Source organism: Hemicordylus capensis, chromosome 5, assembly GCF_027244095.1.
Source record: "Hemicordylus capensis ecotype Gifberg chromosome 5, rHemCap1.1.pri, whole genome shotgun sequence".
In the NCBI taxonomy this organism is placed as follows: domain Eukaryota; kingdom Metazoa; phylum Chordata; class Lepidosauria; order Squamata; family Cordylidae; genus Hemicordylus; species Hemicordylus capensis.
The window spans coordinates 78459264-78531352 of record NC_069661.1 but is presented as its reverse complement, the minus strand read 5'-3'; the positions used below and the strand labels follow the sequence as shown (position 1 = coordinate 78531352).

The 72089-nt window shown below is 44.7% G+C and overlaps 3 long non-coding RNA genes across 3 annotated transcripts in view; 2 read left to right on the top strand and 1 right to left on the bottom strand.

Annotated features, from left to right (window-relative positions):
- LOC128326378 (uncharacterized) overlaps nucleotides 1-4517 on the bottom strand; it is a 7817-nt gene extending 3300 nt beyond the window's left edge. The window contains exon 1 of the long non-coding RNA XR_008308016.1: nucleotides 1644-4517. This is a non-coding gene — a long non-coding RNA (uncharacterized LOC128326378). The remainder of the gene's footprint in view (nucleotides 1-1643) is intronic.
- LOC128326372 (uncharacterized) lies at nucleotides 2926-10042 on the top strand. The gene is made up of 3 exons (XR_008308005.1): nucleotides 2926-3359; nucleotides 4366-4523; nucleotides 6324-10042. It is a non-coding gene; the product is annotated as an uncharacterized LOC128326372 (long non-coding RNA).
- Nucleotides 10043-33763: 23721 nt separating this feature from the next.
- LOC128327721 (uncharacterized) lies at nucleotides 33764-45179 on the top strand. The gene is made up of 3 exons (XR_008308749.1): nucleotides 33764-33992; nucleotides 40665-40752; nucleotides 44929-45179. It is a non-coding gene; the product is annotated as an uncharacterized LOC128327721 (long non-coding RNA).
- The last annotated feature ends 26910 nt before the right edge of the window (nucleotides 45180-72089 follow it).

Sequence of the window (72089 nt, the reverse complement as noted above, 5' to 3'; positions counted from 1 at the left end):
GGGTTTTCCTCCTGGGCCTCCTCAGATGCAACCTGGGGGCCCCCACCCGCCACAGGGACCAGTGGGGAGGGTGGCAAGATATATCCAGCTGGACTGGCAGCTGGCTTCACCTGCACCACCTCCACAGCTGCCATGGGAAGAACTTCTTCCCCGGCAGGGGAGGCCCTCCCTGCTAACTGCTGCCCAGCCACAGGCCCTGGCGTAGGACCAGACAGATGTGAGAAGTCCAGCCTGTGCACCAAAGCAGGGGTGGGGGTGACTCGAGGAATAGGCCCCTGTGACTCCCCACCACTATGACCAGCAGCAACAACCCTCCCTCTACCTGGCACTCTTCCGCCCCTCCCAGCCCTCTCTTTTGGGACTTCTTTTTAAAACCTTGACTCTAAAAAAAAAAAAAAAATTCTGAAAGAATTGGGAAAGGGGCAGAAGTGGGCTCAGTGTCTCAGGGCAGGGTACACTCATTTGGGAGAAGAGCCAGAAAGAGGGACTGAGCTGACTTCAGCGGAGTGTGCCCACCCCCTTGTCGGGAATTCTCTCTGGTAAGAGAAACCCTTTTTCATTATAGCAGAGTGCACAGAGGCACAACACAACAGAATTTAGTTAGGCATGCGTGTATGCTAAGAGTAAAGTAACTTGGAGCCAGTTCATAGTTTCAAATCAATATAAGTGGTATTTATTAGAGAACTCCATTCTAGATAGGAAAGTGAGGAGATGGGATATCTAATCTAGCTAGCTAGCTGGATGCAGATGGATTCTGCATCTCTGCACACATGGTGCAGGGGAGAGGAGCTTGCATGTTGCAAGGTAGAAGGAAGGGAAGGGGGGAGAGAGAGAGAGAGGAAGGAAGGAAGTGGCTGGAAGGAAGGAAGTGTCCCTGAGAGTAGCAATCTACATTCCAAAGGGATAGTGTCAGAGCAGTAGAGAAGGGATGACCAGTGTCTTGACCCTCTAACCCTCTGACTCACTAGTCTGTCCTCCTATGTCATTGAGACAAGAGACAGCGCAAAGTCTTTCACTTCCAACACCCCCCAGACCCATTGCCAATGGGTTGTGGTGCTGCTGACGCACTGCACAGAACATGGGCTTGGACTGGAAGCAAGCTGAAAATGGGCAAAATGGGCACAGTGTGGAGGAGGCTGGAGGCTGGGAAAGCTCCAAGCTTTCTTTGTTTAAAGGCTTGAGTTGGGGGTGGGGGGTAAATGAGCACAGTGAAGAGGCTAGAGTGTGTGCCCACTCAGAGCCTGTAGGCTGCTGGGCCAAGAATAAACACAAATATAGGCTGCTGGTGGACTTGTGTGGGTGGTTCAAGGCTTAGAGAATCTTAATACTAATATCTTATGGGCAAAGAGGGCTGAGGGCAGGCTTCTGTTTTTAAAAAATGCAAAATAAAATCATTGGAATGGGGAAAAAGAATTGTTTTTTAAAACCACGAGGCTATGCTGCGCTTCTAACCACCTACTAGTACTAGCTAACGGGCATCCCTCCCACAGAAAGGACCCCCTTTTAAACTAAACAACACACAACTTTTAAAATTTAATCGCAACCCAAACCTACCTCCAAGCAGAAAACCCCCAAAGAACACACAATTCCAGAGATGTACGTCTCTGTGTGTGTGTGTGCTTGATTTTAAAAAGGGTACTCACTCAAGTCTAGGACTTCACCCATGTTGCGTCCAGTTGTCCTCTCTGCTGAGTCTACTCTCTTCTTCTTCAATCTTCTTCTCCTTCGTCAGTCTTCAAATTTGAAAGGGGTGGGGCTGAAGCAAAAGCCTGGAAATTTTTTGGGGGGGAAGGGGTGGCTGGCCAGGTGGCCAGTGGCCACAGGGGCTCTGGGGCTGGTGGCTGGCACAGAAAGCAGGCACAGGCAGGCAGTGATTCTCTCAGAAGTAGGAAGGGGGTTAAAAAAGAATTCTCTCTTCTTCTCTATTCCTGAATTAGCAGCAGGGAGAAAAAAGCAATGCAGCAGAGAATCCACTCCAGGCTGGCACACAGCAGGGGCAGGCAGGCAGGGTGGCAAGGCAGGCTGGGCTCAGGCTGGCAAGGGAAGGCAAGGCAATAGTCAAGGGAAAGCAAAGCTCTCTCTCTCTCTTTCTCCTCCCACAAGGCAGAAAGGCAGAATGGTGGCTGCTGCCTCTTTAAATCCATTCAAAAATCCCTCCTTGAACTCCCAGCACCCTTGCCCCTTCTTCGACGCTTCCCCTGGCCAATGCAGGGTCAGTCAGCAGTGGCAGGAGCCAAAAGAGCCAGTCTGGAACCAGGAGGGAATTGTCAGCAAATCAGTCCATGCTTTTGTTCACCAATCTGAAGCTTGGAAGGGTGAGAAATTCAAAATGACGTCAAAGCACAAAATGGAGACCGCACGGAGATCTCCACAAAATGAAGGTCCGAAACAACAAAACATTCAGCTCCGAATTTTGGGCAATTTGTTTTGGACCCGAATTTAGCCGGGCTAGCAGAGGGGTGACTTGTTTTGTATACAAATTGCCTGAAACAGGTAGATTCTGGTACAAATCATTCTATACCTGAATCGTATCAGACATCCCTATTGGCTATCTATATTAACCTTGTAAGAAATAAATTGGGAACAAATGAAAAATCTGCCACTTGTCATATTTTTAGAACCAAATGTTTAGCTTTTAGTGTTCATAGCTTGCAAGATTCCCCCTTTTTAGCCTACATTCCAGTAGGCTTATGTGCTCACCCAGCTGTGTGTGTGTGTGTGTGTGTGTGTGTGTGTGTGTGTGTGTGTGTGTGTTTCCGGACCAATAGGAAAGAAATTGGGTACAGTTGTAGGGACACATAGGGACACCTGGCCAGCATAGTTTGTGATATCATCCATCCCAATTCAAGATGGCAGATGCGTAAATGTTTGAGGTGCAAGTGGCTAACTTGTGAACTGCCCCATGTGGTATAAAGATATGATAAATCAATACAATATTTTTTAATTTGGATTTTAAACTTGTGGTTCGCAATGCTTTGGGGAAACTGCCTGCTTTCTAAGCAAGCCTCACTGGGGTTTTTTCACACTCTTTGTTCTCTTTCTGGCATCACCCTCTATGACATCACCTAACTGTCCTCTTAACTGTCAACTGCTCAGAAGTTTCCTGGGAGTCCATTTCTGCTGTTTCTGAAGCAGTTTCGAGCCTTGAATGGGAGAGTGGATCTGGGAGAGTGGCTGCTTCCTCTCTTCTCCGCTTTCCTCTGCCAGGGTTAGCAGAAGGTTTATTTTCCAGATGCAGTGAAAGGCTTCAAGGGCCCCAACGGGCAACTCCTGGGCACCTTCAGCATCCTGCCAGGGGAGTCGTGGTAATCATGATGGAAGGGCCTTCTCTTCTGTGCTGTGGCCCACTTCATCAAGGGGTGAGTTTCAAGGGAGTCCTGCCCTCCCTCTGTTCCCTTTGGAGGAGACTAAGGGGGTTTCTATTAAAAACCGCTTTATCTGCTAATAGCTCGACCTCTGTTAACTGGGCCAAGAGATGCCTTTTAACCTGGAGACTCTTCTACTGGGCACCTGGAGAGCAATTGTCCCTATTCAGTCCAGCACAGTGGCCCTTCCAGGGTCTCCCTTGTGTCAGAATCAGCACTGCTGAATGGGCAAAGAGGTACCTTTGTGGGTAGTTCTCATATTTCGTGGTCGGGGGTGGGGGCAACTGTCCCTATTCAGCACCTTGGCTGTTGATGGTGTCGTGTGTGTGTGTGTGTGTGTGTGTGTGTGTGTGCGTGCTTGTGAGTCCTTTAAAGGTAAAGTGTGGGGTCTTTGCTAGAATACCAGAGGGATTGACCATTGCCATCTCCTGCGCAGTATGAGAGGATGCCTTTCAACATCTTCCTATATCGCTGCTGCCCGATCTAGGTGTTCTCCATAGTCTGGGAAACATACCAGCAGGGATTTCAACTGGCAACCTCTGGCTTGTCCTTTGGGGACAAGGAAATCTCTTCAGGCATCCTTGTGGCACACAAGGACTTCACTCCTGCCCACTGAGCAAAGCATCACTTTGTAAAGTGGTGACTCTCTTCTATTTAGCAGGATGGGAGCTACTGTCCCCTAATCAACCCAGCCTAGCATCCTTCTGGGGCTACTGCTGGTCTCTCTGCTGTGCTGCCGCACAGTCCATGTCCCAATTCCCTTTGGGGTTGGGAACTCTCTTCTCATTCCTTTGGCAATGTAAATCACATTGAGAATCCCTTTGGGTTGAAAATAGCAAATTTTCATATTTGTGGATCGTGTGTGTAACTGGAAAGAGTTACAAAGTCACACAGTCCCTCTTCCCTGCTCATGTGCCAGGCTGCACATTGCCCAGACCTGGGTACTGTGGCTTAACTGCTTACACAACTGGATGTATCTGTTTTTTCCTTATATCCATAGAAAAAGAGGCACCCGAACAGGACCATGAAAGATTTGAGGGACAAGTGGTGTTTCCTTTGATCTATCTGGTGTAAGGTCAAGATGCGTAAAGATAAATCAGGATCCAGCAAGGAAACAGTCGACTTTGAAAGAAGGTGTAGTAGTCAAGAAGAGAAGAGGTGTGTCTGGGGAGGGGAGGGGAGGGGGTGGAAGAAAAAGAGAACCTCATGGGGCAACAGAAGGGAAAAGGCGTAGCTGGGCTGTGGGGTGGATGAGAAGAGAAGAAAGGCCTACTGGGCAGGAACAGTCAGTGAGGGCTCGGGAGCAACCAAGCCAACACGGACACTTGCTAAGGAGGGATCCTTACAGCTTCCTCCAGAGGTGCTCTTACCCCTGGACTTTGGGGCCGAAGTCCAGGGCCTCCGCAGCCCCTGGGAACCCCAAATCCCCTTTAGTCTGTCCCAGATGGAGTGGTCGCCCGGCGGAGCATGATGATGCTTAATTTGCAGGGGAGGGGAGCCCCCAAAGGTCTTTAGGTCCTGGCTCCAACGTTACCTAGGTGCACCTCTGGCTTCCTCAGAAAAACCACAGACAGACATTTTCTCTGAGAAGGAAAGAGAACCCTTCCTTCCTCCTGCTGCAGCCTCCTGTCTTCCCTGATATGCCGGAAAAGGTGCCATTCAAGATATTCTGTCGTCTGATTGTTTGGGGACCACCTGACTCGGCGTCTTCTGCTTGAGTCTGCCCGTCTAGGATCTCCAGGTGGCACTTGGGCAGAGCAGACACTGGCATCTAACAGCTAGCCGGGAGGGTAGTTGGCCACCCATCCACCCAAAGACTAAAAGAGAAAGCTTGCAAAATCAATCCATCAATCCAGGAGACACCTGGGGAAAAGAGAGAGCCTGGCAGGTTGGGCAGCCGCAGCCTACAAAAACAAAAACTGCCCAGGCACACAGCAGCAGATAGCAAGGCACAGTTTGGGGCCACCACAGGGGAAGTGGGAGGGGTGGAATCTCAGCATCCCAGCTATCAAAGGCACTGAAGGCTGTTACAAGTCAGAAGGGTGGAGGAAAGACACAAATATGCAGAATTCAACCCACAGCAGCACCCAGTTAAACCCACTACCACTAGGGCTGCTGGTACCATTTTAAAAATAATAGAAAAATAAGCAGTTGGCAAGGAAAATAAAAAGACAGTGAGCCAGACACTGGCACAGTCTCTCTGCCACCACTCTCTGCCCTGCTGCAGGCTCCCTCCTTCGATATCCTCTAAAAGAGTGTGGCTCTCTCTGTCGAGCAGCCCCTTAAATACGCTTTGAAACTCCCTGCTTTTGGCTTCCCCTCCCTCCACCCTGCCCCCAAACACTGGGGGCACAATGGCCCCTGACAACACTTGATTTAGTATGATGAGAAGCCAACCAAGAAACAAGGAGATCACAAGACAGTTGGAAGGCAATGCCAGAAAACCAACCAGCAAGGGAAAAACACTAAAACAGCCCTCCAAAATGGCACCCACAATCGCCACTCAAAACAGCAAACCAGTTGGTTCTGGGTTGATCTAGAAGAAGACACCTTTTCGTAGGGTGCTGTGTGGCGAGATTGTATTGCTTGAAATGCCCCGTTTTGCAGGGAACCATTGAACGGGCAAGTCGTTCTGCACATCCCTAGTTAAAACTGAAAGCCACTGAGAAAATAAGTCATTTAAGTAGCAGGTCTGCGCATGTAGTGCTGACAGTGGTGAGTGAGAGTCCTAGAAAGAGGGAGAGTTTTCCAAGTGTCTGTAAGTACTGCAGTCCTTGTCTGCTTCATCATTTCAGCTGATATGTTAAATTGTCTAAGTCGGTTCCTAACTGCTTGCTGTTTTATTTTGCTATTTGGTTTTGGTTTTATCTGAGAAACTGCTTAGATTTGTTTCATAAATAGTACCTAGATGTAATCAAAAGCTTTCTCTGTTTTGTCATTTTCCTTCACGTATGCCAGAAGGACCAGGCTGGCCATATACTGCTTCCCTGCCCTGAGAAAAATCCCATTATCCACTTCCAAATGAAATTGGCACCATTGAATAGGACTAGATCAGAAATAAGAAGGGTCCATATACTAACTTTGGTATTTCAGGAGGACCTCCCCACTTCTGCCGGCGGCCCCGGGACACTCGCATAACCCCCTTCTGCAGCCAGCCCCGGGACAGTCCCGCACCCCCCTTCTGCAGCCGGCCCCGGGACAGTCCCGCACCCCCCTTCTGCAGCCGGCCCCGGGACAGTCCCGCACCCCCCTTCTGCAGCCGGCCCCGGGACAGTCCCGCACCCCCCTTCTGCAGCCGGCCCCGGGACAGTCCCGCACCCCCCTTCTGCAGCCGGCCCCGGGACAGTCCCGCACCCCCCTTCTGCAGCCGGCCCCGGGACAGTCCCGCACCCCCCTTCTGCAGCCGGCCCCGGGACTGTCCCGCACCCCCCTTCTGCAGCCGGCCCCGGGACTGTCCCGCACCCCCCTTCTGCAGCCGGCCCCGGGACTGTCCCGCACCCCCCTTCTGCAGCCGGCCCCGGGACTGTCCCGCACCCCCCTTCTGCAGCCGGCCCCGGGACTGTCCCGCACCCCCCTTCTGCAGCCGGCCCCGGGACTGTCCCGCACCCCCCTTCTGCAGCCATCCCCAGGATACTCCTCCACCCCCCTTCTGCACCCCGAACCAGGACTGTCCTATATCCTCCTTCTGCAGCTGCCCCGTGTCACTCCCACACACCTCCTTCTGCAGCCAGCCCCAGGACACTCCCGCACCCCTCCCTTCTGCAGCCAGCCCTGGGACACTCCCACACATCCTTCTGCAGATGGCTCCCTTCTACACTCCCGCACCCCCCTTCTGCAATGGCCACAATTCAGTCCTGCCCCCCCCCCATGATTTTCCTCAGGGTAGGGATTAAAATGCTGGCCAAGAAACGAGAACTCCTGCAGAAGTTACTACAGCCAGTAAAGGCAAGGGAAATGCAGACTCCCAGGAGGATGGGGCAGCTCTAGATGGAACATATGCAGTCGGTGACCCAGGAGTGGAAAATGCTGTTGAAATTAACGCTGTCTTACCCAAGGACCCACCTCACGGCTGAACCAAGGTTATAGTCAGTATCAGTTACTGGTTTTGTATTTTTGTTTTTGAATTGCTCCTTTCCTTTCCCCGTATTTCCCAATTTGGGTGCAAAGACATGGTGAACCCAATTTGGGGATGGATCCTCAGAAGTCTTGGATGTGGGTGTGTCTGGGGAGCAAAGGGGCTATGCAGAAGGGATTGGCTGCATCCAAGTTCCAATTCTGTGGAGGGCTGGAGAAGACAAGAGTTGGACCAAGCCAGGATGGGTGGGGAGCTTGGGAGGAGAGTGGGGCAGTGGAGGTGGGGCAGCCCTACTGGACTCCATGGGACACTGGTGTGCTGCCCTCCTCTGCTTCCATTTATATATAAGGTGTGTGGCGGGGGGTGAAGCTGATGGTAAGCCTTTTATTTCACATATCTTTAAAATGTTTCTATCTTTTATATCCAAACTGCTCTTTGTTAAGACACCCCGGGGTGGTGTGCAGCCCATCGGATTCCTAGCAGGGAGGAGTGCATTCTTGTAATTAATTTCAGTAGATCCCAGTTATTAATTCCAAAGTGGGGCTTCCCCCGAGTTTCTGGGAAAATAAAGCACCCCATCCAGTGACAGCACAAACACCTTTCCACTGCCGGACACTTTCCAGATTACAGTTTCAACCGCCGTAAAATGCTTCAGCCTGGCGGAATTGAATTGACAACATAATGAAAGGGTGTGGTGCAAGTCCACCAGCAGGGGGAGAAGTATTTTCCAGTTTGCCCCAAATGCCCTAAGATAGAAAAATACAGCAATCTTTTTACAACGTTGCAGGACTGTAACAAAGCCATAAAAACCAAAAGAAGGCATTGGAAATGTGAATGGCAAATTGCTGACAGTGAAGGGGCTGCAATGTCAATACGTAGGCAACAGGAAAGCACTCTTTGCAGATCTGTAGTGACATTTTGGTAAGGGTTAATCTGGAAAGCGCCCAGGCTGACCTGCGCAACTAACTCCTTGCAGCTGAGCTAGCTTGAGTGAGTCTGAGTGTTTTCTTATCGGAAGCACACAGCTGAATCTCCAAACAGAAATACTACCTGCCGGGCAAAAGAAGGGGAGGGGAAGGGAAGAAGGGATAAAGACAAACCCTAGTGCCTCCAACAGCAGCGGGGTTGATGGGAGTTGTAGCCCAACAACAGCTAAAGTTTGGCCACCCCTGCAATAATTAATATAGTCTGCTGGTGCAGAACCCAATGTGTTTATGAAGAAAACCCAACACATTTTGGGCAGCAGCTCTTTGGTAGGGGGCTGGATAAAGACATCAGCATGAAACCAAGGGAGTTGAAACTGAGGGTCATTGAGAAAATGACAATTAAGTCGTAGCAGGTCTGCCAATCTGAAGCTCACACTTGTTATCTTTTTCTTCTTTCTCCATCCTAGCAGCAAAGAAGCCCTTCCCAGAATTAAGTCGTAGCAGCTGCCAATCTGAAGCTCACACTTGTTATCTTTTTCTTCTTTCTCCATCCTAGCAGCAAAGAAGCCCTTCCCAGAATCCCTCATGGCATTGTCATTGAGGCAAACGCTGAGGGCAACCTCAGCCAGGTCAATACACCTCAACACTGTGACAAATCTCCCCTCGGGGTGGATGGAATTGTGGGCCCTAGACAAGGCAGGAAGAGGTTGAGGAGAGCAAGCCCACACCAGATTCCCACTCCCTTTATGGCTAGGTCCCCCAAAGCCTCAAGTCATTCAAGGTGTTGGGAGAAGACCCACCACCACCAAAGGTTTCTTCTGTGTGGAAGGGAGGATAGTTCTCCATACAGAGGATTTTTGCCTTCACCTCTGAGGCAAAAATCACCCCCTTCTTATCAGGGAGGCATTGTTGCACCACAAAGCTTCACCCCAGGAGTGAAAGCCACACCTTAGTTCACAGAACCCCTTTCAAACTAGTTTCTAAAGTTGTGGCCTGAGTTTGCAACCCTTTCCGCTGCCCCATCTCTTGATTCTGAGCCTGGGTGCAAGACTACACCTTCTCCTAGCACTGCATGCAGTGTGGCGGGTGCTGGTTTTGCATCCATTCCTGGCAAGGTATAAGAAACAAGCCTGGAAAACACAGTGGACCATGCTGTGACTGCATCCTCAGTAGGGCTGTTCCTGGATCGGCATGTCTGAACCGGATGAATCGTTTTGGTGTCCCTCTAACGAGGTGCTGAAATGATTTGAGCACATCCCTTATCCTTGGTCCATAGGGCCATCCAGGGGGATGAGGGCATGCTAATAAAAGCAACCCCCAACCTCTGCAGGAAGACCTTGGCATCTGCTCACACACACCCCCGGGCGACAGTGTGGGATTAGCTGGCTGCCTTTTGGGGCCGAGTAGGAATTTTTCCCATCCACCCAGATTGGCCTGGAGGTGGCTGGTTTTTTGCCTACTCCGCACTGTTGCACTGGAAGGGGTTTTTGATCTGGCCCATGTTAGGAGCGGTGCCTTTAAATAGAGTAGCCCCATGGTCACCAGCACCATGATGACAGGTCAGAGGAGGGGATACGGTGCTGCACCCTAGGGGTGGCAGCTGCACTGTGGCTTGACTACACTGCATCTTTTTATTGAAACTAAGTTAATAAAGTTATCGCCCTAGTTTTAACCCATTTTCTGTGTCATGTCATTTATTTGGGGCTATGGGTGCCAAGGAACTTCATGACAGAATTCTTGCAAGATGTTCACAAGTAGCCCTGAGTAGGATCTAGAGCCACAAGGACAAGCTTTGCAAAGAGGCAGGAACCACAAATCCAAGAGAAGCAGGATTGCTCATTCTGTCCGAGCAGCACTCTGGGAGCCAGCCCTACCCTTCAAATCCTCCAAACGGGAGGCTGGTTCATACACTCACACAATCTATGCAGCTCTGCATCCAGGCTGCAAGTTGAAGATGGGTTTTAAAATAATAATAATTTTAAGGAAACTCTCTGGGTGTGGAAACCGAGCATGTTGGGGAGAAGGCTCCAACACAGATGAGCAGACAGAAGGAAAGCTTGAGGAGCTTTTAAACTCATTCATTTATTTTGTGAGTAGATATGGGTTGTTAGGTTTGGCGGCCGCGGTGGGGTGGGGGTGCAGTAAAATGTGGGGGAAACTCCTCAATTGGCTGGGGTGATGTGTACCCTTGGTTCAATGGAACTCTTTCCCTAAATTGCTATCTTTCTATGTGTGGTGACCTTTCGGGGGGAGGATCACACAAATTACACACCTGAAGCTTGAAGTGACACAGTCCCGGGAAGTGTAACTGCCTGGTTTTGCTGAATGTTTAAATGGGCAAATCTTCTCAGAAGACTTCAGACTGTGAGCACTGCAGAAAGAAAAGATCTGGCGATCACTAGTAGGAGCCAGCATGACGAATGTGTCAAGAACAAGTCATGCCAGTGTCACCACCCCTCCTCCTTCAACGGAGTTCCTAGTTTTGTAGAGCATGGAGATGCTGCAGCCATTGCTGTGTGCCTTGATTTCTACCTCTTGTTTGACACAGCCCTCACAATATCCTTCTGGACTTCTGTGGACGATGTGGCCAAAACCTCCATTTTGCTGTGCGTGTGCTTGTTCTTCCTTTTGAGATGTTTAAAATGGCTGCCTGTCCCCCATTGTGTGTTAGAGTTCCTTAGACAAAAGGTAAAGCAGCCTTGGCCTTTGATCCATCTCAGCTTTGTATTTTTCTGTCTGGAGGTCATTCTATTCCATTAGGGTTGGTATTTGCCATGATTGGCTAATACAGAGGCGGTGGGCAAAATTTGGGGGATCAGAAAGGGGAGGTTGGAACAGCTATGCTAGGCAACAGTAAGAGCCGTTGAATCACAAAAGCCAATTCAGATGTTACGCTGTATGAGTGTTGTGTGGTACAGATGTGACTGGGTTCCTGGATATAGTGAACCTGGATACAGGCCCTTGGCACAGAAAGGAAGCGTACTTCTGGACCTGCATTCAACGTAACATGTGAATGACTGTGCCTGTGTACAGATCTGTACCTGTACACACTGTACACTCACCGTACCAGTGTTGAACACAACATGTGAATGGGCCTAAAGAAGAGAGCTGAATATCGCACAGGAGAACTGGATCACTCTTCGGGACAACTGAAGGAAAAGTCAACAGCAGGATCAGACAAGGCAGTGAGCAGAGAGACAGGATGACTAAGAGCTGCTGGAGAGATTCTATTAGGGCCAGCATAGAGTAAAGGATAATCATGGCATTCGCTTATCACATTGTCATTTTTCTCCTTGCTCTTATGGTTATTGTTCTTAAAACACTGCAAACGCTATTGTTTGAACTGCCCCCCCCCCACTTTCAAGTAAAAACTTCACCTTTGATCCAGTTCTTGTCTACTCTGTATTCCTTAAATGCCACAACACTCTACCTAGTGAGAGAGAGATGGAGGACTGGTTGAGTGCAGACAGCCAGGAAAAACAAACCATTCCAACTGGTGGCAGTGGTAAAGCTGATCAGATTATGGGGCTGGTTGCGAAGTTTAAGTAGCCACTCTCCTAGCTTCACTGGTGATGCACAGGGAGGTTGTAAGAAGCCCGAGAGGCAAGAGTGGATGGAGTAGCCTGTGCATCTCACGCCACTTCTTTCCATCTCCCCACACATCAGCTGAGAAGCAGGAAGAGTGGCTTTAAAAACTGTATACCATTTAGCCAAGGGGTGGTGGTGGTTGGGGTCGAAAACTGTGAATAACCTAAACTTCTCCCCACCACGATCACTAAACTGGTATACAGTTTATACCGTGAACGGGTGAAACTGCTGTCCTAGGGCCAATTGTATATGTCATAGACTGTTTTAGGAATGTGCTTGCAAAAGGGAGCTAAAAGGGCAGTTGGATATGTGTAATGAAAATTTCAACTTCAAACTTTATTCATTTCATTGAATAATTCAGAGGCGTAACTAGGGAAAATAGCTCCTAGGGCAAGCACTGAAATTGCGCCCCTGTCTAAACAGGAATGATGGGACTTGTAGTCAACAATATCTGGAAATCCCTGTTAAAAGGAACACTGTACCATCTAGACATGGTTGTCGATCAAAACCTGAAAACATGAGCCATCTCTGTAAAAGACTTAGAACAACAGTCAGGAGTTATGCGAGGATTCCAAGTGTCATTTTCTCTGTCTCATCTCATTCTTTTTAAAAATCATGACTTGGTCCTAGAGGATCACCTGCCCAAATAGCCACTAGCAAAACAGGGGAAGAAGAAGGTGGTGGTGGTGGTGGTGGTGGTGGTGGTGGTGGTGGTGTGGTCTATAAACCAATGAATGATTCCTGCCAGCCTTTGTCTTATGATGACTGTTGGCTCATGATGGGGTATATGTGCATTCACCACACCAGTGCTTGCTTTGACACCAAGAGGGAGGAGGATACATTAGTTTGCCACACTAGACAGAGGAATTTGCAACAGGAGCAGACAGCCAAGTTCTGCCAGGGCCAAATCCAGCCCCTGCCAGACTAAGAAATCATTGTCATTTGCCCCTTCCTGTCACAAGCAGTGTGCTGTTCTTTTATTATTGATTCTAACTCTCAAATATCCCAATCATGGATGGAAAATTCAGAGTCTATTTACAAGAGACACCTTTTCTACATGGAAGTTTCTTCTGTGCAGGTGTGGTGGAGAAACCCATGTGTAGTGACCGCCAGGGGCATAGCAAGGTTGGAATGGGCCAAGATGAGATTTTAAAACGGGCCCCCAGCCCTCAAAGTCCAGGGCCTCCACACATCCCAGGCCCCCAAGGATTTCAGTCTGATATTTCAAAATAAGTATGCTGCCTGGAAATACATTTCACTGAATACACACATGCACACTTCACAGCATATAGTGATATACATTGAGTACTATATATTTGTGCTACTTTTAATGCCTAGAACACACCAGAAACACTAATTATTAAAATGGTCCCCTCGCTGCAGATTAGCAAAGGAGACTTTCAACCATGTAGGGTGAGCCTATGTTTGTTTTCTCACGAGGCTTTTAAAGCCCTTTAACACACATCTCCTCTGGAATGGAGGTGCTGCATTCACATGTTGGCCAGATTTACCCTGAAGTCCCTGCAAGTTATTGGAGAGCAGTTCACACACAAGAAAAATACAAAAATAAATAAAAGCACCACACATGCTTCACAGTTCTCACTCAGACCTTCTGGGTTGCAAAACAACTTGAACATAAGTGTATTTATAAATGAATGAAAGAATGAATAAATAAATAAATATTTGTTCCAGAAGTTTTTGTAATTTTCTGACATGAAACAAGCCACTTATAGGCCTTTTTAGATAGTTTTTGTTTTTAAAGCCAGCACATTTTCCAGTCTGTTTTAAATTAAATATTCAGAGACTTCTCAGTCTCGCCCCACCCCCCCATATCAAAGCCCTATGGCAAGCAGATCCCTATATATGGGGGTAACCACAAAAAGGAATTCACAGTCTACCTAGCAATAGCTGTTCTGGATGGTCTGGTCTGGGCAGAGGGTCTGCTGCCTGCTTCCTCCTTCCTTCCTTCCTTGCTTGGGGCCTACTCGAGTTCAGGCTTCAGGGAGGCCTACTCGGAGGCCTCTCTGGAAGCCCCGCCCACCCGCCGATCAGCTGAGAGGCGGGGAGAGAAGAGCTCTGCAGTTTGCAGGCTGCTCCGATCCTGGGCCTCATTGCCGATCCTAGGCCGGAGCTGGAGGCAAGTGGCTGAGGGGCCCTGGGGCTGGGCAGGTGGGCAATGGGGTGGGGGTGGCAGGAACTGGCATGGCGCCCCCACCTCAGTGGCACCTAGGGCACTGCCCTGCCTGCCCCCCCCCCAGTTCCGCCTATGGTCTGAAGAAAGCTTAAGACTGCAGTCTCTTGGACTGTAACACATGTCCACTCCTGACTCCTTTTCTCCCCTTTGCCATCCAGCCTGATAAAAAAATTCTAGAGAACCTGAAAGCTTGTTGCTCATAGATTCATGCCATTTTGGTCTCTATACAGGTATTTACCCATTGTGGTTTTTGGATATTTAAAATTATATATGCCCCAAATATATTACCACTTCCACTTCATGTACAATCTAGGAGCATTTATGACATAATATACTGTCTCGTATTTGGGAGGAGAGCTGGTCTTGTGGTAGCAAGCATGAATTGTCCCCTTTGGTAAACAGGGTCTGCCCTGGTTTGCATTTGAGTGGGAGATGTGTGTGAGCAGCTAGATATTCCCTTCAGAGGATGGGGCCTCTCTGGGAAGAGCAGAAGGTTCCAAGTTCCCTTCCTGGCATCTCCAAGATAGGGCTGAGAGAGGCTCCTGCCTGCAACCTTGGAAAAGCCGCTGCCAGTCTATGTAGACTATACTGTGCAAGATGGACCAATGGTCTGACTCAGTATAAGGCAGCTTCTTATGTTCCCATGTCTGTACACCAAGCCAGGTGTAGACTCCTAATAATTCGTTAAAATAAAAATGTAATAAAACTATGCCTTTTTATTATAAAGAAGTATTTCCCTTAAATATCATTCATAAAGATTTTATTCTGAAGAAGTATAAAGAAGTATTTCCCTTAAATATCATTCATAAAGATTTTATTCTGAAGTATTATTTCACTGATTGTGGGAGGGTGCTTTTTTTTTTTAACTAGTTTGACTTTTGAAATGTATTCTGTGGAGTATTCATCTCTTTAGAAACTATACAAAGCCAATGCTCCTTCAGTGCCAGAAGTTGTCCATATAGCTACATTTTTCCAAAGTGAAATCATAAAATGTTGTTAGAATTATTATGTTATGGTTTCTTATAATGGTGGAGAGCAGAACAACTTTACTGCTTACAAATCTCCACCAATAGCACTTCCTTTTATGTATTTCTGTGCCTAAACCACTGGAAATATTTTATTACCTCATTTTAGAGTCCTACCAAATTGGCTTCTCCAAAGGTCCACATACACTAAAATGCTAAATGAGATGTGAAAACAAACCATCCAAAATTTTCAGTTCCACTTGCCATTTTTATTCATCAGCCATTCATGCCAAAATTGCCTTCAATGCTTTATTTTTAGTATTCTTTTTTTTTTTTTTTAGTGAATTGTTCCCAGTTTTGTTGGCACAGAAAAAATTGTGTTGTATTACCAACAATCTCACCCCAGGTCATCAAGTTAGGGTTGTGATTGTCAGCACTCTTTGCTGCCTCATTAGTGCTCCATATCCACTAAATGTCAGGTGGCTAGAAGATGGATAACAACAGCTTATCAACATGCAAACTGGATGCACCTTAGGATTTTCACACACTGGCTCACAAGCCACAAGTTCTCTGCCACAAGATGTGATGACAGCCAGCAGCCTGGATTTAAGGGTGCGGCGGGGGGTAGATAAATCCATGGAGGACAGGTCTATCAATGGCTACTAGTCTGAGGGCTATAGGCTACCTCCAGCCTCATAAGCAAGATGCTTCTAAATACCAGTTGCAGGGGAGCAACAGCAAGAGAGAGGGCATGCCCCCAGCTCTTGTGGGATTCCCAGAGGTATCTGGTGGGCACTATGTGAAATAGGATGCTGGACTAGATAGGCCTTGGGCCTGATCCCGAAGGGCTGTTCTTATGTTTTTATACTATGCAAGCTGCTTGTCTAAGCAATAGGCGTGCTCACTGCTTCTGGAGCACTTGCCAAGGCCAGCAGGCTTCGTGCTGCTTAAGAACTGTATCCTCACACTCCCTCTGCTACCTCCGTGATTCCCAATGTGAGTAGCTGTGGAAGTGCAAGGATGTGCTCCTTAGTGTTGAAGATGCAGCTCCTGCTGGCATTGACATTTATCACCATAGGAACATAGGAGGCTGCCATATACTGAGTCAGACCATAGGTCCATCTCACTCAGTATTGTCTACACAGACTGGCAACAGCTTCTCCAAAGTTGCAGACAGGAATTTCTCTCAGCCCTACCTTGGAGATGCTGCCAGGGAGGGAACTTGGAACCTTCTGCTCTTCCCAGAGCGGCTCGATCCCCTGAAGGGAATATCTTGCAGTGCTCACACATCAAGTCTCCCATTCACATGCAACCAGGCTGGACCCTGCTTAACTAAGGGGACAAGTCATGCTTGCTACCACCAGCAACGCCAGGGAGTAGAGATAGTGAGCAAGGGCATTCCATTTCTGACTATGCTTTCTCTACTCTACTTCCCCTTTGTTAGACTGATTGTCTCAGGTTTCATTCTCTCACCTGGGGGACTTCCTTCTTCTCTCTTCCCTTCTTCTTGTATGTAGCTAGCAAGGCATGTAGGCCTCATCTATCTCCCTGATGGAGCTCCTAAATAAACTGCTTTGTTTAGAACTTTAACTCCATGTCTCCAGACAGTATTAATTAGCAGTGCTCTCCTGGCCTGTGCACTTCCACTGCAGCTGGGGTAGATAAAGAGATCTCCCCTCCAAGCTCTCTAAAACTTAGTAGGCATGGAGCCTCTCCACCTTCACAAGCCACACCAATGGGTTTGGCAAGCACTTCTGTTGCTTAGCCCGACGGCTCACTGTGCAGCATGTGAACCACTGACTGTTGTTACTGACTAGTACTCAATTCAGCATCACACACAAAAACTAGGGATGCATATGAACCACGATTTGAATTGCAGTTCGAGCACTTTTTGGGCAGGGCGACTGGGAAGAAAGAGGAGAGCAGTTCCTTACCTGCTCACCACCCCATTCCTGCTGGGGAGGCACATATCCTTAGAAGCCCTGCATGATGTAAGCATGGCACGCACATGGCATCCGCGCATGCGTGGATGCTATGTGCATGCTGGTGCCACGCAGGGCTTCTAGGGATGCACACCTCTCCAGCAGGATGGGGTGGTGGGACTTTTTCTTACAGTCCCCTGTCCCACTGCCCAAAACATACTTGAACCACAATTCAAACAGCAGTTCATGCACATCCCTAAGAAAAAAAGCATCTTTTGGATTACAGTGGCATATATTTCAGGATGATCTGTTGCTGCAAGAATTGGATCCTGGGGTGCTATAGTCAGTCTAAAAGAAAATTATAGGATTTAGGTATCACTAGAACCAAATTTCAGATCCAAAGGACCTCATTTAATGAAAAGTGAATGATGGTTGTCAGGTACTGGAACAAGAAGTAATGAGATAATGTTCACTCATATGTTCTATTCTCACTCTAATAAAATAATTTTATTTATCCTTTTATAATAAATGCTAAATATAAAACTCCAGAGTTTTATTCTATTTGTGCATTTTCTGCCTCTGGCTCCTTTTGAAGCTAGTGCTCAGGTCACTTCCTAACAAGACCACATCACCATCAAACCATAGGGGTTACTGAGACATATCTGGATTGCAGCTGTTTTGAGTTTCCTTTCCGGAGGCAAGAAGGATCTAGCATAGGGGTTCCCAGCCTTGGGTTCCCAGATGTTGCTGTACTACACGATGATAGAAGGGGAGATGAAAGGAAGGGGATGATAGGAGCTGTGGTCCAATAACAACCAGGAACCCCTGATCTAGTAGAGCAAAACTTTGGACCAGTATCATTCTTCTCCCAGTTCAGATTATCCTCCTGTATTACCTTCCTTTGCCTATTCTAAACCATTTTAGTTTTTGATTGTTTTGTTGGTTTTAATTAAGTATCTGCTGTGAACTGCTCAGAGCTGACAGTTCAAAACATGTAACAAACAAACAAACATGTAAACATGTAACTAACTAACTAACAGAATTTGGAGTGATAGATTCTACGGTATACACACTCCCCCTCCCATGGTTTGAGGGCACTCTCAGCAGATTTAGTCCTCTTGATCATGGAAAATGGTGATGCTTATAGAGTGGTACACTTCACTGCTTTAGGTATGCTGGGCCAGGTAACCAAAACCAATGAAGGTCTCTTAAGAATAGAGCACTAATGCTCCCAAAAATAAACTCTTCGCTGTATTACAACTTAATATAAAAAGTAATCGAGTACAGCAATAAAATTTCATTTCTAGTTTCATTTCTTCATGTGTAGGTGGGGTGGGCTTGCTTTTTCTTTCTTTTTTTAAAGAACGTGGGATAAAATGATTCATCAGCCTTTTTAAGGAGAAGTAGGAGAACTTTGTGATTCTCTATATGAAAATACAAGACAAAGGTCTGCACCACCCATGTACTAGATAGATTTTATTGATTTGTTCTGGTATTGTGTCTATCCAGAAACCTGAAATGCGGATCAATTAGTTGTACTGTGCTAGTCATCTAATAAATAACATGAATACATTCTTCCTAATGAATAAGTGACTCACAAAATGACTTGAACAAATGCCATCAATCAATCTTATATATCCAACATGTTTAAATGGAGCAAACATGTGGTAATCATTTAAAATGAAAATCCTTTGGAAAATGTTGTACAATGTTCCTTAAATAATGGCTAATCTTTAACATGATCCATCGGGGAGGGAAGGAGTGTGAGGAAGAGAAATTTATTCCTTCCCACTCTGAGGATAAAATGTTGGTTTTAAATTATCACCACTGCCTCCCCCACCCTGACCCAAAAAAGATTTCTCCCTTGGACTACAACAATGATCATTTCATCCCATTCTTCATTGCTGGCCTAGGTTATAAATCAAAAAAGGAAATATTCTGATGCAAATGAAGTACAACTCAAATTATCATGTAGCTAGAAAGATAGGAACCCAAAAGATAGACCACTTTTTTCTTCACCTTGGAATCTGTCTTCCAGGAAGCTGCCTTCTAGCTTTAAACATGTAAAATATAGATGATGGTTTTGTTCAATTCCATCAAACCAGGATGACAAATTTAGCAGCTAATTTAGGCAAAGGCAGATCTCCTTATGGATCAGATAAATTCACACAATTCAGGGATGCCCCAGCAGCACATCAGGATGACCTCCAATGATGTCAGGGCATGCGCACTCTCAGCACAACTCCATCCTGATCATCTGTTGTGACCAGCATCCCATCTGAACCAGCCCTCTATGGAAGAATAGTTTGCTTTTTTAAAAAAAATCATCCTTGTATGTATAAAAACATATGAGTCTAGTTTATACAAAGTTGGATTGAGTCAGACCAAGGGTCTGACTCAGTATATGGCAGCTTCCTATGCTTCCTTCCTATGACTATTAGTCTACCTAGCCCAATACTATCTGACTAGTAGTGCATCTTCAGAGTTTCAGGCAGAAGCCTTTCCCAGCAAACTGCTTCCTAAGATCCTTAGGGGGAAAACCTAGCATTTGTTGTGTGGTGCTGACTCTGAAACATCTCTTGGTACCACCACCACCACCACCACCTTCCACCATTTTTGCTATGCATAGGTTTTTCTTTCCCTTCTTGATCGCCCTAGAGCAACTTTTTGCCAGCAACCACCACAGCCATGGCTGCCCACGGCTACCTTCTAAACTAGACTGTTGCATTGTACTCAGGGTCTTTTTTAGGGGTTGAGGACAAGGATGCAATTCCTTGGGGCCCAAACATACTTTGAACCTCATTCAAAGTATGGTTCAGAATTTGAAATGATCAGATCAATCCTTTACATTCAAGGCAGTACAATTAATCAACTAAACTATAACCTCAGTATCAATAATTATTTTAGTATTTCAGGTTATTACATTGACACAGAATGCATTGCCCAACGTACTATACAACGTGACATACAGAATGGAACGTAATGTTTGTGCTGTTTCACAAGCACAAAAATTGTACAAAGTTGTGAGGCTGTTATATACAATGTCCTCACTGTCATGTAACTCTGCTCAGTTCTTGCACTTGCACATCAGCACTGTTTCACAAATGTTACATTCCACTGCATGCATACCATTGCACAGTATGTTAGCTAGAGAAAAGTGTGGATGGGGGAGTGGGTGGGACATGGACATCCTGTCCTCAGGCTTCTCAGAATCTCATAAAGGCCCTGATTGCACTATTTTATTCCTTTCTATTATGTGTTTTTTACACATAACCTGGACAATAGGATAGATAGGTATCCTCTACACTGCTTATAGTATGTAGGTGTTCTCACCGGAAACAGCACAATGCACTAGTACAGTCTAAGTCTTCTTTGTTAACGAGAAAGCTCAACTCATAAGAGAAATGAAAGTTCAGAAGTGGAATCTGTATTTGTTAAATTTATGGAAAGTTCCAGAAGTTCCTAATTAACATGTAGTGGAAGTATCAGGGGTGGAAATACCCAGCTGGTTCCATTGTGACACTCTTGGCATCACACAGAAAACACCTTCACAATTGTTGCTTTGCAGTGTAAAGGAACTTCTCAGGAGTGCTTGGAAACAAGTGTGTCTGTCACAGCTAATAACTCACTCAGTATCTACCATTCCAGAATCATAGTGTTTCCAAATTCAGCCTGCAATATGCGACACAGCAGCTGATGAATGGTAATGGTAAGCAGAAGTGGTAATGAGTCTTGGGATTCAGGGAACCTTACCTGACTCATGTGCCAGAGAAATTTATGAAGATAACATGACAGGTTAATATATTTTTACGACCTAAACAAGATATTTTATGCCAGCTCAGGGATATGCACCTAGTTTATCAGTGAAACTTCCAAGACCTTTCTCCCATAGGGTGTTTTGGGTGGGTTTTTTTCCACACAAATATAATTACCAAAGAGATGAAGGTAATAAGGTCAGAAGGAAAAGTACTGCAAAGTTTCTGCTTTTGGATTGGCCCCTTCAATCCAGAGGAAAGGTCCCCCATAGATCTCACTTTGGTAGCATTTAAACCATCCATGATTTTGGCACCCCTTGATCAGGACCTGGTTCAGTTTGAATTAGAACCAGTTTGGGCCTGGTTTGAGGGGTATGTGCTCAATTTTTAGTTTTAAAAAATGATTTAGTCCCAGGTGAAGGCAGCAGTGTCATTCAGCAAGTGCGACAGCAGTCGCAGGGGGTATCCACTGTCTCCCCTCCCCTCCCAGCAACCTCCCCCCTGTCTCCCACAGACCAGCCCCAAAACGGGCCAGCACGGCCTGTGGGAGACTGGGGGAGGCTGGGATGCCAGAGACCCCCCTGCAGCCCTCACAGCACTCCCCCCAAAGGCCACCGCTGCACTCACCAGGTGGTAAATCATTTCCTTTTAACTAAAAATTGAACCCTCCCCCACCCTCAAACTGGGCAAGGTTAACCCCTAATTAGAACCAGTTCCCCCATCCCTTGTAACAGTGTATTGGTGATTGTAGTGATTCAATGGTTTGAGTAACACTTCCTAACAGGGACTTAGCCACCATTGTGCAAACGGGTTCAATTAACTCAGGCTGCCAATGAAAAGGGCCGCCGAAGCCGGCTCGGGCTCTAGAGGAGCCCAGAGTGAACTCCCCCCTCCAATGCCCGGGCTGCCAAGAGCTCGAGCGAACTCTCAGCCTCTTATTTCAGGCAGTGCTGGCTGCCCAATAGGATGTTTATCCTTTTCTCTCCTCTAGGGAGAGAAAGGGGGAAACATCCTATTAGTTAACCAGCGCTGCCTGAAATAAACAAAGAGTTTGCTCAGGCTGCCAGAGACCGGGTGAGAGGTGGGAGTCCGTTCTGGGCTCCTCTAGAGCCTGAGCCACACCCCTGTGAGCGTGACATCACTCGCACGGGGCATAAATGGAGGTCACTGCTGAGTGGGGCCGGACCCAGGCCGCTGTTCAGCTAGCTCTGTAGCTGCTTCCTGATAAGAGTTAAATAATATAAGTACTTAGCTTGACTAGACTGAGCACATAAGTACCCATGAGGCTCGTGTTGTAAATAAAACACCCTAAGCCATTTTTGAAAGGGAGATATAGCAATCAAATAAATATTAAAAAATCTCTCAGGATTTTGTCATATTTTGAAAGGAAGACTCTAGTAAGTTCTAGTATAACAAGCCTTACAAGTAATGGCTGGGCTTGAAGTACCCAATTTGCTGAACTTCAAACCTCTCATGGTTCATCATGGAAGCCATTAGTAGTTCCATTTGTGGAATTTTGAGGGTGCAGAATTTAAACTTGAAAATGTCCTAAATGCCAAAAGAAAGAAAGAAAGAAAAAGAGCAAAGGGCTGATGCTTTTGAAGTTTTAATACAAATATCCTTCAAAAGCCAAATGGCTAAACTTGCTGCTTTCTGACACTGTTTCTCCTACTGTAGGGATGTGCACGAACTGGTTCGGAGGCCATGTTGCAGGCCTCCGAACCAGTTCGGAACCGGACCGGTCCGGCGGTCCGGCACTGAGGGGGGGTCTACCTTTAAGGGCGGGGGGTAGTACTTACCCCTCCCACCGCTCTTCCCCCTCCGGCACTGCATTGAAGAGCGAAGTTTCAGGGGCGGCAGCGTTCCTCCCTGCTGCCCCTGCCCCCGTCATTGCCCGGAAGTCTGGTAAATAGGAGCACTCATGCGCTCGTCGTGGCACGCACGCGCCTGTTGCCGCCGTGCACGCGTGCGCCGCATACGTCACATGTATCTTCTGGATCTTCTGTTACCATATTTATAAGACTAGGGGCAGGGGGTTCTGCTTGGATTTTAACACTGTCTAGTTGCTTTTTCTACATTTGTAAACTACTTTATGATCATTGGATAAGATGTGTGTACTAACATTTCGTATAGTGGTCATCTGGAGAAGCGCGTTCACACATGCTTGATCCCTCTCTATCTGAAAACTAGAAAGACAGATGGATGGACAAACAGAGATATGGATGATATTTCTAACTACAAGGCCAAATGTTGTGTTAAAGATGTAGGAGCCTTTCACATGACCATGGGGGTGGGTGGGTTGTGGCGGGGGGGGGGGGGAGAGTTCCTACCTTAGCAGCAAGAGATGAGTGGAGCCTCTATTTGGGCCATCAAATCCAGCATTCACACAATTAAGACAGGAGAGGCCTCCATTTCTGAAATCGGGAACGGGAAGTATAGAAGATCCTCCAAGGTCTTCCCAAAAAGTCTTCCCAGCATGCTTTGTCCTGCCAGTAGACTGGCAAGCCTCATTACATCAGCAGGCATTGGATCATAGTGTGTGCTTTGCAGTGTGGTGACTCTCATGGGGATCGTGGAGGAGGATTCCTCAGATAAAGACCCAGAGCAGGGGGAGCAGGCTGAAACTCCAGTCGACTCAGCAGAGCCAGAGCTGACAGGCCTGCAGGCCCCTCTGTCTCCTTCTCTCTCTCCTCCTGATGTAGCCTCCGAGGCTGCTGAAGTCAAGGTACCTGCCCCAGATCCTTGACAGTGATGTTTGGTCAGAGTACAGGCTCAGAGGGAGGGATGCCATAGGTCAGAGGAACAGGTGTCCCAGCTCTAGCCTGGCTACATCCCCTTGACAAGGCCCAGCTGCAGTGATGGGCAGGACTCTCAGCACACTGCCTATTTAGTGCAGCCTAAAAGCTGGCTCTGTGCTGGAAACAACATCTGTGGTGACCAGCCTTTACCATGTGCAACCTTGACCTGGAAATCTGGACCTATTTGTTGTGACTGATGTCGATTCGTGTTCACCCCTGATCCCAACAACTGTGGAATCCCCGGTACTGACTTCTTGCAACGTTTTGTGACTACGCTTTGTCTCTGTTTCTGCCTGTCGGCTCTCTCTTCCCTTCTGAAAAAAGTGGTTTCGCAGTTGCTGGGCAGTCAGCCAACGCAGGTCATTACAAGTGGCACATTCACAGATGGCAGCCTCTGTAGCCACAGCTCTCTATTCTTTCTAGGCTGCTAGTTCTTGGTAGGTGCTACAAAAGGTGAATGGATCCACATGTCCACAACAGCAAGGTTGGACACCTCCCTTTTCCTCCTACCAGAGATAAGAGTGGAGCACAGAAGTTGGGCTACCCTGCTTTGAGCAACCTGGGTTGAAGAGATTTTTGTGCATGCCCACACCCATGCAAACCAGGGCACAAGGCCTTCTACCTTGGTGTTGATGGTCGTGTGAACAGGCCTAGGATCTGACAATGCCATTGGCATTAATTGTAGCTTCCCTTCCAGGAAAATAGCAGCTTCATAGGGGAAATCTCATTTGGTTTGAGAAGAGTTAAATCCTCCCCTCCCCATGTACCACTTTCATGTTCCTGGTTGGGCCCTTCCCCAACACTGCTAATTTATAACAAAGAAAATAAGAATGCCAGGCCAAACTATGTGTTAACCGTACCATGTAGTTTGGCCCCAAGATACAATTTTTAAAGAAGGAACTCACCATTCCACAAAAGCAGGAAAACTGCTCAGAGTGTCCTGCTATACATGGCTGTGCAGTGAAGCTTTAGGTTTGTGATGGAGAGATGTTTGGCATGCCATCTGATGGCAAACAGGTGGCTAACACAGCATGTATACGTGGCAGGGAACCATGGCTAATCCTATCTTCCTGGCTCACAGATCATACAAGTAGGAAGTATGTTTGTTGTGTGAACATTTGACGGTTTTATGTGTGAAGACAAGCCTTACCTACTGAAAGGCTGGGTTCTACTCTTCATTTAGTGAATGTGAAGATTAGTGTTCATGTGAAGATTAGTGTTCATGCTTTTGTGTTTCAATAGACTGAGAGGCACTTCATTGTTCCTTACCCTGCTGAGTAAAGCCATGTCGGAAAAGAGATAGCTTATACGCAGGAAGCTCTGATAGATTAAAATGCATGACTTCCCTTCTCTTGGCATAGGAAACTTTTCCCTGGGGGTTATTTCTTCCTTTCTAAATCCTCCTCAGTTATATATGTGACTATGTCATAGTGAAAGCCTAGATGGTTCCCATTGGTTCTGGAAAGAATTGCCAGTGAATCCAATCATTCTTTCAAAAATATAACGTAAAGTAGCACTTCACCATTTATACCTGCATTATTTATAGTTATTAAAATATTTATATCCCACTTTTCTAAACTAAACAGCTATATAGGGGGGCTAACAACTCCCCAAATACATAAGATTCAAAGCACATATTGATTAAATTAAACAGCAGTATTTAAAAAATAAAAAATAAACATAAACTAGCAAAAAAAGAGCAGCCAAAGAAAATGATCTCTTCCAGCTCAGAGCCCCAATGAATATTTCCTGTAAAAGAGGCTCTGGAGTTTAAAAAAACAACAACTAGCAAAGGATGGAAAGTGGAATGAACTTCCTCTGGGAGGGAATTCTGAATCTTGGTGCCAATGTTGAAAAGGCCCTGTGCCAGATAACCCTTGACCATATTTCAAGAAGTGAGGTGTCCCAGAGCAAGAGAGAAAGAAAACTCCAAGAAATATCTTGAAGTACAGGTAGGGAGAAGATGACACTTATGGCATTAATGTAAAATCTTGATAAGAAGGTAGTATATTTCAAATTTCCAGAAGGCCATTTCCTATTTTAGTGTCTGTCAAGAGTTCTAGTACTTGATTTTTTGTATTCCTAAAGATTTATTTTTAGTCATTTAAAGAAGTATATGCAGATGATCTAGAATTATTTATTATTTATTTATTTATTCATTCATTCATTCAGTTTCTATACCGCCCTTCCAAAATTGGCTCACAGCAGTTCTGGTGGCAGCAAAAATAGGATTTGGTAGTATATCACATCCTGAAATTTTCATTCAAAACTAAAATCATCTTTAGATTATTTATTGTGAGCTATCCAGAGAACAATTTGTTATGGAGCAGCTAACAAATAAGTAGCAGCTATAGTTATTATTTATTATCTTAATATTGCATATATAATATAACCCCTACTAACTGCGTAAAGAGGAACCTTTTAAAGGTGATTCTCTTATATTTAGCAGCAGGAGAGCAACTGTCCTTATCCAGCCCCAGCACAACATCTCTCCAGTGGCTGTTGCCAATGTCCACCATGTGTTCCTTTTTAGATTCTGAACCCTTTTGGGGCAAGGAACCATCTTATTTCTTCTTCCATGTAAACTACTTTGACAACTTTTTTGTTGAAAAGCAGTACATAAATATTTGTAACAACAACACAGCTTAAGTAGATAATACATGTGTTCAGAAGCTGTATCAAAGGGAAAATGCTTGAAATGACATTGTTTAAATCCTGCTTCGCAGAATGCTATTCAAGTTTTAGCAATAGCAATAGCACTTACATTTATATACCGCTTTATAGCCGGAGCTCTCTAAGCGGTTTACAATGATTTAGCATATTGCCCCCAACATTCTGGGTACTCAGTTTTCTTCCTATATCAATTTATTTGGCAGCAGTTGTGTTATTCTCTAACAAATGCAGGCATGGGAGTAAATGAGCAACTGAATAAAATAGTTTATATTATGTTACATTACTAATAGGAATGGCACTTTCTCAATTATTTAATCATTTGAATCAAATAATCAAAACAATGATATCAGAGGCCCTGTTTGAAAATGACAATTTCAGATTGACGTGTTTCAGATTGAAACATGAAAATGGGCGTTTTGTCACTTTCTTACTATACTAATAAAGTATTGTATCAATCTTAATAACGTTCCATAAAGATAACTTTAGATTGTTAAGTCAATGTTAAAAACAGACTGTTAATGAGAGTAGTCAAGGTTTATGCACATTTCCCAAGAGATTATTCTCCTATTTCTGCAACAGCTTATATATTCATATTGGTTTAAAGTGAAATTGCATGTCTTGAACATTTCAAAACCAACATTGATATTCAAGTCCAGTTATAAGGGAAGCAATTTGTCTTAGCCTGCCACAGATATAAAAGCTTTAGAACACAGTGTATTTCCATCACTGAACATGTGCCAGGTCTTCCAAAAGTAGAAGAGAAACATAAATACATCTGGATTGCTATCTTTCCAGTACTACCAGCATCTCTGTGACCTAAGCTGAGTAAAATTAAACCTTTGTTCAAACAAACAAACAGCTGAGGTATCATTGTAGCAGTAAGAATAAAGGGAAATATCCATGCCAGTGCCTCTAAAGACCATTTCTGTGAAGACTTTCCACAATATTTTAAACAGCCTATTCAGTGAGGTCATTCACACTATCAAAAACTGTGTTCTACCCGGGTTTGGGAGCTGTGTGTGCTCCCAATTCTTAGTTGTGTGGAAGCAAGGTAGAAGTGTGGAAGCAAGATACAACTGAAAGCACAACTTTCAGTTGCATGGAAAACTTGGGTAGAAGTGATTGTATGGAAGCAAGGTAGGAGGAGGAGTTACCCAGGTTTTCCTCATACCTTGCTTCCACACATCCGAAATCTGGGAGTGCACACAACTCCAAAACCAGGGTAGAACACAGTTTTTGATTGTGTGAATGACCTCAGTATTTTTTCCTTCCTACACATAGAAAACAAACATATCAGGAAGATGGCTGCAATTGATCTTCTTGGTGTGCCTGTTTTCCCAGCTTTTGACATGGCAAAGCATTCAGATGTGATCTGAAAGGTACAGTCTTTGGAGGGATGTACCATGTGCACACATGATTAATCAATCCAGCTGTTGTGTACTCAAATACAGTGTACCTGGTTACAGGGGTAATGTATATGCATCAGCTAGCTCCACCCACACCTCCATGCCAGCATGCTCCTTAGCCATGACTCCCACTCTCCCGAGTAAAGTGTTGGTCTTCAGTGAGAAATGCTGTATGCCGGAATTCTCCCCGTGACTGAGAATACTTGGTGCTCAGCTGCCTGCATTCCAGATCATGGGGGAAACTTCCCTGGGTACCGCATTTGCTGCTACAGAGTACAGTAGACAAATGCTAAACGGAGGGAGAGTGGGAAATGTTGAAATGGAGCATGCTGGCATGGGTGGTGGGGTTAGAAGACATGCTGACATTAGCCCTGTACCCGCTCATATACATTTTGTGTTCTAAATACACTTTTTAATACATACACATTTTAATGTGTATTTTTAATACATATCATTTTTCATATGCAATATACATTACATTCCCCCATGGTTTTTCCTCCCTGAAAGAGAGAATCTACTTCAGAGGTGTGACTTATGTGAGTTATATTTCCAATAATTCCAATTCATGGCTCAGTTCAGAGTGGATTTTGTAACAGCAATATAACAGAGTGTGTATAATATAGAAACCGTTGCTCCTTTACAGCTCACTCTACACATTACATTAAGCATGTAGTGTGTGTTAGTGTTCTTTTGGGGGGGGGGTTGCGTGTAGGATCTTTTTTACCATCAAGGCACCAGGAAAAAACTGTGTGGCACAAAAGGGGGAAAGTGTGCTTCTGGGTAGGTAAGCCCTATCACATGTTGGATTTCTGGAACAGCAATATAGGGCAGGTGCAGGGGCATAACAAGGCTGGAGTGGGCCCAGAGACAAAATTTTAAAATGGGCCCCTCGCTGATACACACACACACTTCACAATATATAATCATGTGACTTGCCTCTGGGGGGGGCCTTGAGGCGTGGGGGCCCCCAGGCAGCCGCCTCCCCTTGCCTAATAGTAGTTACGCCCCTGGGCAGGTGTGTGGCAACTACTAGCCCCCCCTGCCCCCCACCTTTCCACTCATGCCATAATCCTGACAGTAATCCCATCCTGAATCAGCTTTTTATGTTGGGATGGAAGCTGCCATTAGTGCCAGTGCAATTCAGTTCAGTTTTTAATACATTCCTGTAGACCTATCCTAAGAAGACATAATGATTCTGTTGCCTTATCACTATCCAGAATCCCTTGATTTGAAATGCAGGCATTCCAAGTAGGTTTAGAGGTGACTCTAAGAATGGAAATAGAACTAACATTCTAGTCTCAGGGATTCTTTTTTTTCTTAAACCCTGAGAACTGGAATGCAAGCACTAATGACCCAGACAGGACCTAAGTCTTAACGTTATATGGACTTAATTGTTTTCATGCATGCATATATTCCAGGATATCCTGTTTATCTCTTAAACAACATGTGAGGATGTAGCAACTGTAAAGGTAAAGTTGTGCCATTGAGTCGTCGTCAACTCCTGGCGACCACAGAGCCATGTAGTTTTCTTTGGTAGAATACAGGAGGGATTTACCATTGCTATCTCCCTTATAGTATGAGATGATGCCTTTCAGCATCTTCCTATATTGCTGCTGCCCAATATAGGCGTTTCCCATAGTCTGGGAAACATACCAGCGGGGATTCGAACCAGCAACCTGCTTCCCCGCTGCACCATTAGGTGGCTTGTAGCAACTGTAGACTATGTTAAAAGGGGTTGAGAGGAGAGACAGGGTGTTGTCTTTTCCCCATAGCCTAAAAGTGGGTCAGTTTATTTCCCTAATTAATGACACTGTGGGCAGCATAAACAATGTTTTTAAAAAACTTTTCTAGCTAGCCATTCATATCTGTTTCCCCCCATAGGCAAGTACCAAGCACTACAGTTTGTATAATAAATGCACCAGTTTAAGTCAGTCCACCACCAACAGTTGAGGATTGAGTTTGTTCTGTCATCTTTTAGAACACCTCAAAGGCTTAGGTCCAGGTTACCTTAGAGAGCGCCTTATTATTTATTTATTTATTTATTTATTTATTATTTTTACATTTATATCCTGCTCTTTCTCCAAGGAGCCAAGAGCGGTGTACTACATACTTGAGTTTCTCCTCACAACAACCCTGTGAAATAGGTTAGGCTGAGAGAGAAGTGACTGTCCCAGAGTAACCCAGCTAGTATCATGGCTGAATGGGGATTTGAACTCGGGTCTCCCCGGTCCTAGTCCAGCACTCACCACGCTGGCTCTCTCTGCCTTCTCCTGCCTTCTCCTGTATGAGAGACACCACACATTAAGGTCATCTGGAGAGGTCCATCTCCGGTTGCCTCCAGTATGTCTGGTGGCAACTCGAAAACAGGCCTTCTCTGTAGCTGCTCCTGGGCTATGGAATGCACTCCCAACAGAAATTCATGGTGTGGGAGAATTGTTGGCCTTCAAGAGAGCCCTTAAAACATATGTGTTTGGTCTGGCCTTCTAGGGTTTTTAAATGGCTCTTAAATGTTTCTGTTTTTAAAGGTTTTTAACTGTTTTTCAATTTGTTTTTAAGCTTTAAGCTGATTGTTTTAAATGAGTGTTAGTTTTTGTTCTGTTGTGCCCAGAGCCTCTGAATGGAGTGGTATAAAATGTAATAAATAAATAAATAAATCTTTTTAAATCTTCAGATGGGAAAATCATACCCATTTAACAACTCCAGGGTTTGTTAAAGGGGTTGATTTTGAATATTCATACCTATTGCAGCAGGACTGTGACAATACAGTGGACCAAATGTGTCCTGGCAGAGGAAAACAACTATTTTATAATGTAAATGCAAAGCTTTATCTGCTATTCTCCACACAAGAAGACACCCATCTTATCTGGAAGAACAGTTAGGCTATGGAACAAATTTCCCAGGGAAGTTGTGGAATCTCCTTGTCTGGAGATAAGAAGAAAAGAATTGCGGAGCTGGGCACATCTAGCTTAGCATTCTGTCTTCAGCCTGGGCTAGCCAAATGTCCCTACAGCTCACAAGCAGGTGTGAAGTGACAGCTTTCCCTCATTGTTTGCACTCAGCACATTTTTGATGGAAATGTGTTTGTAACTAAATGTATAACCTTTGAAGCCTTTCTTCTTTCAGAGAAAAGATGTTCCTACTTCCTGATCATTTTAGTTGTTAGCAAAGAGAGTGGAGGGGGAAATATATTTTTCAGCGTCCACTAGGACTAATCTGCTTTAAATTTGGTTCATATCAAACTGTTAAAAACAAAAGTTCAGAAAGGAAAAACGGCATATGAAATTGTGTATGTGCATGTGTGCAAGCATGTGTCCATGTGTTTGGCCCTAATAACATTGGTGTTTACAGTCTGATACAAAACAAATTTAAAGCATGTGGATCCTAGCAGTCCCTGACAGAGGTATTTTCTCCCATCCATCAACTTGAACCAAGTTGGCTGCCAATCAGAGACACCTTTAGAATGTCTGTGTTGACCACCTGATACAAACCAGGAGAAAGGCTTGGGAAATCATGACAGGAGTCTTTTTGCTACAGTCTGCCATCTTGAAAATTGATGGCAGTCACACACATTATAAGAACCGTCCCCCATTTAAAACTGTGTTGCCGAAAAGAAAAAAAGTAAAGTAAACAAGCCTGATTTCCAAGAAGAGTAACCAAATACTATCAAATGGATTCATTCTAAATCCTTAATATCACTATACTAAAAGAAGCTGAAAGTAAGTTCTGTTACTTCTACTTAGAACTACTTGGTTGTAGTTTTTTTTTCATATAGGGGCATAGGGATGTATAAAATGTCATTGGTGAAGCAACTATGGAAGATGCTCACCACATTTGCCACACATCTATTGTTCTCTTATCCAAGCCAAGTTGAGGAGGGACCTCATTTTCTGGCCTAAGAAGCAAAGTTTGCATGGAAGTGATTAGCTGGTTCTTGTGTCAGTCATAAGCCTTCAGAGTCAGGCGGTATATAAATTAAATAAATAAATAAATAAATAGAGCTGCCCACCCACCCACCCCATCCCTTCTGCAGACCTGTGCACAGAGCTGATTGACTAGCCTTCATATCAGTTGCAGTGACTCCCCGATGAGTTCAAAGTTCAAATAAAGCTGTTAAGTAGGAGTGTACACAAACAGTTCAACACCAAACTGGTTCAGAATCGCCTCCAACCGGGCTGGTTTGCCAGTTCGATAACAGACTGAACTGGGGGCGGTTCAATCCATGATCGAACTAAAGCAAGCCCAGTTTGGGCAGACCTATTTGGCACCGAACAGGCAGCCAGGAGGGGTGGTGTCAAGAGAGGTAGTGGAAAGGTCTTCATTCCACCCAGCAGGGCTGCTGGTGCTGCCGCTCCCCCTCGGCACAGCCCATATCTCAAGCATGCACAATCCTCCCTCTTTTACCAAGCCACCCACATGACGGCGGCTCATCTCCAGCATCTGCACATCCGCAGAGGCTGGAACCGATCCGCCTCCTCACGGGTGGCTTGGTAAAAGAAGGAGGATCATGTGCACTTGAATTATGGCCTGCATGCTGGCAGCTGCATTGGGCAGTAAGAAGACCTTTTCAGCACCTCTCTAGCTGCCCCACACCTGCCCACCCCTTCACAGGAGCCAGGACCCCCCCCACACACACACACACTCTTTACAAGTATTAGCTGCCGAACTGGTTCAGTTAAACTGACCAGACCAGCTTGTCAATTCGACTGAACTGGTTCAGCAGCACATGGTTGGGCTCCAATTCAATTCTAATTCGAGCCAAACCATAATTTTTGCTTCGTGCACACCCCTACTTTTAAAAAATTAAATGCCAGTTTGGGGAGTTTTTTTTAGAGACCATGCCACTGCTTTGAAAGCAAAAGCAAAACAAAAGAGAGCCATCCTGAAGCATGGTGTGGAGGAGGGAACAGGAAAGGGCCACTGGGAATCAGGAGTAAAGACTGAGGAAAAGAGGGAAAACAAAAACCTAACCCTGTTTCTAGGTGCATTTGTATGTACCTTTGTATATAGCAGCTTTGGATACAGAAAGTCACAGATTCAATCCTTTGCATCTCTAGGAAGGGCTGGAAAAGATCTATGTTTGAAATCCCAAAGGGCTGCTGCCAGGCAATATAAACACTGGCTGACATCCAGAACAAGGCACAGTGGTCACACCAGGAAGACACATTCAAACTGCAGGAAGATTTCCCACTACCACTGTGCTCCCAAAACAATGTGTGCTGCCTCTGGAAGTGTCCTGTGTCATCCAAAAATCTGTCCCTGAGTGGCACAGGGAATTTTCTGAGGCAGCACAACTTGCCGAAATGTGCACCTGAGACTTCACAGCCAAGAAAGTTTCCCACAGCACAGATTCATCTTCCTGGTGCATCTGCAATGCATTGGTCCGGATGTCAGCTACTGAGAGAGATGAATCAGGTCTGACTCAATATAAGACAGCTTCATATGTTCATGAAACTGATTGTTGCATCCTTTTCTCAATACACCACTTGCGAACAAAAGGATTATTTCCTTTCTAAAAAGGAGAGTATAGTGAGCTACTGTTGCAGCTAAGGAACTGAGCAATCCGCCAGGAAGTCCCTGATTTAAATCTCTGCTTAGTCATGAATTTATGAGGTGGCCTTAGCTAGCATCCCTCAGCCTCTAACACCCAACTGTGATATTGGAACAATATTATTGAGCTACCTTATAGGGCTGTTGTAAGAACTGCTGAGGCAATGCCCTGTGAAATACTTTAAATACCCTGAAGTGCTATATGCTTAAAAAAAAAAACAACGATTCAAAGTGTTTTAACTTTGATCTCAGATTAGGCATGTTCATACGACCATTTGGGGGTGGATTAGGGGATTAGAGACCTCATGCCTCATTAGCAGCACATGACCAGAACCTCTGTTTGGGTCAGCAAGCCCAGGAAACATACAATTAAGCCACGTGCAGCATCCATTGTTGAAATTGAGAGCTGCAAACTTCTGAGGCCTAGAATGCCTTCCCAGCCTTCCCACCAGCGGACTGGAAAACTTCATGACATTAGCAGCAGCAGCCCTCTGATTGGCCATGAAGGAGCAGGAGGTTGACCCAGTCCTGCTGAAGCTGCTGCAGGATCAGGATCATAGAGTGGGCTTTGCAGAGTGGCACGGCCATGGATGGCAGCCCCTGTAGCCACAACTCTCTATTGTTTCCATGGGAGGGACAGCCTACTGGATGCTGGTGACTGCGCAGAAGAGGTGAGTGGGTTCACATGACCAGAGAATCAAGGCAGGAGAGGTCTCTTCTCTTACCTTGGTTAGGAGCAGGCTAGGAAAGCTGCATTACATTACTTTGAGCAACCTAGGTAGGTGGGATTTTTTTTTTTGGTGAGTTCACACAATCATGCAAGCCTTCCTCTAAGGTTCCTAACAGTCTCATAGTGGGTGGGACATCCTGTTTTGGAGCCAAAAATAGCTTCTCCCACATGGGATGCTGTTACATCTCATGGGAGGCCGGTATTGGAAGGACGCTTTGGGAAGGTGCCCTATGATCAAAGATTATGCCCCTGCCAGAACGGTGAAGTGGAGACTATGGAACATCTGATGCTGAAATGTAGATTTTATACTGAATTAAGGGGAAAGCTTCTCTCCCCTTTATTAATTCATTACAATTCTAATTGCCCTTCTGATGGGGACAAGATCCTTTTTCTACTTACTGCTAAGTCAGAGTATGTTTACAGGAGGGTAGCAAAAAAAAAAATTCATAGCAAGCAAGATTCGGTTTAGAGTGATTGAGGCACGAGATGCCGGGCTGTGCATTTCAGATTAACCGGTTTCATTTGAATGAAATTAGTCATGTATATGGTATTTGAAGGTATTAATGTTTTATGTATTTTGTTGTTGTTGTTGTTTCTTTTTGTGTGTGTTTATGCTGGCCTTGGGCCGAAATAAACAAATACATACATACATACATACATCCCATGGGTGTCCCAATAACCACACAAGCTCATACATACTTCCTAGAGTGCAAATATGCTTACTAAGTACTTTAGTAAGAGAACTCTGCATTGTACAGGGGAGGGAAGTGTTTTCCTTCTTTAAAATATACACTTCATTTGCTAACTTGGCAAAGAGGCACCTTTTAATGTGGTGATTCTCTGTATTTAGCAGGTGGAGAATAACTGGCCCTATCCACCCCCAGCACAGTACCTCCAGTGATTGTTACTGATGTCTATCTTATGTTTCTTTTTAGACTGTGAGCCCTTTGGGGACAGGGATCCATCTTATTTATTTGTTATTTCTCTGTGTAAACCGCCCTGAGCCATTTTGGAAGGGTGGTATAGAAATCTAATTAATAATTAATAATAATAATTTCCTGTATTTTGGGAGCTCCCTCTCATCCCCCGCCTCCTTATCCCTTCACCTCCACCTCCTCCTCACTCCTACCTCCCTCTGCCTTCTGAAACCCTCCCACAACAAGGGCAGCCAGTGCCAGCCACCAATCAAGCTCTCTCCTCCCCTCGCTCCCCTCCCCTCCCCACGCTGCCTCTGATCAGCTGGTCAGGCGTGAGGCTCAGTTGGCACACATTGAGGCATTTCACATGGGCAGGGAGCCATCCCAGGGTGGCCAGGTCAGCTGCCCACACAATTGCCATCTCCGTCACAGAGGCAGCAGGGATTGGCGGCCATTCTGGAGAGACCCCCGGGGCCAGGAGCCTTGTTTTAGCCTCCTGGTGGGGGTCTCCTTGTGTGTTGCTGCAGTGCAGAGCTGCACCGCAGCAGCACACGATCAACCAATGGGGTTAGCGGAGCAGTCACTAAAACCTCATTTAAGGGGAGGGGTACTTTCAGTAGTTTGCTGCTGGTAGCCACACGGCTTCCGTGGCAGCAGACGACCAGGAGAAATCAGGCTAGGCTCCCTTAGCTCAATTTCTCCTGATCATGAGAATAGCTTCGTATCTGTATGTGTGTGCATCCTTCATGATCTCCTGCTGAAACTAAATTGCAGTGCATTCAGCCTGGACAGTGGATTCTTTTCTGTTATCCGCTGCTGCGCTCAGGCCAGAGAATTGCAGGGTTGGGTTGTTAGCTAGTCTGTTATCTGCTACTCACAAGAGGGTGGGGGGTTGGGTTGTTGTGGGGAGGTGGGAATGGCCTGCAGCGTATTTATTATATTAATTTTCAGTCTGCAGCTTAATTATTAATGCAGTTCAACAGTGTGTTATTGCTAATATAATTCAATAACATATGTGATTCAATATATATAATATAATTCAATAACATATATATAGTTATTGTTATATAATTCAATGACATATATGTTTTAAATGATTTTAATTGTAAACTGCCCAGAGATGCAAGTTTTGGGCAGTATAGAAATATTTTAAATATAATATAATATAATATAATATAATATAATATAATATAATATAATATAATATAATAATGATTATATATGGCACTGATACTCAGGCTCTTGATTACCCTGGCATACACCCTTTTCCCACCCCACCCATCCCCCCTTCCACCCAGCCCCAAACTTGTGTTCCTTATTCAGGCAATGGAATGTTGCCATCCCTACCTTTCTCCTACCCTGATTTTGATGATAGTGTGTACCCAGCCATTGTTTTAATACCCTGCATTAATTTTCACATTTTAATCTCTAAAAATCAAGGTAGAAAATCAGGAAGTTGCTTGTGTAAGGCACCTCATATAAAAGATATATGTCAAAACTGGAAAGAGTCCAGTAATGTCCCCTAGGAATGAAGTACTGCCAAGATTTTTCTGGCTCAGAGTCATGGAGTTTCTCATCTATTTAGCAAATGAAAGATATCTTCTAAACATGAGTTCTGCTCTCAATTGCATTGTGCAACATAAATCATTAATTCATTCCTCTACATGCCAGCATCTGTTTGTACAGTTTGTTTACAGGTAGTCATAAACAATTGTCAAGAGTAGCACTTTAAAACATGAAGAAAAGCGCATTCAACCTGATTACAGACTACAAAAGAATTTTAGCATCAAACCTGAAGAATGTTAAATACCTGTCTTGTGCTAAACGTTCATGAAAAATGAAATGTATCAAACACACACACAAAAACCAAAAAAACCCCAAAACCCTGGATACTTGCCACAACACCCATTATAGTGTAGTCTGAGGTCTTGACCTCTAATGTTATACTTATTGTGTTTTTGACACATTTAGTCAATTAAAACAGCTGAAGTGTAATTTGTTTTTCTTAAGTTTAATACAGCATGTCAATAGAAGTTAGCCAAAATTTATAGTAGGAACACTAAAACTGCCATGTGCACTTAAACAAATGAACCGCAATTTATCATGGTTGAAATAAAAATGAACATCACACATGCTGGACTTTATGCTTCACATGCGCATGTAGCCAAATATAGCAAAGCATGTTACAGCTGACACTTCCAATGGAAAAGACATTTCAGTCCGCGTTAAATATTGGCGTGAAAACTCTGGACGGCCTCCAATCCTAAGAAGTGTTAACGTTGGCACTTCCACTGTGTACTTTTACTGTAAATTGTTGTAGCGTTTATTTGACATGGAATACCCAGTGGATTGATGACTGTAGAAAGGAAGACTTTTTATTGTGCCATGTTACCTTTTTCAGGCATACATACTAAGCCTTTATATCTTAAGAGTTTAAACAAGTCTCCACCTGTACTCAATCGGTGAAAGTTATTTTTCATGCACCTATAGTTTGCCTTTTTATAAACTCATAAAAGTACACATTTTCCATTTTATTGGCCAAAAACAATGGCTGATTTAACAATAAAACTTTTAAAAGCTGGACTTTTTACAGAGAGCTCCCCCCCCCCTTTTTTGCCCTCTTTAAATACTTCAAAACAAGTCAGTTCCATTCCTTGCCTTTTTGTATATGAACAGAAATGAATTCTTATTGTGTTATTATTAAGAACATAAGAACAGCCCTACTGGATCAGGCCCATAGCCCATCTAGTCCAGCATCCTTTTTCACACAGTGGCCCAACAGATGTCACTGGGAGCCTAAAGGCAGGAGTTGAGGGCATACCATCTCTCCTGCTGTTACTCCCATGCAACTGGTATTCAGAGGCATCCTGAATACTACATCATATTGATATGATACCCTGAATATCCATATCCTGAATATCCATATCATATTATTATATCATATTATATTATCATATCAAATAACACATCCTGAATATCCATATCATATTGGTTGATATGGAGAATTTGCTTGTGCTTTTTAACAACAAATATTCAATTAACGTAGCAAAAGCAGTATCCTTTTGGAACAACCCTTCCCTTGCCCCAAAGAGGTTCACAGTCTAAAAAGAAACATGATGAGCAGCAATGGCCACTGGAAGGGTGTTATGCTGGGTTAAATAAGGATAATTCTAACAGTCACCCTTTTAAAAGTTGGCAGTTGTTGGCAGGAGTTTTACATATTTGTTTTTATCTGATATATACTGACTATAGTGGCTTAGATACTATGCAGGGAACCACTGATCCAAGCAAAAGGTGTGCACACTGCTTGCAAACCACTCCAAACCATGCCTGAACTGTTTGCAAAGGCAAGGCTGCTCTGTCGCTCTGAAGCGGGTGATGGAAACAGCATCACAACTGCAACAAAGCACTCCTTAGTAGTCATAGACCTCCCTGCCTTGCAGGGGCGTAGCAAGGTTGGAGTTGGCCCAGAGACAAGATTTCAAAATGCCCCCCCCCCCAGCTCAGCTCATGAAGTAAAGAAATCTTAAATGAGGCTGAATAGTGGTAACAAAAAGCATTGATATCTATAGATAGATAGATAGATAGATAGATCTCCTATGTGCCACAATAGAACATCATCCTAAATTGGACGATGCAAGTCATTGAATGGTACTAGAGAAAGACATGCCGTTCTAGTAGCTCCAGGTCTTCACACTCACATCAATTTTGGAGGATGAATCCAACTGAAGGAAGGCCGGGAGGGTGTGTGGCTGGGGGAGCCAGTCATGTGACGTGCCTCTGTGGGGGCCCCCAAGGCAGTGGGCCCCCAGACAACTGTCTCCCCTGGCCCTATTATAGTTACGCCCCTGCTGCCTTGGGAGGGAGCCCAGGCATGATTTGGAGTGGCACGCAAGCTGAATGCACACCTCTCGCTTAGATTGGTGGTGTCCTTCACAGTATGTACGCCGGTAATAACACTACAGATTTGGGAGGGAGAAAAGAACTGATTTCAAATTCTGCCATATATGACAAAAGACTTGCATTCATATTGATGAGAGAGCTGGATATAAATCCTAAAATAAACAAAATAAAAACACAGATATTCTGAATTTCTTTTATACGTATTGATGAGACACTATAAAATTAGAATTATATAAATCATATATGTGGGGTGTGTGTGTGTGTGTGTGTGTGTGTGTGTGTGTGTGTGTGTGTATGTGTGTTCTATATAAAATATATTTCATAGAAGTTGCAACTGGAAACATAATATGCTTTATTGATCCCTTCTTTAGCTGAGAAAACTTAGCAAGGACAACTTAGCAAGGAAAGAATTATTCTCAGTTACTTTTTTCATTTGAAAAGCTATATATTAAGAATGGAGGCTTAGAAAAGTACCACCTGGATCCACCTGAGCCACCCCTGACTTGCCATCCTAGGAGCAAAAGAGCAGCCAGTGGTGGCTTCAGGAGCAAGCCAAGTGGAGAGCTGGTCAGGAGCCCAGGACCATAGAAGGCCCATTGCCTATGATGAAGGTCCTCCCAGTGCCCAAGTTTGAGCAAGGGTGTTGGCATGAATTGGTCTGGAATACTTGGTAGCCATGCTTGTGGCTGTCACCATCTTTCTAACCATCAATGCAACAACCATTTTATTATTTATTTATTTATCTATCTATTTTATTTAAAATATTTATATTCCACCCGTTGAGTACAAAACTGCTTAGGGCAGCTCATAACCATAAAACAATAAAAGTAATATAAAATTTAACACAATAAAACAAAATATAGAATAAAAACAATTAAACCCAATTAAAATAAATTAAAAATCCACTGGGCTGTCATGAAACACATTAAAAAGCCTCTCGGAACAAGTGGGTTTTAAGATCTAACCATCCAGTTGCTGCGTCACAGTCGCATAGCCATGGAACAATGCATTGCACAGTTGTTTAAAGAAAAGATGGTGACAATCTGCACAGCCACTGCAGAGCATTCCAGACCACTTCCATATTACCCCTCAGCCATCAGGAGATGGGGCCCAGCATGTCCCTACATGCACCAACAGGAAAGTAGGAGCTCAGTGCACCATGGAGCTGCCAGCACAGGGCTTTGCCTTGAGTCCTTTCCCAGCCTGATGCCAACCTTGGCATGAGTCGTGCCTGAAAACAAACTTGCCAACAGCCCACTTGGAAAGGTCAAAACTGCATACATGATCTGATTAGATACAATACAGACAAGACAGAAGAAGTCAGCAAAAGGGGAAAGTACAGAAAGATACTGACTGAGTGTTTTATAACTGTTTTCCATGTAAACATGAAGAAATGCTGATTTAACTAAGGCTTTATTCAGAAGCAACTCCACTTTCTCCTTCTCCTTTCCCTCCCTCTTCTTTCTGACTCTACCCCCACACTCTCTACAAGATCCCCACTGGGACAAACACCCAAACAATAAAACACAAAAGTTTACTAGATAGAATACAACATGAAGAGCAAGAGTTTGTTTAATTGTGATATTTTAATGAAGCCTGGGGGTAGCAGTCAACTTGTGTGTTTTCAAGCTGGACATGCATGTTAAATAATAAGTGCTTGATTTTAAAGTAACATTGAGGCCAATAAAGGCTTCAGAAGACATTGTCTCATCAGTCTAATTTTAGCCATTCGTAAGCCAAGGTTTCCATCTTCCTCCCAGAAATATAATATTATGCAGGCATTAAAAAAAAAGATACATGATGTCTCTCTCTTTTATCTTCATCTGGTGATAGTGTCAACCCTGAACCTTGGAAAAGGTAATGTTAGGTCTGTATTTAATTCATATTTGTCTAATTTCAGTGAGAGGGCAATGGCTGGGATGGATGAATATTCCATATTGGAGGAGCAGAGTCCCTTTTCCTTCCCGATTGTGCTATCATCTTTAATGGTAACAGTAACTCACTTATGTCAGGAAGACAATCTTTCTTTGTTATTCATAGATCATTAGAAAAGTCTGGCTGCTATATTAATGCCTGCCCAAGCTATACATGACATTCCTTTTTATGGCTCTTTGTCAAACCTGTCTCCGATAGCTGGTTTCCAGCTCCGTTCTGTCTGTTTTAAACAATCCCCTTTTTATTAGTCCCATCTCATTAACACATGTTAGATTTTTGGACTTTTATCCTATTCTCTTTTAGAGTTCACTGATCAGCACCTTGCCAAGCCCTTTGGGGAGGAATTTGCAAGCAACTTTTTTCTTCAGACAAGGCAACAACTTTCTTGCAAAATGTGGTGACACAATTTTTTAAAAAATTATTGGATCAGTATAGCAGGGAAGGTAATGAAAGAACAATAAACTTGCTCCCACATTACTTTAGAGCACTTTAAAGTGCTCTAAAGTGCTGCACACAGGAGACCTAAATAATTTCTCTATTTAGATTCATGCTAAATAGAAATAGAAAGAAGAAGCAGCATTTGCAGTACAAATAAGCATTCTGGTCATTGTAGGTTTTACATTTGCTTTAAAAACCCAACTGAAACCTCTTTAAGTCTTGTGTCCGAAAATGCTTGTACACACTAAACATCAAACTCTTCCAGGCAGGTCCACCTGGCCTGGGCTGAAGTCACAGTGTGGCCTGTCAGTATTCCATCTCCCGTGACTTGCAGGTCTTGCCAATCAAAGTGTGGAGTGAGAGAGGGGTGGGTTCTAGCTGGCTCTCCCACTGACTGACTCCTGTTCAGTCCCCTTCTTCTGCTGGTGGCCTTTACCTAGAACCCTCCAAATGCTTTGAAAAGGATGTAGTGGTTTGAAGTTGAATAATGGAAACTAGAAGGGAGGAGTGCTGCTCTTGTGGTAGCAAGCATGAATTGTCCCCTTAGCTAAGCTGGGTCCACCCTGGTTTGCATTTGGTTGGGAGACTACGAATGAGCACTGTAAGAAATTTCCCTTAGAGGATGAGGCTGTTCTGGGAAGAGCACCTACATGCTTGCATGAAGAAGGCTCCAAGTTCCCTCCCTGGCATCTCCAGATAGGGCTGGGAGAGACTCCTGTCTGCAACCTTGAAGAAGTCTCTGCCAGTCTGGGTAGACAATACTGAGCTAGATGGGCCAATGGTCTGACTTGGTATATGACGGCTGCCTGTGTTCCAGTGTTCCAGGCTTATCTGTCCATAATCCCAGGCTTATTTGCCCATAATTCATAGATCATTATTTTTGTTTGTTTTATTTATTTAAAATATTTCTATACCGCCCCAAACTTGCATTTCTGGGCCGTTTACAATTAAAATCATTTAAAACATTAAATCAATTGACAATTAAAATCATTTGAAAGATTAAAAACATTTAAAACCCAGTATTAAAATTATTTAAAACTATAAATCTAATTAGAAGCCTGGGTGAATAAATGTGTCTTCAGTGCCTTTTGAAAAGTTGCCAGAGATGCGGAGGCCCTTATTTCAACAGGGAGCACATTCCAAAGTCCAGGGGCTGCAACAGAGAAGGCCCGTTCCCAAGTAGCAGCCAGATGAGTTGGCGACAGCTGCTGGTGAACCTCTCCAGATGATCTTAGCAGGCGGTGGGGCTCATGGCAAAGAAGATGTTCACTTAAATACCCAGGGCCTAAGGTGTTTAGGGATTTATAGGTAATGACCAGCACCTTGTATTTTGCCCAGAAACATATAAGTAGCCAGTATAATTCCTTCAAGACAGGGTAATATGGTCTCTCCCAGATGACCCCGAGACCGACCTGGCTGCCGCGTTCTGAACCAACTGCAGTTTCTGGACTACATACAAAGGCAACCCCACATAGAGCGCATTGCAGTAATCTAGCCTAAAGGTTACCAGCAGATGTACCACTGCTTTGAGGTTGTTCATCTCAAGAAACGGACGCAACTGGTGTATCAGACAAAGCTGATAAAAAGCACCTCTGTATTTATGTATGTTCTCTGTTTTAGCCATATTAGTAAAACAGTCCAGTCTGTTTTTACACTCTCCTTTTCGGTGGTGGTGGGGATCAGCCACCATTGCCACCACAAAGCCGCCCCTCCATCAGCACCCAATACCAATACCACCTCCACCTCCTCCATCACTGCAAGGCAGCACCACCACGGCCTATGGCTCCAGCTTCTGTGCCTGCCACCAGCTCTAGTGACACTGGCAGCATTGGAAATAGACAGCGTACCCGGTGTGCAAAAAACCAGCCGGGAAACAGCAGCAGGCGCCCAGGCACACCTGCTACCATTTCCCAGCTGACTTTTTACACACTGGGTACACTGTTTATTTCCTGGGCCACTGTGGCTGCCTGGGCAGCAGGGGCAGGAGCCAGAGGAGGAGGCAGTTCATGAGACTGCTGGCTGCTTCCAACCCCCTGAGCTAGATGCTACGTGGAAGCAGGCAGCAGGAGCACAGTACTACCAGGGAGGAGAGGTATGGCGCTGGGGGTGGGATTGCAGTGCAGGGTGGAGGTGAATGGGGGCCCACAACAGCCTCCCGTCCCCCCTCCGGTATGTATTCATGTTCATGGAATACAGGGGGATACTGTAGGCTCCACCCCTATTGAAGACTGGATCTGGGTGATCATCCACACAGAGCATAGCTTCACCACCGAGCCACAGTTACACGCTCAAGTAAGATGTAATTTTAGCTTCAGCTAAGAACTGCCTACCCTCCTGACCCCCTTCATATTTTGTGGGTCCCCCTAAGATAATCTCTCCTGTCTTTATTTCTGAAGGCATGTTGCTGGCAGGTTGAGTTTCTCCTATCGTCCATGTTCACCTTCTGTTGTGAGACTGACATACCCTTCTACCTGCCAAATCCTACCACTGAACTTCAGAGGCTGACTGGAATATTTTAATACTCAAACACGATGATTATGCATAATTGGAGACCTATTATTAGTTCTCTTTCATTTGCTATATGCATATGGTACCAGACATCACTCCGGCATGATTAAATGGTTCGGTGTGAACAATTGCTAAAATATGTGGGTTCACAGAGGAGAAGCACATCAGGGGTGTAGAAATTGAACACAGGGAGACAAAAATTGAACCCGGGGATCCCTGAGAAAAAGGGGGTCTGCCAGCTGAACATCAGCTTACTCTTCACTCTCCCCCTCCTGCCTCTCTGAAGAAGAAATAGGGAGTTAGCAGGGACCCATTTTCACTTCTTGTCCCAGGAGCCACTCCAATTTTGCTACGCCCCTGAAACAGATGCAACATGTGTCAGTGTCTATAGCAAAACAAGCACTATTTGCTGGTTTAAAAATCTTCCTCAATAGTCTATATATATATAATTCTCCTGGGTGTGCCTTGGAATGTGCGTCCCAGTGCCCAGCTGATTGGCTGGGCAGTGGACATGCCTGATTGGCTGAGGCACACCTAGGAGGATTGGTTGCCGCCGCCGCGGGCCTGACTGTGGAGGCCAGAGGTGGCTGCGGGCCTGGCCCGGACGCGGAGACAAGGCCCAGGAGGAGGGAAAGAAAGTGGGGGGGGGGGCACGGGCAGAAGTGGCAGTGGGGAGGAGAGGCGGCTGGGCCTGGAAGCGGAGACTGGGGCAGAAGGTGGGGGGAAGAGGTAACCGCCAGTCCCAAAGAGCGCACAGATGCTCTGTGCAGGGTCAGCAAGTTTTTATCATATCTGATAACTCAGTGAGCATGCAACCCTTTATCTAGAGGCATGATCTCTCAGTCACACTCCTGAAATAATTTTTTCTACACTGACACCCCACCCATCTAGTGTTCTTTGCCCTTTGCTTTCCTTTTTTTCTAGTCCTGACACTTCAGAGGAGAAGGAAAACAAGCATAGCAACCCTAAAAGCAAAGAGGAAAACTTCCCATCTGCTCTTTGTAGGAAGCTACTGGTGCTTTGGATTAAAAGCTGATCCTCTGATACATCTAATAAATAGATCCAGCTCTGCTTTAAATCTAACTCGTAAGTGCCTAAAACTATCCCACACATTTTTTGATAGGATTTCTGGTTTAGTCATCATTTGTAAAGCCAGAATACATAATAAAGCACTGATGAGTTTGAGCAGACAATAAACAATGTTTGCTGCCTGCATACGGGGCGGGGGAAATATTCCCGGCCACTAGAAGTTATAGAGGCTTTTGTTTTCTATTTTTTTTTAGCTGTCTGATTCTGTCATCCACTGGAGAGCATGTTGTTACCTCCCACTTTGGACAGGAATGCCTTGGCTTCATTCTGGTATATATCTATTAGGTGCAGAGTGATGAGTCTATCTGACTGTTGATTCACACAGGCTTTTCCCGGGGTAACATGTGACTGAGATCCCTCGGTGACCAAAAGGATATTTTCCATCAGGAAGAACAGATGTTACTTATCCGGAAAGGCTAAATAAAGAATACGATTTTGCCGTGTGTTCCACTGTTGGTTGCTACAGCGATGTGTGCACATGGTATCGTGCTTTCATTTGACATTCCTTTCGAAGTAATACATATTATAATCAGAATTTTTACATTTACAGATAGTCTTGCCTCTCTCTTTCTCCAAAAGTAGATGCAGGGAAAGAAAGGCACATGCAGTGTAAGCTAATCCTATGGGCAGTAGATAAAATATGTTTTAGGGGTGTCCTGTTTTCAAAATAATTCTGGGACTCTGAATTCCACTGCAGACATACAGCTAGGGATATCCAAAGGTACTGTGTCACCTGAGGTGAGATGCCAAATTTTGTCTTGCCCCATGTCCTTGGTAGGGGCCAAAGTGTGAGGAGAGGCACTTCTTGTAAAGCATGCAGGGGTCAGATTGGTCCTGAAGAGCTCCAATAGCAAGGGGCATCTTGGTGCCCCAATAATCTGCTGCCTGGGGCAGCCACCTCACCTTGCCTCATGGAAGGGCCGCCCCTGCATACAACCAAAGCTTGGGCTAGTTATGGCAGGAGAGTGCGGGTGTTGGGTAGGTACACTAACGGTGTTCGGCTGGAGGGCCATTTGGGTGGGATTGCCCTTCGGGGGTTTTGCGGAGGGTGGGGAATGGCCCCATTTGGGGGTGGCTTGACAGACACACCAACTCAGAGTTTTGGCAGCTTGGGTTGGGGTTGGGTCAGACCACGCCCCACCCCCAGTGGGGAAAAGCCTCAAGGTCAGAGGAGGTCAAGATATGGCACCTGATCAAATCAGTATCCGACCCATCACTCTGGTGTGGGACAGCCATTAGGGATGTGCAAACTGGTTTGGGGGTTCAGGTTAGAACTGAACCCCGCCCCCAGTCCAGCTGGACCAAACTGAACCCCCCTTCCCAGTTCATGATTTTTTTTTAAATTAAAAATATTTTTTAACCTATAGTCTCTTTGGGGGGCTTCCTAAAGGCTCGGGGGAGTCTGCAAAGGTTCCCCCTCCCCCCGCCGGCCTCTTAAGTCACTGCCACAGCCCATCTAGGAGCAAAACTGGGGTCCACGGAACAGGAGAGAGAAGAGAATGCAAGACCCGTGAACAAAAAAAGGTAAAAAATAATGAATGTATAAACAACCAGCTCTCAACACACATCAAAATAATCAAACACATCTGTATAACACATATGAAAATACATGTAAAACTACAATAACAAAATACCAAGTAGAATAATGAAATACAATGAAAAAATGAGAAACCAGTGTATGCAGGTGTCCAAACACAGTCCGAGATGTTTTCAAAAATGAGAAATTGAAAAGTACATGCAGTACAGGTGATGAGTCCTCAAATCCAAAGAGAGGAAATAATGTACTCAGTGAGGTGATGAAGATGCATGTAGATCAAATCATGAATCCTTCATACGAAGAAAGTAAGCAACCTGCTCTGCAATGACTAGTAATAAAATATGGTGGAAGACAAGGCACACCAGGGAAAATCACACGAAAGCTACCCCGGGATATGGAGCTGTTTTGCCAGAAGCTTCATCAGAGGCTGGTTCCCATTAGAACAGGCTGGAACAATGAAATGAGAACATAAAACAATATCTATAACGCTGTAAAGTAAGAAAAATCAAAACGCAAAACACTCACTAAATGTAAAGTAAAAATACAATACAATTAAGCTTATCCAAGCTTATTACAAAGACTCAAGGTACACTTTACAAGCAATAATTAATTAAAAGATTTTTTTTAGCTGTACCCAGAACCACATACTTCCCTAAAATATGTAGTATATAATGAATGCATTAATGGGAACCAGCCCCTGATTAAGCTTCTGGCAAAACAGCTCCATATCCCGGGGTAGCTTTCGTGTGATTTTCCCTGGTATGCCTTGTCTTCCACCATCTTTTATTACTAGTCATTGCAGAGCAGGTTGCTTACTTTCTTCGTATGAAGGATTCATGATTTGATCTACATGCATCTTCATCACCTCACTGAGTACATTGTTTCCTCTCTTTGGATTTGAGGACTCATCACCTGTACTGCATGTACTTTTCAATTTCTCATTTTTGAAGACATCTCAGACTGTGTTTGGACACCTGCATACACTGGTTTCTCATTTTTTCATTGTATTTCTTTATTCTACTTGGTATTTTGTTATTGTAGTGTTTACATGTATTTTCATATGTGTTATACAGATGCGTTTGATTATTTTGATGTGTGTTGAGAGCTGGTTGTTTATACATTATTTTTTACCTTTTTTTGTTCATGGGTCTTGCATTCTCTTCCGTCCCCCGCAGCCCATCCAGGGCTGATTTTTGGCCCGTTGGGGGCCTGCAAAAATCGGCGCAGTGGGCCCCCCAACCAATCCAAACTGTGGGGTTCAGGGGTGCAAGATAGGGGTGTGCACGGAACCGCACAGCTGTGGTCTGGCACTGTGGGGGGGGGGGTCCTTTAAGGGCGGGGAGGGTTTACTTACCCCTCCTGCCACTTGTCCCCCTCCAGTGCTCGTATTTATTGTAAGAATTGGGATGGCAGGATACCTTCCTGCCGCCCCTTGCCTCTCCGCAATGCAAAAGGTTCCGGCAAGCCTTTTGCACACGCGCACGTTGCGCGCGAGCTTCACGTCTCCCCGACGCCGGAGGCCCAGTCTACCCGGCCTCGGCCCCTGCCGGCGGGTAGACCGGTCCTCCGGCGGCCGGAGGCCTGGTCTACCCGCCGGGACGAGGCCAGGTAGACAGGGCCTCCGACCTCCGGAGGCACGGTCTACCCGGCCTCGTCCCGGCGGGTAGACCGGGCCTCCAGAGGTCGGAGGACCGGTCTACCTGGCCTCGTCCTGGCGGGTAGACCAGGCCTCCGGCCTCCGGAAGCCTGGTCTAACCGCCGGAAGGGGCCGAAGCCGGATATACCGGGCCTCCAGCGTCGGGGAGACGTGAAGTTTGTGCACAACGTGCGCGTGCGCAAAAGCCTTTTGCATTGCGGAGGGGCAAGGGGCGGCAGGGAGGTATCCTGCTGCCCCAATTCTTACAATAAATACAAGCGCTGGAGGGGGACAAGTGGCGGGAGGGGTAAGTAAACTCTCCCCGCCCTTAAAGGAACCCCCTCCACCCGGACCGGACTGGCCAGGTCCAAACCGGTCCAGACAGTCCGGAGGCCTTTACAATGGCCTCCGGACCGGTCCGGACCCATCCCTAGTGCAAGACCAAACTGAACCGGGCCAGCCGGTTCCATGCACACCCCTAACAGCCATCCCTAGGAGGTGGTCCCACATGGGAGGAATACCCGCACTCTAGTTAGTTAGGTACCTCATTGCAAGTCTTATGCCTTGCATTTTAATAAAGTGACCCTATTTTACTCCAAGCGTGTCCGGTCTTCATTGGGGTCTGGGGGTGCAGTTCTGAGAGACAGCGTGGTGTAGTGGTTAGAGTGCTGGACTAGGACCGGGGAGAGCTGACTTCAAATCTTCATTCAGCCATGATTCTAGCTGGGTGACTCTGGGCCAGTCACTTCTCTCTCAGCCTAGCCTGTTTCACAGGGCTGTTATGAAAGAGAAACTTAAGTATGTAGTACACCGCTCTGGGCTCCTTGGAGGAAGAGCGGGATATAAATGTAAAAATAAAATAAATACAAATTTTAAAAAATCATCCTTTCCCTTTCTCCCCCACTCCATTGCCATTGACTGCTTAGCCTGTATGCCCCACAGCCCCCCAAATCCCCTTGTCTGTCTCTGCCACAAACGACCTCCCCTCCATTCTGCCAAGACCATACATTTTCTCCTGTTCCTAGGCCCTGTGTGAAGTTTTTATTGTCTAAACTGCTGTTTCACTTCCTGCACAGAGCTGGACTGTTTCTCAGCATTTGAGTGCTCTCACACAATCACTTTGACATATAGATACTGCTTGAACAGGAAACTGTAAAGGTACCATTTCACATGGGAAGCCATTCATGTCAAGCAGCTCACTGTGGGATCGGAGTGATTTTAGCCATGTTAGAATAACTGCCTCAAAATATATTTCATAAAACCCCTACTCTATATAAGAGAATACAGATTCTGAGATGTTTTAGGAAGTTGCCATATACTGAGTCAGGCCACTGAATATATGCTATGCCCATTTGAAGAAATGGTTAGGAACATATGAAGCTGCCATATGCTGAGTCAGACCATTGGTCCATCTAGCTCAGTATTGTCTACCCAGATTGGCAGTGGCTTCTCCAAGGTTGCAGGCAGGAGTCTCATTAGTATCTTGGAAATGCCAGGGAGGGAACTTGAGACCTTCTGCTCTTCCCAGAGTGGTGTTCTCCACAGAGCAACCCCATCCCCTGAGGGGAATATCTTAAAGTACTCACACATGTCTCCCATTCAAATGCAAACCAGGGTGGGCTCTGCTTAGCAAATGGGTCAATTCATTCTTGCTACCACAAGACCAGTTCTCCTCATAAAAGAAACTATGCCTTTATTACTCTGATGTGCATAATAGTAATTTTTGCAGCTTTTTTTGCAGCTTCATGTGCATTTTTAAACATTGGAAATTAGAAATACACTAGCCGACCCCGCACAAAGCATCTGTGCGCTCTTTGGGGCCGGTGATTATCTCTCCCCCGCCTTCTGCCCCAGTCTCTGCTTCTGGGCCCAGCCACCTCTCCTCCCCACTTTCTTTCCCCCCTCCTGGGCCTTGCCTCCGGGCCGTGCCGGCCACCTCTGGCCTCCATGGCCAGGCCGCGGCGGCAACCAATCCTCCTGGGTGCGCCTCAGCCAATCAGGTGCATCTGCCGCCCAGCCAATCAGCTGGGCTCTGGGATGCACATTCCAAGGCAAACCCAGGAGAATTAATATAATAGATCATATATGAACATACCCCGGAGGTTAATTTGGATTGTAACCACTTTGGAATACAAAATGTGTCTGCACTATGATATTGGCTTAATTTTAACCTTAGAAAATGGATGTGAACAGATGTGAACTAGGGAGGAATTTTGTCCTTTGGGCCTAATCTCAACCCTTGGAAATCAGTGAAGGTACGTCTAATGAGGATCTTTTTGCAAAATGCTGTGAATTTTTTCTAGGCTATGTTTTTTTTATAGCTTCCTCTCTAATCCTTACTATACTGATATTGTCACTCTTCACTGTGGTACAACTCAGCAGATGATATATTTTCTTTTCAGCTAATTTAATGGGAAACAACCAGGACTTAATGCAAATGAGATTTCATCAGCATTTATCATTGGAACATGCTTTGAATGCCAGGATTCTGCCTTAGAATACAACAAACAATAATCAAAATACAATATTAGCCATTTTCTTACACATGTTTGGATACAAGTAAATGTTTGGAAGGGGATTATTAGGGTTGTGTTCACTGGCCTCACTTCCCAACCTCCACATATTCAACTGCTCCATTTGCACAGAGTCTAGGTATATAAAATCAAATGTGGATAGGTGCCTGTACATGCAGTCCAAAACACTGCATTTCCCAGGGTGCTGCTGCTGATAGCATGTACACAAGAGTACATGCATTCAAGTGCATCTGCTAAGTGTCTCCGTGCACAGTATTATTATTATTATTATTATTATTATTATTATTATTATTATTATTATTATTATTATTATTATTATTTTATTAATAAAACTTTTATACCGCCCTTCCAAAAAGCTCAGGTTTACATTAAAACACCATTAAAATCAATTAATAATTAAAACAAAAAATTATAAAACATAAAACAATGATTAACAATTAAAAACATCATAAAACAACAATTAAACAATCAGAACAATTTAAAACAAGTTTTAAAAAGCTGAGAAAGCCTGGCTGAAGAGATGTGTTTCAGATGTTTTCTGAAAATTGCCAGAGATGGGGAGGATCGTATCTCAGCAGGGAGCGCATTCCACAATCTCGGGGCAGCAGCCGAGAAGGCCCGTCTCTGTGTAGCCACCAAACGATTTGGTGGCAACTGGAGACGGACCTCCTCAAGTGACCTCATCGGCCGGCGGGGCTCATAGCGAAGAAGGCGCTCTCTTAAATACCCAGGGCCTAAGCCGTTTAGGGCTTTGTAAGTTATAACTAGCACTTTGTATTTTGCCCGGAAAACTATTGGCAGCCAGTGTAACTCCATCAACAAAGGAGTAATGTGGTCTCTCCGAGATGACCCAGAGACCAACCTGGCTGCTGCATTCTGAACCCACTGAAGTTTCCGGACTACGTACAAAGGCAGCCCCACGTAGAGCGCATTACAGAAGTCCAGTCTGGAGGTTACCAACAAATGTACCACTGTTTTGAGGTAACTGATCTCGAGAAATGAGCGCAGCTGGCGTATCAGCCGAAGCTGATAGAAGGCACCCCTGGCCACTGCCTCAACCTGAGAAACCAAGGAGAGACGTTGATCCAGAAGTACTCCCAGACTGCGAACCTGTTCCTTTTGGGGAAGTGTGACCCCGTCTAGAACAGGCAGATCAAAATCATCTCTATAGTTCCGACCCCGCACAATAAGTACCTCCGTCTTATCTGGATTCAGCTTCAGTTTATTCTCCCTCATCCAGCCCATTACTGCTTCCAGGCAGGCATTTAGGGAGGATATGCCAGCTCCTGAAGAAGTTGACATGGAGAAATAGATTTGGGTGTCATCAGCATACTGGTAACACCCAGCTCCAAATCCCTTGATGATCTCTCCCAGCAGTTTCATGTAGATGTTAAAAAGCATTGGAGAAAGTATGGAGCCTTGAGGAACACCATACTTAAGCTCAGATTTTGAAGAGCAACAATCTCCAATCAACACCATCTGGAATCTGTCCGAGAGGTAGGAGCGGAACCACTGTAAAACAGTGCCTCCCACCCCCCAACCCCCTCAGACGTTCCAGAAGGATACTATGGTCGATAGTATCGAAAGCCGCCGAGAGATCCAAGAGGACCAACAGAGTCACACTTCCTCTGTCCATTGCCAATTGGAGATCATCCATCAAGCCAACCAAGGCAGTCTCCACCCCATAACCCGCCCGAAAACCAGTTTGAAATTGGTCTAGATAATCAGTTTCCTCCAAGACCGCCTGGAGCTGAGAGGCCACCACCCTCTCAATTACCTTGCCCAGCCATGGGAGATTGGAAAAGTAGCATTTGAAACCATTGGCCCTATATTGTCACAGCATATAGAGGCCAAGTGAACACATGTCAAGAATGAAAGCAGGGACACAGCAGCTGGCTGCACCCCCTGAGCTACATACGTTCCTTTGACTGTATCCATATTATTTGCATGCAATTGTACGTGTGTAGAGCCCTCATCATGTAACTGGGGATGCTAGAAAAGCAGAGTTCCCAGGAAAGAGCATCATGGATGCACCACTGTAGTCCGGGGCGCAGCAAGGTTGCAGGTTGGAGGCAAGACTTTAAAATCCACCCCACCCCCCCGTTGAAGCTCAGCTCATGAAGTAAAGAAATCTTAAATGAGGCTGAATAGTGGTAATAAAAAGCATAGTAAAATATTTATTTATATATAACCTATGTGCCACAATAGAACAACATCCTAAATTATTTTTTTTATGGTTTTGTAAATTGTGGGTGAGGCAAGCCATTTAATGGTACTAGAGAAAGACATGCTGTTCTGGTAGCTCCTGGTCTTAACACTCACATCAGTTTCGGAGGATGAATACAACTGAAGGAAGCCCGGGCAGCTGGGGGAGTCAGTTGTGACTTGCCTCTGGGGCCACCCAAAGGCAGTGGGCCCCCAGACAGCTGTCTCCCCTTGCCCTATTATAGTTACGCCCCTGACAGTAGTGTATATGTGTGTGTGTGTTTATTACATTTCTATACCGCCCCCTCCAAAGTCTCTGGGCAGTGCACAATGACTAAAAAGCTAAAACAAACAGCTTAAAACAGCTTTTAAAAACAGCTTAAAACAAACACCTCAAAATGGTGGTACATATGCTGGTAACCTCTAGACTGGATGATTAGCCCCTATGTGGGGCTGCCTTTGTACGTAGTCCGGAAACTGCAGTTGGTTCAGAACGCGGCAGCCAGGTCAGTCTCTGGGTCATCTGGGAGAGACCATATTACTCCTGTCTTGAAAGAACTACACTGGCTGCCGATACGTTTCCAGGCAAAATACAAGGTGCTGGTTATTACCTATAAAGCCCTGAACAGCTTAGGCCCTGGGTATTTAAGAGAATGTCTTCTTCGCCATGAGCCCCACCGCCTGCTAAGATCATCTGGAGAGGTTAGTCTGTGGTTGCCACCAACTCGTCTGGTGGCTACTTGGGAACGGACCTTCTCCATTGCAGTCCCTGGACTTTGGAATGCGCTCCCTGTTGAAATAAGAGCCTCCCTATCTCTGGCAACTTTTTAAAAGGCACTGAAGACACATTTATTCACCCAGACTTTTAATTAGATTTATAGTTTTAATATTTTTAATATTGGGTTTTAAATGTTTTGATGTGTTAAATGATTTTAATTGCTAATTGATTTAATGTTTTAAATTATTTTAATTGTAAACCACCCAGAGACGCATGTTTTGGGTGCTATAGAAATATTTTAGATAGATAGAGAGATAGAGAGATAGATAGACAGACAGATAGAATAAAATAAACAATGTAAAAACAAATTTAAAACCAATTAAATATACTTAGAAACAATGTAAAAACATTGGAAGGCCAGGCCAAACAAATAAGTATTTAGGGCTCTCTCGAAGCCCAACAACAAGCCCAAACTATGGATATCTGCTGGGAGTGCATACCACAGGCCAGGAGCAGCTACAGAGAAGGCCCGGTTCCGAATAACCACCAGACATTGGTAACTGTAGACGCACCTCTCTTGATGATCTCAGTGTGCTATGGGGAACATACAGAAGAAGGTGCTCTCTAAGGTAACCCGGATCTAAGCCATTCAGGGTTTTAAAGGTAATAACCAGCACTTTGTATTTTGCTCGGAAACATATTGGCAGTCAATGCAACTGTTTAGGAACAGGCATAATATGGTATCTCCAGGTCTCCCTAGAGACCAGTCTGGCTGCTGCATTTTGAACTAACTGAAGTTTCCAAACTATGTACAAGGGCAGCCCCAGGTAGAGCACATTGCAGTAGTCAAGTGTGTTGATTCCATGCAGACATTCAAGTAAATTGAACAAGCAGATCTCTCATCTATGCCCTTTCACTCATCCTAGATATATTGTGAGCACAGAATAGAGATAGAATAGAGGCCATGGATGCAGCTGGAAGACAAAACTCCGATTACCCTCTTCCATGCCTTTATTCATACCAAGAGAACCATCAGGAAAGAGTTAGCATCTCTAAACATGTGCAGAGTGCCTTTCCACCACTTCTGGATAACCAGAGCCAACTTATGTTTGGAAGGATTTTTTAGAAATTAACCTCTGGAAACCACAGTGGTTTGTGAATTACACAACACGTAAGCTTTCACAGAGGGCAATACAAGTTTCACAGATGCAAGAAACAAAGCTCAAGATCTATTACAATTACACTTTCAGTTGGGTGATTCACCAAAGCATTTGTTTATATCTTGCTAATATTGGAACCAAAGTGTGTTGTTTATTGATGTAATGAAAGCTATGTCAAATATTGACCAGCTCACGGGAATTTGCTGGAATCCTGGAAACTTTCAGTCTAATTCAACCTTTTGGTTTATATAAGTATTAAGAAATTTTCCCCAAGGTAAAAATGAATGTCTCTGATGCAATCTCCTCTTCCAAAAGTTAGAAAGTCTGTCATCTTTCTCAATATACTCACTTCATTAAATAGTTTACAGCTTGCAAGGGGATCACAAAGTTTGGGTAACAAAATGACTGTCCTGACAGATTCAGACAATAAAATGACCAGATTGCAGCATGAATGCTTTCTCAGAGACTGTTGCTGCAGCACATACTAAATACAAATATTGAAACACCTGCATGATGTTCATAATACTTTTAGCAGATGTTAATCCCCTCTGCATATAACCAGTGGATTTAGATCACATTAGTGCACCTTACCCCCTTCAAACTCTTCCTGGAAAATGACCAACTATCTGAATACATTCCAGCCAGAGCAAGTTTTGTTCTCTGCATTTACAGCATGCCATTTCATTGTGAAGGTTGGAGACATTTGTGAATCAATCTGCAAATCTATCTATTTCCAAATGTGGCACCTTGCTACTTAATCCTTTTCTGTGTTGCTTCATAGCAAAAATCAGCTGGCAAAATAAGTATTTGTAATAACTTCATATAGGTGAATTCATACACAAAAATATTCACGTAGCGTCAAGGAATGACTTGCATATATGAATGAGCCACCCTGGATCAGAGGCAGAATTTTCATAGTAACCAACATGGTACCTTAAATATAATGGCCCACATGTTCTGTGGAGTTAGAAGGGTGGAACAGCAGCTGCATCCTTGCAAATGTTTGAGTTCAGAGTTCAGCCAGAGCATTGTTGAGCGCACAAATACTTGCAGAGGGGAAGGGAGAGTGATTTTAGCTGATCTTCCCTCCCTCAAAAAGTGTTATTTAGCACTTATAGAGGAATACAGACATATAGGAATATGTCCCAGAGGGTTGTGCAGCTCTCGAGGACATACTACTGGCAGCAATATAGCACTTTTAGAGGGATGGAATATCAGTTTAAAAAACACTCCCCTTCCCCCTCTGCATGCATTCAGCTACTCAGCAACACTCTGGCTGAACTCTGAAGCAGACCTTTGTGAGGATGTAGCTCACAAAATTCCTGTCCCGCCCTTAGGAAGCTGCCCTGTGCAGAGTCAGACCATTGGTCCATCTAGCTCAGCATGGTCTACACTGATGGCCAGCGGTTCTCCTGGGACCTTCTGCATGCAAGAAGATGCTCTACCACTGAGCTATGACCCCATCCCATAAGGAGGATATCTTATACCAGCTCACTTTCCAGATTACCTGCTGTTTAGCGGTAGCTTAATTTGGCTTGGCAGAATTCTTTGAGAATTGTTTTGAAAACATAAATCGAGATTGTTGTGCAAAGCCACCAGCAGAGAGATCAGTCTTTTTTAGCTTGCCGAACCTCCCTGCACCGGGAAAATACAGCTTTTTTTCTTTGCTTTTTTACAACATTGTAGGAATGCCCAAAAGAAGGCATCGGGAATGTGAACGGCACCTTGCTGACAGCACAGGGACTGCGATGTAGAAACACAGCAGTATGGAAGGACACTTAACGGACACGTAGTGACACTGTTGTAGTGTCCGATCTGGAAAGTGCCCAGGCAATGCTCACATGTAGTCACCTATCCAAATGCAAACCAGAGCAGACCCTGCTTGGCAAAGGGACTAGTCATACTTGCTGCTGCAAGAGCAACTCTCCTCCCCAAAGAAGGAAGATACTCCTAATCCTGTAGAATGTGTGAGTCAGTGGCTGATATTTTAATACTGCATGCATGTCTCTAACATCAGTGTATCATGCATGCATTAACATAAGTGCATAATGACATCAGTGCATCATAACATCAACGGGCCCCTAACATCATGACATCAGAGCATCATAACATCATAGCATCATGACATGACATGACATGACATGACAGGTCATGACAGGTCATGACAGGTCATGACAGGTCATGACATAACATAACATCAGCTGGCCGCTAACATCATATCAGCACATCATAACATCAGCGTCCCCCTAACATCATGACATCAGTGCTTCATAACGTCAGCACATCATGCATGCATTAACATCAGTGCACACACTGAAATAGCCCCCACACGTGTCCATGTGCTTGCAAAATGTGGGCACTCTTCTACAAGAGTGTGACTATTTTCATGTTGTCCCTACACTCCAGAAGCACCCCGTTACAGAAGAAACATGTCCCTGACCTCCATTATATATTAAAGTTCATGTTAGACAGCCGTCAATAGACATGTAAAAGCACCTGGTTTTTCTTGCCTAGACCCCATTCACCATCTCACCTGTCTAATCGCCACTCCTCCCAAGCTTGTAAGTTCCCCCACCCCCCGCAGCTTTATCCAGTTATTTGAGAATTTAACAGGGGAAGCTGCTGAAGATGGACCAAGGACAACCAGGCAATTATGTCATATCTAGTTCACTTCCCCACCTAAAGTTTAAAGCTAATTTGAATGTGCAACAAAAGCATTTGTTCAAGTTTGACTGGAACTATACCACTTCGGAATGCAAGAGGGGAGACATGTTTGAATCTTTCTCTCCCTAAAAAGTTCTCTGCGTCTGAAGATGTGGCTTAGGAGTGAGAAGGATTCTCACTTGACCTTCTACATACATGGAGTTTTTGACATGAGGAAATATTGGAACATGTTATCCCTATCCCCCATCTGCATTCCGAAGTGGTACAACCCACATTCTTTTTCTGGATGCTTGGAGCTAGTTTTCACAGCTGTAGAAAGCCTCTAGGACTCTACCACATCAGACTTGCAGGTGGGGCTCATACGGTTGAATATTTGCCCATACAAAAACATTTGAGCCCTACCTGCAGTCTGAAGTGGTACAGCCCACAAAAGGTTTAATGTGTGTACAATCCACATTAGAGCACCTTTAGAGCTCTGGGATGGGCTAACATCCTCAAAGGCATTTAGGAGTTTATGAGTCAGGATCTGCACCTGGCGAATCAAGCTGTCAAGTTCACCATATGCTACACGGTTGCCCCACCATCTCTGCTTGACCCAATTATACAGTGATCTCTATATTAATGAGAGATATGGAGGACAGATGGGCATTGGGGAAAAGAAAGAGCTACACTTCCCCTGATCTGCTCCAGGTGGATCCCACCCACCCCCCGCCTGACTTAGACAGATCAAAGGAAGAGCCAGACTGCAGCAGAACATCTTAGCATTTCGGAATCTCCTTCAAGCCCCACTGAAACAAACAGAGGCTGTGTACAGTTTCTGTGGAGGGGTTTCGGTGATAGACTAGATGTACACAAGCCATTGCAGAAATCTGATTTCCATTCATTCTTTGAGCCAGTTATCACTTTTCATTTCAAATGTCATCCTGATGAACAGATTGCTTTGCAAACATCATCATCATCATCATCATCTTTATTTGTTCGCCACCCCATAACAAATTGCTCTCTGGCAGCTCACAACACAGCATTAAAACATCAAGTAAGAACACATAACACATGAAATCACAACACACCAAAACACACACAAAAAATACAATGCAAAACCATTTTTAAAACTTGTTTAAAAAACAGTTTTAAAAAATCAAATTTAAAAATCAAGATTTAAAAGGCCTGAGTTAACAAAAAGGTCTTTACCTGGTGTCAAAAAGAACAAAGTGATGAAGCCAAGTGAACCTCACTGGGAAAGCTATTCCATGAATGGGGTGCAAACACCGAAAAAGCCCTCTCCCTAGTAACCACCTGTCTCGCTTCATTTGGCAGGGGCACTTGGAGCAGGGCCTCTGAAGATCTTAAGGTCCGGGTCAGGACATATGGGGCAAGGCACTCTCTCAGGTAAAGCAGTTGCAAGCCATTTAGGGCTTTTAAGGTAAAAACCAGCACTCTGAATTGGGCCCGGAAATGGGCTGGAAGCCAGTGCAGATGACGAAGCACTGGCATCATATGCTCAAAACATCCAATCCCAGTTAATAATCTTGCAGCCCTATTTTGTACCAGCTTCAGTTTCTGGACTGCTTTCAAAGGGAGCCCCACGTACAATGCATTGTAGTAATCCAAGTGAGAGATTCCCAGACCATTAGTAACTGTAGCTAGGGATGTGCACGGAACCAGCTGGCCCAGTTCGGTTCGAGTCTGGACCGGACTTGAACCTGACCGGACCAGTTCGGTCCGGCACACATTCGAACCCACCCCCCAGTTTGGTTTGGTCCGGGGGGTGGGGGGGTTCGTGAATTTTTTAAAATTATTATTATTTAAACTTTAGCCCCTTCAGGGGGCTTCCACTAGGTCATGGGGGTGTGTGAAGGTTCCCCCTCCCACCACTGGCCTCGGTCATCACCGCTGCGGCCCGTTCAGCCACTTTTTTCAGCCCATTCGGGCCTCCTTATGTTGGCATGGCAGCCATTTTGTCCATGCGCAAATGGCCTCTGTGAGGCCTGGCATAGCGCAGAGCCTCGCAGAAGCCATTTGCACATGCGCAGTATATATATATATATATATATATATATATATATATATATATATATACACACACACACACACACACACACATACAGGGTGTTCGGTTCAACACCAGAACTGTCAAACTGAACCAGTTCAACGTTGAACCAAACCCCCTTGGAACTGTTCGCACATCCCTAACTGTGGCCAAGCTATCTCTATCCAGGTAAAGTCTCAGTTGGCGTATCAGTCAAAGCTGATAAAAGGCACTCTGAACCACAGAGGCTAATTGAGCCTCTAGTGACAGTTCTGAATTGATGAGCACCCCCAGACTGCGAACCTGGTCCTCTAGGGGGAGTGCAACCCCATCTAGAACAGGATGAACATCATTCACCCAGGCAGAGGAACCACTGACCAATAGTACTTCTGTCTTGTATGAACTGAATCTCAACTTGTTCGCCCTCATCCAATCCATGACTGCATCCAGGCAGTCATGGTTCAGTCATGTTTCAGGACAGTCACCACCTCACCTGCATCTGATGAAAAAGAGTGATATAATTGAGTGTCATCTGCATTCTGATGACACCTCAGGCCAAATCTCTGGGTGACCTCTCCCATCAGTTTCATGTATATGTTAAACAGCATGGGGGAAAGAATGAAACCCTGCAGAACACCAAAGCACAGATGCCAAGGGGTTGAGCAGTAATTCCCCAGCACCACCTTTTTGAAACAGGCCTCAAGGTAGGAGTTGAACCACCTCCAATCAGTGCCTCCCACACCCATCTCAGCCAGCCTGTCCAAAAGGGTACCATGCTCAATGGTATTGAAAGCCACTGAGAGATCCAAGAGAATTAACAGGGTTGCGCTCTCTCTCTCTCTCTCTCTCTCTCTCTCTCTCTCTCTCTCCACACATAAATACACACACACCAACCAAAGCAGTTTCTGTTCCAAAGCCAGGCTTGAAGTCTGATTGAAATGAATCTAGATAATCTATTTCCTCCAAGAATGTCTGGAGATGGTCAGCCACTACATGCTCAAGCACTTTGACCAGGAAGGAAATATTGGCCACAGGCCTACAGTGGTTTACATCCCCTGGGTCCAGACTGTGTTTCTTTAGGAGTGGTCAAATAATAGCTTCCTTCAATGAACCTGGGACCACTCCCTCTCTCAATGAGGCATTTAGAACCTGCTGGACCAGCTAAAAATTCCCTCCCTACTAGACTGAATAAGCGATGAATGGCAAGGGGCAAGCAAGCATGTGGTTGGGTGAACTTGACTAACACCTTGTCCACATCCTCGGGGACCAATAATTGAAACTCCTCCAGCAAAACTGGACCAAAACTCTACTGGATCTACTCTGGTAGGTAGTATAACCTCTCCTGATGACACTGCATCAATTGTAGTGTAGTGCATCAACTTTCTATACTCTCTGTGCCAACCGAGAATAACATTTCATGCAACTATCAATGGGCTCTAGTCCTCCATGAAGGCTTACGCTACAATAGATGTGTGAGTCTTAAAGGTGCCACAAGATGCTTTGTTGTAAAAGACTCACAGCCACCCCGGTGGAAATGATATGTGACAGTTACAACCAGGCTCTTACAATAGCTACGGAATCATGTAAGGCATGATCATTCTACTTTTATAACTTACATTTTACAAGTAACCTCAAAGGATATTGAATGGATGGTGCCTCCCTTCAAGGCTACATTATTATGGTCCAAGCCTGGGATGCCTTCTTTGCCTTTAATCTGCAAGTAAGCAATCAATGCCAGACTTCCCAAGTCATGGGTTCCCTCCCTAAGCAGTACTGCTGCCAAAAAAGATAGTGCCAGAGCTTTCAGATTGTTGGAGGCAGTGGTAGGGGGAGCCCTACATTGCATCAGGCATCATGAAAAGGGATAAGGAAGGAACAGCAGCAGATGGTGCCTGAAAACATCCTGGACAAACAGTTGAGAATGAAGGAATGGTGGGGTGGTAGGGACATTCCTGGTGCCATACAAATCTGCACTTGGCACATAAAACCACAGCTTGCTTCTCCCATGCTGCTTCTCCCCTTTTCACACCTTCCCAGAAAAATCCATGCAGTCATCCAGTCCCACCCACCATTTGACACACCACACCCAACCCATTTGCACAGCTGCCCCATTCAGAAATGCCTGGATCTGGTAACTGCATTGTTGTCATAAGGAAAGAGTTTGATGTATTCCAACTACATAACAACCAATTGACCAAAACAGCTAGAGATTTTGGCTTAGGCTAACAGCCTCTTCAAGTACCCTTTCACCCCACACCATGATAATTCCTTGAAGGGGGGGGGGGAATTCACCGACACTGCCCTGATCTTCTGGCCACTTTATACATGACATTTTTCTGCCAAAGCATATACTATCACTTCTGGAATGTGTTCAGTAGCTTCCTGGTCTATGTACTCATGGCAAAATAGATGACTTCAGAAATACACACTTTTTTCCAATATGAAGGCATCCTTGAACCGGTTCAAAAGTTTAACACGTTCTCCATAGACCACATCCTAGCCATCCTTGGGGACACATGGACACAGAAAAGTCAACATGTAGCCTGGCTCTCCCCATTTGCATCTCCCAAGATGCAATTTCGATGATGATGGAAATCACTTCTAGGAAGCCACAGCTATATCCCTGTAGGGGCCAGTACACATGTTAGATGGTTCACATGAGTGCATTCCCAGGAATAGCTGGAGAATGTTGCACAGAGGGAAAAATGTAAAGATTTCAACCTGTCCTACATATTGGGGAAGCATCACATAAAAAGCAACCCTGCATAACATTGTCCTTGTGTATATTAACTATGGAGGCGGCTCTGATTTCAGTAAGGATTCAGCATAAACGCCTTAAACATTTCTAAAGCACTTTGCAATTCTGATCTCAATTAGCCTCTTGACACACCATCTGCTAGATCAGGCTAAGAGAGTGTTTTCCCTTTCCAGCCACACCACTCTGTCCACTGTAGCACAGTGATGTGGACTGCTTTGGGGACTGGCTAGTCTTCAGTCTTCTTGGTTTACTTAAACTGACTGAAACTTGTTTATTGGTGGAGTTGTGCCCGGTTTCCTCATGTGACCCAATACATGTAGTGATTAGGCTGTGGCACTTAGATCAGGGAGACCCAAGTTCAAAGTCCTGCTAAGCAATGAAGCTGAGTGGAGTGACCCTGAATCAGTCAGCCAGTCACCTTAAGTGACCCCATAGAGTGGTTTTGAGGATAAAAGCGGGGAGGTGGGAACAGACCGTGTATGCCATGGAGGTGGGAACAGACCATTTACGATGACTTGAGCTTCTTGGAGAGAGGAAGTAAGGATAAAAAGGCTCAAAGGGAGCACTTGCTCTCTTTGGACAGACAAATCATGCCTCCTCCTCCTCTTCCTGGATTAAATCAAATTGTAAATGTGCAATTGTCTCCTTAACATTAAACTCAGAGGCACATTTTGCCATGGACCTTGGGGATCAGGTCCATGGCCTCCTGTCTCCAGGGGGCTTCCAAATGCTCTGGGGGTCCTCCCCAGAGCCCCGCACACTTCCCCGCACCTGCCCTGCCACTGCCCCGTGCCCGCCACAGCAGTTAAATCATTTTAAAAAACTTTTTTAAACCACAGCTGCATGGTGGAGATGGTAGCGGTGATGGGGCAGCCAGAGGGGTGCAGGCACTCAAGGGGAGACTGAGGCGGGGGAGGTGGCAGCAGCAAGAGCTCCTTCCCTGAGCCTGCCTGCTGCCCAAATGACAGGTTGGGCCATTTTGGGGCCATTTTGGTTTCAAGCACAGAGGCCCAAAATGGGCCGAAAACAGCCCAACCTATCATTTGGGCAGCAGGCAGGCCCAGGGAAGGAGCTCTTGCCACTGCCTCCACTTCCCCGGCCTTGGTCTCCCCTTGAGTGCCCATACCCTGCCGACCCCCCCATCTCTGCTACCTTCCCTGCCACGCAGTGACAGTTGAAAAATATTTTTAAAGAAGATTTAACTTGTCCTTGACTCCCCCCAAGCCCTCAAGAGAGGGGGCAGGGCTTCGAAGCCCTTCAGGTCTGAGCTCCAAAATTCCCTAGGTGCGCCTCTGATTAAACTAGCAGGGATAGCCCTTTCACAAGGCAAGGTGAGGCAGTCACCTCAGGCAGCAAATTCTAGCAGTGCCAAGTAAGTGACAAGATGTTCTCTGCTGCTACCCTCAGAGTAGCTCTTTAGGACACATCAGACCCTTGCCAGCTTTGCCACATTCCTTGAAAAACTAGCAAAAGTAGAACTTCTTTTGGAGGCCCTGCTCCGAGTGCCCCTGGCAAATGAGGAGAGGCGGATGGCTACTAGGGAGAGGGCCTTTTCAGTCATGGCATCCGTTTTATGGAATAGGTTCCCCAGAGAGATTCACCTGGCTTCATCACTTGGTTCTTTTAGATGCCATGTAAAGACCTTTTTTTTCCACTCAGGCCTTTTAAATTTTGATTTTTAAATATGATTTTTAAAACCAACTTTTAAAAAAGTTTTTTTTTACTGTTTTGTATTGTGTTGTGGTTATTTGTTTTTGTTTTTTGTTTTTGTTTGTTTTGATGTGCTGTGATTTAATGTGTTATATGTTTTTACTTGATGTTTTACTGCTGTGTTGTGAGCTGCCCAGAGAACAATGTGTTATGGGGCATCTAACAAATAAAGTTGTGTTTCTGCTGCTGCTGCTGCTGTTGCCAAGCACACACAGAGAAAAGAGGAGGTTTCTGGAAACCTTCCCTCCTCCCTGCTCCCCGTGCACTTTCAACATTTGCAAGGGTCGGCTGTGAAAGGGAACTGGTCCCCACCAGAGTCCTAGGGCAAGGCAGCATTTTGCATCTCACACCAGGCACCACAATACCTTGGAAGTGTAACCCCTGATGGTTATGGTATCAGACAAGGACCAGGGAGCACTGGGTGAGCTATGAAGCTCACTAGATTGCCTTGGGCCAAACACTCTCTCTCAGCCTAACCTACATTAGGGATGCGCACTAACGGCTCGTGCAGGCACAGGTGGGCCAGAGCAGGGAGCAGTTCCCTTAAAAACAGGAAACAGCACTGCAGTCGCACAAAGGACCTGTTTACCTGCTTTTTAAGGGAACTGCTCCCACCCTGCCAAACCCGTTCCACTGGTTCAGAACCAGAACCACCGGGTTGCTTTTTTGGGGGGGGGGAGTGGGGAATAACCTCAGCTCCTTGGAGGAAATGGATGGAGATGTGTAAATAAAAATGAATAAATTCCATAACACACACTTCTGAGTGAAGAATAGCATAAACTGAAGAAACAAAAGATTTTTCCTTTCATGGAACACATTATAAAAATAGTCCCTGCTTCAGGTCCATTGCTTTGAAAGTTCATTTGTAATACGGGAGTGAAATAACATTAAGGGCTTGTTAACTGACAGAGCTGTGCAAAAATGACCAATTAGTGGCGCTGCGGGGAAATGCTTGACTGACAAGCAGAAGGTTGCCGGTTTGAATCCTCGCTGGTACTATATTGGGCAGCAGTGATATAGGAAGATGCTGAAAGGCATCCTCTCATACTGTGTGGGAGGAGGCAAGGGTAAACCCCTCCTGCATTCTACCCAAAGAAAACTACAGGGGTCTGTGGGCGCCAGGAGTCGAAATCGACCCGACGGCACACTTTGAACTTTACCCTTGCTGTAAACTCCTTTTCCCCTTTGCCCTGCACACCCCACACTCCCAAACTGGAATCAGAATACTGAACTATTATCAATCAGGGCTTGGCAACCTTTTCAATGTGGTGTACCAAGTCCTGAGGTGATATTGCCTACACAGTGCTGGGCACATCTCCTGACTGCCAGCCACACTCCTCACCCTGTCATCAAGGGAGGGGCCAGTCTGCTCCTTCCTGCGTGCTTCCTTGGCCTCTCCTGGCTGCCTCGCATCCAGTTCACTCACTGGGAGGCTTTGCTTTTTCTCTCTTATATCATGAAAGAGTGAGGAGAAAGCACACCTCCCAGTTAGTGAACTGTCCACAAGCCAGGAGAGGCTGAGGGAAGGTGGAACACCCCCCACGCCAACTTCAGAAGCAGGGCCACTCTGCCTCCTTCCCATGCACTTCCTCAGCCTGTCTGTACACCAGTCTCTGTGCCAGCCAGCAACACAGAATCACCTTGGGTGCTCTTGGCACACATGCCAGGAGTTGCTGACCCCAATGTAGATCAGTAGTCTGTTATAACCGGCCCGCATTCTTACATTTTTAAAAAAATATTCGAAGCAGATCTTTCTGTTCACATTGGCATTTTCTTGGCCTTTGAAACATTGTTTAATGACAAAACTACATTTCACTCCAGATCAATATAATCAGCTTTATTATATCCCCTTCTGTTCACCAAGCTTTGCCTAGAAGCTACGCAACTATCCAGAAGGGTTAACGTTGCAGCATCAGAAAACAATGAATGGAAGAATCTACTCATTTACATGGGACATACAGAATTCTGGATTTGTGGATACATCAGCATGTTTGGAACGTTATTTAGAACTGCATGTGTCATACCCTATTGTACTATGCTGCCTTTCATCTAATCAGTCATTTAAGCAGAATGCTGTGTAGAATTGTCATATTAATCTGTACATGTGTATAATCCTTGCAGATAACACTTGTGTTGGTGTATTATCAAAAGTAATCTCGATATCTATTGACCTCATTTTGTTTTGCTGCTTTTGCCAAGGTATCTGTGAAAAGATATGGCCAACGAGTCATGCAATAAATCTATGGACACATTCTAGAAATGCAGCAAATAGCTGGTGCTTATTAATTTCAGTCAATTAGTCATCAACCACCCCTTTGGCCATCTGTGTTTGTTTATGCATATGCAGAACCTAAGTGAGTTGGTTTAGCAATTCTCTCTCTCTCTCTCTCTCTCTCTCTCTCTCTCTCACACACACACACACACACACACACACACAGAGAGTATATAATAGGACTACAGATTTAACACACTTGGATCTGTTTAACTTTCATTGCTCACAACCAAGGATCCCTGGGAACTTTGGTGCTGAAGCATCTGAGATCTCTAACAAGATCTTCAGCACTCTGCCAGACTAAGTTCACAGGTGAGATATGCCATGACAAGCTAGATTCAAACTGGCTTAAACAATTGCAGTAAATTGCTTATTGTTTAACAGTTCACTTCAGTTGCTGTGCAGATTAACTTTAACTCTTTGATGCCAAAAAAACCCCAAGGCAATGGTTGATTTCTCTAGTTGATTTCCTCCACAAGAGCTGCCCTAGATTTTTGGCTAGGGAGTCAAAGTGCTCCCTAGATTTGAAGACTGCATTGTGAGGTAGAAAATATTCTTAGACAATATGAATCATTAAAAGTGCGGGGCGGGGGGGATGGACCAAACCTCCTTCAGTACTTTTTATCTAGCATTTCTCAGAACTGCCAGTCTTGCGAGTTCTTTTAAAAAACATTTTTACATGCACGGAAACCAGACATGGTGGCACTCCTTGCTCATTGAATGGACATGAAAGGTTTGGCTCGTAGCTTTATTGTAGAAGTGTGTGTGTTAAATGCTGTTGAGAAAGTTGACATTTATTTTTAATAAGCCAAAAAATGATCTGGAAGTATAGCTTCCTTTTCCAATATTCCGTAATGCAATCTTCCATAGCTTTGAAATCAGCTGCATGCTCTTAAAAGTGTGGGCATATGGTGCAGGGGATTAAGTGTTCCCTTTTCAGTTGTTTTGAACATAATTTACTAAACGGACGATGAGCAAATGGTGGATTCCACTATCTCCAGACATTGCAATCAATGGTAGACTTTCCATTGACTTCACTGTGACTATAAATTACGTCCTATGTTATTTTGGACTGCTACAGCCAATGCCGTCCCTGCCCATGCAGTTAAAAAGGGGACATGCCAAGACTGTTCCCATTGTGATGTCATCTGTAGACGTCCCAATACTCTCCTGGTGCATCCCGCTATCACATGAGTGGGGTGCTCATCCAAATGGCTCTACATGTGACCCAAATAGATTAAATTTTGTTTAAACATGAGTGACCAGGGACCTTGTTCATTCAGATGAAGAGGGCCCCTGTCTGATAAAGGAACATGCCAGGAGGGCATCAAGGCATCCATGAATGGCGTCATGACCAGTATCATGACTGCACATCCCTTTTCTAATCACATGGGCAAGAACTGTATCATTTATACTGGCCCATTGAGTATTTCAGTTCATTGTTTGTGTGATATTTGGATGAAGAACATGCTTCCACGATGATAATATTTATCCCAGTGCTTTCCAACATATTTTTTAAAAATATTGTAATTAGGTATTTTGCTCATTGTGAGTTCTGCAGCAACTCATGAAAAGCAAAATGTCTAATAAAAATATTATTTTTGACTTGGGGAATTTTGTATATATGCATATTTATAGACTTGCTTCTGACATGGCTCTTCATCCAGGCTTTTATTTGAAAGTATTGGGTTGTTGGTTTTTTTACTGCTGCTTCTTTGTGTTTTATGTATTCTTTATTTTTATGTATTTATTGAATTTCTACACCGCCTGATATAGAAATCTCCAGGAGGTGTACAAGTATTACTGTTTTGAATAGGTTTTTAAATTTTTAAATGAATATATTCTTTTATATTTATATTATCTGTATTTTTGTATTTTAATTGTGCATTCTTTCAATTATATTATAAACCAATTTGAGATTATTTTAATGAAAAGCACTCAATCAATCAATCAATCAATCACCAAATCAACTTTGTTTCCCCTTATACAATTACCACTACAGAAATAACATTTCCTTTATCCAAATTTCTTATACAGTTATTTTGTTTGTCCACATTTCCATATGAAAGTTGCATAGTCTCCCCACCACCATAGCTACTTGCTTTCACATATAAGTAGAAAGGCTTATGCATAGTATAGATTATATATATGCAAGGCTGTATCAAATGTTTCAAATATGCTTTCAAACACATAGTGGGGGGAATTATCCATTCTTTCTATAAGTAGCTTGCATGAATTCATAAATCGAAGCACAACATGAAGTATAATGTCAAAGAGACTTTTTGGCACTTCATCCATTAAGTAAATGCTGCCGATAAACAGTTGCGATTAAATTATAGTTTGAAATGTGGGTACCCAGAGGTTTGCAGTTCATAGGCTGTTTCTATATAGCTTCTGTCACTCTTGATTTGCAATACATGCCCAGACACCCGCAGTCATTACCAATGCTCCTATTAATTTACATGCTTTCACTGACTATGACACACAAATGCTACCAATCCATCCATGCCACTGAGAGGTGTACAGTGTGGTTGTCATCACATACATTGCCTGTAACTTTCCATTTCATAGTCCGACAACACAAAACTTAGAGAAACATCAGCTTCTTCACTTGGAACATACTCCATAGAATTCTTGAGTTACTTCAGATGAATGGCCTTTGAGTTACTGTAAAGGGAGGGAAACCTTACAGGAACTGATATTTACACTATTTCTTAACACTGGACTGGTTTGGGTGATATTCTGCCCACCCGCCACCCGCCGCAGCAGTCTACAACGTTAAAACAGGAATGTGGTGTGTTTCCTTACGACTTCCTTGCATATCTTAACATCTTCCCAGCATGTTCCCTAATCTACACACACTACAAATATTCTTTATATGTAGAATTTATAGCATTGAGTAGATGACAGTTCAGAGAACACACACACACCCCAATATAATTAAGGAATGTGTCAGCAGGCTGTCAGGACACACCTGGAAGAAGTAAGGATTTGCACACTCACAGTGTATTCCCATTTTAATCACATGGGCCAATTTATTTGTTTGTTAGATTTATGGACCACCTTTCATTAACATAATCTCAAGGCGGTTTACAATAAATTTAAAAAACAATACAAAACTATTAAACAGGTAAAACAATTCAAATATTAAATTGGAATATACAAAGAAGAAGAAAATCAGCATTTTCCAAAGTGGCCCATTAACTCCAGCCCAGTGTCCCATAGACATTCCTCTTTCCACAGACTGGAGGTAGTGTCCATCAGAGTGGACACCATAAAAATGACTCTGCCATCACCACAGAAAGTCACAGAGATGGCTAAGGGGGTCAAGAATAGGTTCTTCTGAGGGCTCTCGGTTCTTGGCAACTGCCAAGCGACATTAATCCCAACACCAGCCCTGGTGTTCGTAACAGAGGATTCATTTTGAAAAGAGCTGAGAATCTTTCACCTCAGTTGTTTCTGTTCAGGTCTGCACAACATATGGCCCAGGGACCATATCTGGCCCACAGGGGATTTTTTTGCTGGCCCACAGGTAGGGATATCCTGCAGCAACCACAGAAGCCATGAAGAGCTCTTGGTATGTCCTGCTGATGAGCAGCTGCAGCTCAGCGCAGTTGGCGGCTTTTGAGACTAGATGCCCCCCACCCCTGGGCCAGAAAGACACCATCCCTCTTTCTCCTTATCTTTCACTCTGATTCCAAACTTCTGTCTCCTCACTTGTATTATTATTTCAAATAATTGATTTCCATGCCAAGATGTGCTGAAAGTTCCAGCCCACTGAAGCATTTGAGTTGTGTGCATTTGTTCTAGTTCAGTATCACACTTCCTCCTCCAGGATCCTGCTACACCTCCACCACTACTACTAGTAGTAATATTTGGATGCCACTTTTCAAAAATAAATTTAAAAACAGACAAATAAGAAAGATGGTTCCCTGTCCCAAAAGTAATCACAGACACTAGCAACAGCCACTGGAGGGATGCTGTGCTGTGGTTGGGTAGGAACAGTTTCTCTCCCACTGCTAAACAAGAGAGAGAAAATGTTAAAAAGTGCCTCTGCTCAGTTAGCAGGAGTAAAACAAAAGGGCAGATCTAGAAATATGTGTTGCATCAAAATGTACAAATCCATCTGGGGGTGACTTTCGTACTTATTAGATGGGACAAAGTTCAGCAGTTCATTTTGGTCAAGTACAAAGGTGTTTTGAGGATCATACTGCTATAGAAAGAGTTAAGACAGAATCAAAAAGAGCACGCATGTAAGAATATTAGAAATGTAGTAAAGACAAAATCGTAAACATGAAACATCTGCACAGAGTGTTAGAAAGCTGGTCTGTTTATTGGGTTTACTAGCCTAGCCTTTCAAGGTCACGTTAAGTCTTTACAGTCTAAGGCAGTAGGTTTCTGAAAGTTTTCTTAATCACATCAGTAACTATGTGAGAGCCCATTTGATGAAAGCTATACAAACGTAGCATTGTGTGTTTGAGCTGCAGCTATACACTTCCAATGCAAACAGACTGCATGGATTTTAGTGGCGTTTAAGCCATCAATAAGGAACAAGAATCTGAAAAATACATCTTTTAGCCAAACACTGCAGGTGAAGAATGTGTAGGCAAAGTTCTCAAAGAAAAAAAGAAAGAAAAAACCTGCAGAAAAAGACTACATGATCCAGCAGATTTACTATTTGCTTTTCTTTCTGTTCACATGTTTAACACCCCTCCACAGAGATTTTACAATAGTAATGCATAGTTACATGAACAGGAAAGTAAAACTGTCCAAAATAGACCATAAATATACTTTAACATTCTCTGGAATTGTGTATGTGGCTGATAGCACCGTTTTCTCCCTTTTGTGATTTATAGTGCTACATATCATTAGCAGCCCAATCCACAGATGAGATAAAGCCATAGTTCTTGTGGCTAAGACTTTTTTGCCCCATTGGAATAATCTGGCATAGGATTTGGTTTGTGGATATGACTCCTTGCTGAGCTGACATTCTACACAGCTGGAATGGGGTGAGTTTCCACTGCACTCATAAGTCTGTCAGCGTTCCTACCAAAGGCAGGGGAAGCTCCATCACTGGGAATGATGGGAATAGGTCACAGCAGCAATGACACACAGTATCATTCGCATGGAGCCTCCCCGGCTTTAGGAGCACTGATAGGATGGTGAGAGCCACAGCAACAGCTAGAACACACCCCTCTAGGATATGCACATGGCCTTGGGCAGGGCAAGGGGAGGTAATTGTCCCAGGCCCCACATATGGATGGGGTCCCATCCAAAGTACAGTTCACTATTTGAAATGATCAGAACGATTCTTTGCATTCAAGGCAGTAAAACTAATTGGTTAAATTAAAATTTCAGACTCAAGAGTTATTTCAGCATTTGGGGTCATTACATGGACAAAGGATGCAGTGGCTGATCTACTGCACAGTACTGAAGTGGAACTTAACATTTGCACAGTTATGTAAGAACACTGTTGCCTAAGTGCAAAAATGGAGCAAATGGAGTTGTGCATTCTTTGCATTTGCACAGCATTTTTTGAACCTTCTGTCTGCTGAAATCTGAAAACCCATGAGTTTAAGGAGGGCTTACAGTCCATCAAAAATGATTGCAGGTCAATTAATTCTTAGCTTTAGTCATAAGGATAGGGCTTCGGCAAGGTCGTAGCAAGGTTGGAGTGGGCCCAGAAACAAGATTTTGAAATGGGCCCCTCACTGATATACACACACAAACACACTTCACAATATATAATGCACTTACACTCACATCCCCATTATTAATACGGTGAATATCTAGTTCACAGAGGCGGATCCAGCAGGAAATAACAGGGGGTGCAACAAGAATCCCCCCCCATAAAAGATTCCACCCCCATATAAATATTGGGGCTTGGATTTTCTCTCTCTTGCGAATGCACTATGCCAGGGGGTGTCAAACTAAAATTTGGTGGTGGGCCAGATTAGATTCTGATGCACCTCTGGGGTGCATCTGGGGTGTACACATAGCCTTGTGCCCACCTCACTCCACCTATCTTCCTCCTCCTCTCTGCTCTTTCTCTCAATCCTTTTCCTTTTCTCCCCCACCCCCTCAAATTAGCTGAATTCATTACTTTTTACACTAAAAAACACTCAGGGAAAG